At 45.0% G+C, this 71,691-nt stretch overlaps 4 protein-coding genes across 5 annotated transcripts; 2 read left to right on the forward strand and 2 right to left on the reverse strand.

Annotated features, from left to right (window-relative positions):
• Nucleotides 1-24,816: 24,816 nt before the first annotated feature.
• Nucleotides 24,817-29,847, forward strand: LOC127305850 (uncharacterized). The gene is made up of 5 exons (XM_051336424.2): nt 24,817-24,923; nt 26,744-27,159; nt 27,228-27,414; nt 27,505-27,719; nt 28,624-29,847. The coding sequence occupies exons 2-5, from the start codon at nt 26,744-26,746 to the stop codon at nt 29,465-29,467; spliced, it is 1,662 nt and encodes a 553-aa protein (XP_051192384.1). The 5' UTR covers nt 24,817-24,923; the 3' UTR covers nt 29,468-29,847.
• Nucleotides 29,848-31,001: 1,154 nt separating this feature from the next.
• On the reverse strand, nt 31,002-35,960 carry LOC127305852 (polyadenylate-binding protein 3). Its single transcript, XM_051336430.2, has 6 exons — nt 35,790-35,960; nt 35,592-35,685; nt 33,822-33,892; nt 31,581-31,772; nt 31,348-31,475; nt 31,002-31,270 (listed from the first exon to the last, which is right to left on the reverse strand). The coding sequence occupies exons 1-6, from the start codon at nt 35,892-35,894 to the stop codon at nt 31,222-31,224; spliced, it is 639 nt and encodes a 212-aa protein (XP_051192390.1). The 5' UTR covers nt 35,895-35,960; the 3' UTR covers nt 31,002-31,221.
• Nucleotides 35,961-36,245: 285 nt separating this feature from the next.
• LOC127305851 (24.1 kDa heat shock protein, mitochondrial) lies at nt 36,246-37,274 on the forward strand. 2 transcript variants are annotated; one of them, XM_051336429.2, is made up of 2 exons: nt 36,246-36,572; nt 36,671-37,274. In XM_051336429.2, the coding sequence occupies exons 1-2, from the start codon at nt 36,341-36,343 to the stop codon at nt 37,084-37,086; spliced, it is 648 nt and encodes a 215-aa protein (XP_051192389.1). In that variant the 5' UTR covers nt 36,246-36,340; the 3' UTR covers nt 37,087-37,274. The 2 variants fall into 2 exon arrangements, with proteins under 2 accessions (XP_051192389.1, XP_051192388.1); XM_051336428.1 differs by having other exon boundaries at nt 36,250-36,575.
• A 2,350-nt stretch (nt 37,275-39,624) lies between these two features.
• LOC127309960 (uncharacterized) lies at nt 39,625-40,245 on the reverse strand. Its single transcript, XM_051340668.1, has one exon. The coding sequence runs from the start codon at nt 40,243-40,245 to the stop codon at nt 39,625-39,627; it is 621 nt and encodes a 206-aa protein (XP_051196628.1).
• Nucleotides 40,246-71,691: the final 31,446 nt, after the last annotated feature.

Below are 71,691 nucleotides of genomic sequence, written 5' to 3' on the forward strand. Positions count from 1 at the left end.
AAAGTACACACTGATCTGAATGTAGCAGATCCGTTGACTAAAGCTCTCCCTAGGGCAAAGCATGACCAACACCAGAATGCCATGGGTGTTAGGTATATTACAATGTAATCTAGATTATTGACTTGGGAGACTGAAGGAGATATGCCCTAGAGGCAATAATAAAGTGGTTATTATATATCTTTATGTTTATGATAAATGTTTATATACCATGCTATAATTGTATTAACCGAAACATTGATACATGTGTGATATGTAAACAACAAAGAGTCCCTAGTATGCCTCTAAACTAGCTTGTTGATTAATGGATGATTAGTTTCATAATCATGAACATTGGATGTTATTAATAACAAGGTTATATCATTGTATGAATGATGTAATGGACACACCCATATTAAGCGTAGCATAAGATCTCATCATTAAGTTATTTGCTATAAGCTTTCGATACATAGTTACCTAGTCCTTATGACCATGAGATCATGTAAATCACTTATACCGGAAAGGTACTTTGATTACACCAAACGCCACTGCGTAAATGGGTGGTTATAAAGGTGGGATTAAGTATCCGGAAAGTATGAGTTGAGGCATATGGATCAACAGTGGGATTTGTCCATCCCGATGACGGATAGATATACTCTGGGCCCTCTCGGTGGAATGTCGTCTAATGTCTTGCAAGCATATGAATAAGTTCATAAGAGACCACATACCATGGTACGAGTAAAGAGTACTTGTCAGGAGACGAGGTTGACCAAGGTATAGAGTGATACCGAAGATCAAACCTCGGACAAGTAAAATATCGCGTGACAAAGGGAATTGGTATTGTATGTAAATGGTTCATTCGATCACTAAAGTCATCGTTGAATATGTGGGAGCCATTATGGATCTCCAGATCCCGCTATTGGTTATTGGTCGGAGTGAGTACTCAACCATGTCCGCATAGTTCACGAACCGTAGGGTGACACACTTAAAGTTGGATGTTGAAATGGTAGAACTTGAATATGGAATGGAGTTCGAATATTTGTTCGGAGTCCCAGATGAGATCCCGGACATCACGAGGAGTTCCGGAATGGTCCGGAGAATAAGATTCATATATAGGATGTCATTTTACGTGAATTAAAATGACGCGGAAGGTTCTATGGAAGGTTCTAGAAGGTTCTAGAAAAGTCCGGAAGAAACCACCAAGGAAGGTGGAGTCCACATGGGACTCCACCTCCATGGCCGGCCAACCCTAGTGGGGTAGGAGTCCCAAGTGGACTCCCCCTTAGGGGGCCGGCCACCCCCCCATATGGGAGGTGGAACTCCCACCTCTAGTGGGAGTCCTAGCTTGGGTAGGTTTCCCCACCATATGGAAGGTTTTTGGTTCGGGTCTTATTCGAAGACTTGGAGACCAACACTTGGGGTTCCACCTATATAATGAGGGGCCAAGGGGAGGGGGCCGGCCACCCAAGAACCACCAAGGTGGCCGCACCCCTTAGTGGACGGCGCCCCCCTCTCCCAAACCCTAGCGGCCTCTCTCCTCCACCACATCCCGCACGCTTAGCGAAGCTCCGACGGACTTCTCCACCACCACCGACACCACGCCGTCGTGCTGTTGGATTCAAGAGGAGCTACTACTTCCGCTGCCCGCTGGAACGGGGAGGTGGACGTCGTCTTCATCAACAACCGAACGTGTGACCGAGTACGGAGGTGCTGCCCGTTCGTGGCGCCGGAAGCGATCGTGATCAAGATCTTCTACGCGCTTTTGCAAGCGGCAAGTGACATAGGCATTCCAAATGGGCCTGCCGAAGATAGTACCCGGGGTTTACTGAAGGCCCATTACCCGAAGAATAAGAAGATTCGGGAGCCCAAGATATTATTAAGGAAGACTAGAGTTGTAATAGGAAGTGTTATTTGTAATCTTACGGGATGAGTTAGAAACCTTCCCGGACTCTGTAACTTGTACGGCACGAATCCCTCGGCTCCGCCTCCTATATAAGGGGGAGTCGAGGGACGCAGAAATCATCGAATTATTGTTTACAAACCCTAGTTTCATAATCGTCGAGTATTTTTCGGCTGAAATCTTCGAGATCTACTTGCCCTCTACTTCCAACTAAACCCTAGTCTACAATCCGTAGGCATTGACAAGTTAATACCTTGTCAATTGGCGCCGTCTGTGGGGACTAGAGGCGTCAAGGATCTGGTCTCGATGGCACGTTCAAGATCATCGACTTCATCAACCGCAAAATCATCGACTTCATCAATCGCAAGCAACGCAATGGATCGAGGTAAACAGATCGCTACTGGTCCTGTTGATTTTGTTCCTCACCCGCCCTCCCGTTTGGATACATATGCGTATCTGGAGGAGCCTATGGAGATGACGTTCGGAAGGTTTCACTTTCGCGTCGAGAAAGAGGGATCGTATCGTGTCGAAATTCCGATTTCGTCGGGATCGTTGGCGGTCGATTCCGATTTTTCAAGCTATACATCGTCAACCGAATCAGGAGAGGAAGAAACTTCGTCGTCACGCTTCATCAGCACCAGGGCGAGAGAAAAACTCGCCAAGATCTTCAGCGACATGTCGTTTGAGTCATCTGCGGACTCATATATAAGCGATGGCTCAAGCAGTGTCGACAGCTACAACTTCATCGACAAATCTACTACAATGGGCAAGGTCTTCGCCAATCTTAACGATGGTGTCACCAAACCCAACATAGATCTGAATACAAAATATCATCAGATTTATGTCATCGGAGAGCCAAGTCATGACCAAGAAGAAACATCTGAGGCTTTCGACGATTTGGGAAATCCATACGTTGATCCCTCTGATTTGCGACGAGGTCTAGGCAATAAATATATCGGGCCACAGTCGCGAGACAGAGTTCGACTCCCGCAAGCAGCATGGGATAGAGCCGCGAGAGCTATGGATGGCTCAGAACCAATGGCCACCACAGCCACGCCAGAGGAATTACAAGCATATCAATATAGGCTTGCACGAGCGGCAAGGGAATTGGAAAAACAGGCAGCCGAGCTAAACAGAAGAAAGGAGGCAGCCTCTGCATCAAGTAGGCGAAGGGCAGAGCTGAGTCGACAATCTAGAACTTCGGGAGATAGCCACAGAGAAGCTCGGAACAGAGCAAGATCAAGGTTACCAAACGTACCTGAAGCAAAAAAGAGAGCACTTGGTGCAAAACCTCGACATGTCTTTTATGTCGATAGACACGAGAGGAAACATCATACCCAAGACACCAGAAGCTGGGTATATGGCGACGCAAGCTTTTATCCTTGCATCCAAACCACCCCCAGGAGATCCAAGGGAAGCACTGTACAACATGGCAATGGCAGGAGTTGGAGCCATGGGAACGGCGTTTGTGACAACACCTCCCGAAGGAACAGCAAGGCAAAATAGTCCACGACCTGCGGCAGCAGCAGCGGCGGCTCCCGAAGGACCAAGTGGAGCAAGGGACACGGCAGCACAAGCAAGAGTCGACAGAGCGCGACAAAGCAGGAGGGAACATCGACAGTCCCCAGAATTAAACGACGATGATATGTGCGGCTTGCCGTGCTTCACGAGGAGAGTGCGAAAAACTCGAGTCCCTTCGGGATTCAAGTTACCTGATAATTTCAAAAAATTCGACGGCCTTCAAGATCCAGAGGATTGGCTAGTTGATTATCTCGAGACGGTGAAGCTCACAGGAGGAACCAGAGCAACAGCTATGCAAAGCATCCAGGTGCATTTGAGTGGAGCCGCACGATCTTGGATAAAGAAACTTCCTCCAGGATCCATAGATAGCTGGGAAAGCTTCGAGGACGTGTTCGTCAAGAATTTCCGGTCCACGTGCAAGAAACCTGCGTCATTAGAGGAGTTGAGAGCGTGCCGACAAAAGCCAGACGAGCCAATGAGAAAATATATCCAAAGATGGAACATCATCAAAAACTCGGCAGAAAATATATCTAACGAGAGAGCGATAGATGCGTTTGTCGCAGGAATCAGGCGTGGAGATTTTGTCGAGGACTTGGGGAGGACCAACCCAAAGACAGTATCTGCTTTAATGGAAATAGCAAACAGATGGGCAGATGGAGAAGATGCTGTTCACAACAAACGGCACAGTCGCCGAGGAGGAAGACCGCGGTGGAATTTATCAGCTAAGGCGTCGATTCCCTCGGCAGTACCCGAGCTATGACGCTCCAGGTCAAATCTCGGCAGGCTTCCAAGCAAACACCGGAGGAAACAATAGAGATGATTATCAAAGAAGCAATGAGCAGCGAAGCGACAATAGAGATGACTCTCGAAACAATAGGCAAAATAGCGGGCCAAGGTTCCCAAGGCTTTTCGTGTCTCCCGAAGAGATGATGAATGGGCCGTGTCAGATGCACTTTTTCCTCGACAGCAACGGGAAAAGACAGTCAGGACATCTGCAGAAAGATTGTCGCAATTTCCAGGCGATGTTAAGGTGGGCAGGGCATGCTAATGCTCGGGCGACAGAGAAATCCTCGAGAACCCAGGAGTGAGATTCACTTGCCACCTCCTCCCGCGATTACAGACGACAATCGACATCAGCTCAGAATAGCGGCAGCACCTCCACCACCACCCTATGTTGATCCTAATTCTAACGGTGCGGTATCAATGATTCAGAAGGGAAGGCCATCCAACAGAACTCAGAAAGTAATCTCGCGACAGGTGTTTATGGCAGAAAAGATGCCTCCACCAACAGTCGAGTATCTTAATTGGTCAGGGCAAGACATCGGCTTCACCATCGCGGATCATCCACAGCAAGTTCCTCGACCCGGGACGGTCAGCACTCATACTACCAGCGGTCATCGCAGGATTTGATGTGTCTCGCGTATTTATAGATGGAGGCAGCAGTTTAAACCTTATGTATGCAGATACATTGAGGAAGATGAACATATCCCTAGCAAATCTGAAGCCAACAGACACGAGGTTCCATGGTATCACACCGGAGAAACCAAGTTATCCACTGGGAAAGATTAATCTCGACGTTCAGTTTGGAACCCGAGAGAATTATAGAATCGAGAAGCTGGAGTTTGAAGTTGTGGATTTTCCGTCGCAGTATCACGCTCTGTTGGGACGACCAGCATATGCTAGATTTATGGCGGTACCACATTATACATACCTGTTGTGGAGGATGCCTGGACCTAAGGGACCAATCACAGTCAAAGGAAGCTTCGCCTTAGCTGATAAGTGCGATAAGGATTTTCATCGGATATCAGAAACTTTCGGGATGCAAGCTGAGTATTTGGCGTCAAGGAGTATGACTGACTACGACGTGCTGCCAGACGTTGGAAGGCCAAATAAAGAATCAACTTTCAATACTAAGAAAAATTCTAAGGAGGTGCAGATTCACCCGACAGACCCGAAAAAGACGACGTCCATCGCAAACGACATGGACCTCGCATAGGAAAGCGCGCTCGTTGAGTTCCTCCGTGAGAACTGGAAAATCTTTGCATGGTGTCCAGCTGACATGCCAGGAGTACCCAGGGAACTTGCCGAGCACCACCTAAACTTGGATCCACTAGCGAGACCAATCAAACAACCTTTGCGGCGTTTTTCGGAACCAAACCGCAAGGCTATCTTTGTCGTAAATCGATAGACTACGAGAAGCTGGTTTTATCAAGGAGCTGCACACAGAAGCCACATGGGTAGCAAATCCTGTGTTGGTGCCGAAGAAAAACACTAAGGTCCTTCGCATGTGCGTCGACTTTACGTGCCTCAATAAACATTGTCCAAAGGATCACTTTCCCCTCCCGAGGATCGATCAAATTATCGACTCCACGGCTGGATGTGAACGTCTTTCCTTCCTGGATGCATATTCTGGTTATAACCAGATCAGATTGAAAGAAGAAGATGAAGTAAAGACAGCGTTCATCACACCTTATGGCGTGTTTTGCTACACAACAATGCCCTTTGGTCTGAAAAACGCGGGAGCAACATATCAGAGGATGATGCAGAAGTGTTTGGCGACACAGATTGGGAAAAACGTGCAAGTATATATCAACGATGTCGTCATAACGTCAAAAAAGGGGGCGACGCTGATCGAGGATCTCAAGGAAACCTTTGACAACCTCGACAAATTCTGCCTCAAGCTGAACCCGACGAAGTGTTCTTTCGGCGTCCCAGCAGGAGAACTTCTGGGGTTTCTAGTTTCAGCAAGAGGGATTGAAGCAAATCCCGATAAAATACAAGCTATCGTAACAATGAGGAAGCCAACAAAGTTGAAAGAAATACAGCAGCTAACTGGGCGAGTCGCAGCTTTGAGCAGATTCGTCGCCAGGCTGGGAGAAAAAACGTTACCATTTTACGCTCTGATAAAGCAAGGAGAGAAATTCCAGTGGAACGAAGAGGCCGACAGAGCTTTCGAGGATCTGAAGCGCACAATCTCGACACCACCAATCTTGGTGGCGCCGAAGGAAAAGGAACCTCTCCTGCTGTACATTGCAGCCACACCCCAAGTGGTTAGCACGGTGCTAGTTGTTGAAAGAGAAGAAGAAGGAAAACTCCATGGAGTGCAAAGGCCGGTATATTTCATCAGTGAAGTTTTATCGCCTTCCAAACAGCGGTACCCGCAGTACCAGAAACTAGCATATGGAGTAATTGCAACGGCAAGGAAGTTGCACCACTATTTTTCGGCACACCCGATAATAGTAGTCAACGAAGCACCTCTTTCAAATATACTGAACAATCCAGAAGCTACAGGGCGTGTCTCCCTTTGGGGAATAGAACTTTCCCCTCGGGACATCACGTATGAAAAAAGAAAGGCAATCAAGTCGCAGGTTTTGCCAGATTTCATCGCAGAGTGGATGGAGCTGCAAAACACAGGACCCCCAGATTTGTCGAGAACTTGGACCATGAACTTTGATGGATCCAAGAGAGTAGAAGGAGCTGGCGCAGGAGTGATACTTATATCACCTGAAGGCGACAAGTTAAAATACGTCCTCCGGATGACGTTCCCTAACGCATCCAACAATGAAGTAGAATATGAAGCCCTCATACACGGGATGAAGATGGCGAAAGCTTGTGGTGCAACTCGATTAAAAATCTTTGGCGACTCACAATTGGTGGCTCAGCAAGTTATGAACCAATGTGACGCAGTCAATGATAGCATGATGGCATACAAGGAGGTTTACAATGAGCTCGAGAAGCTGTTTGATGGATGCGAGGTAAATCACATCAGTAGATTGAGCAATGTTGAAGCCGACGTTCTCGCAAACATCGGGTCGCAGTGCCTCCCAATACCGCCAGGAGTATTTTGGGAAGAAATAGCGGAGAGATCCACGAAGCCGAAAAAGGTGCAGAAAAAAGCAAAGGAAGAAAAAACTTCAGCGCCCCTCAAAGAAACCACGGAGGACGAAGAGGACCAAAAGCTTGTGATGATGGTAGAAGTTCCTTGGATGCAAGCATATATATCATATATCCTCAGGAAAGAAATACCCGATGATCCAGTTGAGGCAAGGCGAGTTATTCGACGATCCAAAGCTTTCACAGTGGTCAAAGGGGAGTTATACAAGCGAAGTATTTCAGGCGTCTTGCAAAGGTGTGTCACACCCGAAGAAGGAAGAATAATTCTGAAGGATGTACACGAAGGAATATGTGGCCACCACGCAAGTAGTCGAGCCATTGCAGCCAAGGTTTTTCGGGCAGGATTTTATTGGTTGACAGCAATCGAGGATGCCAAGGAAATAGTACGAACCTGCGATGCGTGCCAAAGATTTGCCGCAAAACCTCACTCTCCAGCGGCAGAATTAACACCAATACCATTGTCGTGGCCCTTTGCCCAATGGGGACTTGATATGGTGGGCAAGTTGCACAAAGCTTCGCCAGGAGGATATGAGTACTTGCTGGTCGCTGTCGACAAATTCACCAAATGGGTAGAAGCAAAGCCAATAAATTCACCAGATGCAGCGTCGGCAATAAAGTTTGTGAAAGGCCTCGTTTTTCGGTTTGGAGTGCCTCATAGCATTGTCACAGATAACGGTTCAAACTTTATGTCCAAGGAATTCAAGGAGTACTGCGCAGAAGTAGGCATTAAATTGCACTTTGCGTCAGTTGGGCACCCGCAAACCAATGGCCAAGTCGAGAAAGCCAATGGCATCATCTGCAACGGCCTCAAAAAGAGCCTGCTAGGACCGCTTGAAAAAGCTCGACATACCTGGCCAGAGGAATTGCCAAGTGTTTTGTGGAGCATCCGAACAACACCAAATACGGCGACACAAGAAACTCCGTTTTTTCTCGTCCACGGAGCCGAAGCAGTATTACCAATTGAAATAGAGCATGATTCTCCAAGAGTAGCAGAGTATGACGAAGAAACATCACGAAAAGCTCGGGAGGATGATATGGATGCACTCGATGAAGCTCGAGACGAAGTACTTTCACGAGTCACCAAATACTAGCAAGACCTCAAAAACTACCACAGTCGATGGCTAAGGCCCAGATCTTTCCAGGTCGGGGATTTGGTCTTACGGTTAAATCAAAAAAGTACTGAAAAGCTCGAATCACCATGGCTAGGCCCTTACGTCGTCACGGAAGTCATCGACGGAGGAGCATACAGGATCAAGGACAAGAAGACAGGGGCTCCCGAGAAAAACCCCTGGAACGTGGCGCAGCTCAGGCGGTTCTACGCCTAGAATCGAAATATAGTCCTCCTTTGTAAAAATACAATGTACTGAAACGCCCGCGAGTTTTCAGACGCACTCTTTTCCTTTTCGGGGCACCGAGTGGGGCCGGAAAGGTTTTTAATGAGGCGGGCTCGCGGTGCTGCAATATAATAAAGATAGTGGAGATATACTTCTTATTCTTCGACACGCTCGGGGGCTCAACGCCTTCAAGTCTCAAAATACGCACAATATAGACAAACTGGACTTACCGAAATATTTCGCCTTGGTACACTAATACCTCGCCAAATATAACATCGGAAGCTAACAAATTATAAATATACTATACTCATCAAAATCTTACTGCTTTGGTCTGAAAACCTCGCAACAAAAAATATAGAACTTCGACATCACGACACTCGGGGGCTTCTAACCCATCAATGAAAAAACAAAGATATCTTATTACGACAGGAGGAAAAATCTTCGAGATAGCAAAACAGTATAAACTCCAGCCAGAGACTCGGGGGCTCGGTGATCAAAAACAGAAAAAATACAGAGTTGACAGCTTTACAATATAGATTGTGTTTACAAGTACACAAAGATGTATCAATGATGGAACTACAGCAAGAAGAGGAAAAAATCTTCAAGGGAAACCTAGCACATGGTCTATGGTTATTCGCTCGATGAAGGACGAGTACTATGCTCAGCATAGCTTCCCTTCACGAAGAACTCAGAATCCATCCGAAGAAGTTCATCCATCATATCTTCGGCAACAGGAGTCACCAAATCATCAATCTTGCCCATATTTCTCTTTTTCTTTGCCATCTTCGCCAGGCAAGTAGGAACAATTTGATCTATGGGCAATTTCGGATGGCAAATTTTTATCATCATCATGGCAAATCTTGCGCCAGCAGAAAGTTGAGCCCGCACAAAGCCATGGATTCGAGGAGCATCTCGAAATTTTTCCATTAAAGCTGGAAGGGTCTCTGGCATCTTGTTCTGAGGGAACATGGTTCCATAAACTAAGAATAAAGTCTTCGTACAGAAGTCAAGGAAGTCACGGACTTGAGCCGCGCGATCTTGAAATCTGACGATTTGGCGGGTGCGCTCAGGAGTAACCCAAAAGTTAGATCCATGTTGCGCAGCCAGTCTCAGCAAAACATTGGTTCGAGCTTCAACACGTTGGTCCTCGGCAGCAGTATCCAGAAATGAGCACAGCACGACAAACAAAATATCAAGGAACGAATAGCAAAGAACAACATTCAACATAGTTATGAACAGGAAACATACCTGTCATGTCCAAACTGGCGTCAGTCATTAGCTGAAGCATATAATTCTCGCGAGAAGAAGTTTCAGCAGCCTCAGCAACAGCAGCATCCTTCGCAGCAATGGCTTCTTTTGCCTGTTGAAGAGCAATTTTCTCTCTCGCAGACGCTTGTCGAGATTGTTCCATCATCGCAAGAGTTTGTTTCTTCATGGATTGAAGTTGTTGGCGAAGTTCTTGCAAATCTTGCGACAAGAGTTCACTTGAAAAATCTCCGGCAAAGGTTTTCTTCGAGAATGAAGAAGCAGGTGAAGTATCGGCAGAGCAAGGATTGGCCGAGTAGTTATCAAATATTAACTGGAAAAGAAAGTCCCAGGATCAATGATAGCACCAGGAAGAATTTCATTCATCTTCAGAAAATTTACATTGATATTACAGAAGTTCTCCGAAAGGTTTACTAGGATATTTGTCGCCAAAGCTAAGGTGGCGACAAGGGCAAAAGGAACAAAGAGAGCAAAGAAAAAGAAAAAAAGGAGAGGCATTCAACTAGACCTCCGGCCTTGATGAGCTAGGAGTTGCAGATGGCTTGATCCCGAGATAGGCCAGGATTTTCTTCGTGTTGGGCTTGGCTGCCTTGATCAATGACCGCCATTTTGTTTGCTCTATCTATTCGGTGTCGCCAACCTTCATCCAGTCAACAGTTTGTTGGCTGTCAGCAACCAAAGCAACAGTGCTCTCGACAGCAATTTTCATGTTCTCCTGGCGCATCTTCAGTCCAAGATCCTCCGGTGGATTGAAGTCCTTGGCAAGGGCAAGGAAAGTCTTGGGCTCCTCTTTCTTCGGGAAGAAGTAGGGGAACAGCTTCGACAATCCTGCGTCAGCATTCACCACGCCTTCGCGAATTTCTTGGCCATGAAATTCCAGATAAGAGAGTGCGTCAAGGAGAGGATCATTGGTGGGATTCTCAAGATCAAACTCTTGGTTTGTTTGACCTGCCACAGAAAATATATGTTGGTCGACAGCAAGTAAAAAGAAAAAAAAGCAAGTCCTAAGAAAAATAGAAGGGATCGACAAAGTTACCGAGGAAGCGCCGATTTTGCGTGTTCAAGCGCTTGAGGATCCCCTTTTCACGAGTAGCCTGCGCGGCCTTGTGCTCGTTTAAAGCAGTTTCGGCATCCTCAAGTCTATTTTGCAGATTTTCGACACCGGCGACTTTTTGCCTTGGCTTCATCAGCCTCTGCTTTGGCTTGGCTAGCGTCAAGTTCAGCCTTCTTGCGAGCCGTTTCACTTTGCTCCAGTTTCTGAGCAAGAGTGTCGACAAGCTTGTTGGCTTCTGCAAGTTTCTCTGCCAAAATAGAAAGGAATCGTCAAAATTGCGACAAAAACAGAAGCAAGAAGTTATAAATAAGGGGTAGCAAAAAAGTTATTACCTTCAGTCTTGCTGGCATACTCACGGTACCCAATGAATTGGGACCCGATGCGAACAAGCTCTTTGATCATAGGCTATCAAAGAAGAACAAAGAAACAAAACATCGGTACGGGAAAAATATGAAGGCATAAAGAAGCAAACAGAGGAAATATAGAAACGGGCAAGAAAATAAAAAACTTACATCATCTAAGAGAGGATTAGAGGAGCTACCCAACTGAGGGGTAGGCTCCACGATCGTTTCCACCCTTGTCCTTTTTGGTGAAGGAGCAAGAGGGCTTGAAGGAGGAGTGGTGGTGACGACATTTTGTTGAGGAGGCGAGGATTCTTCTCCCTCAACTGGCGTCTCCGAAACAATTAAAGTATGTGACGTGCTTGTTCGAGGAGCCACGTCAAGAGTTGGTACTTCTTCCTCATCATCACTGTGATTAAAGATCGACAGCACAAAAAGCAAGATAAGACAAAAATCTTCGAGTACATAAATAAGGGGATATCAAAGTGACTTACGAGCTGATGAGGGATTCAAGATAGGGATCATAAGTTGCCTTCTGACGTGAAGGATCAACTTCTTCGGCTTTGGAGGTGCCGGAATCTTCGACATCATTCCTCTTCCTTTTGTTCCTTGGAGAAACAGCAGGAGGAGGAGGAGACGGCAGACGCGAGTGCCTTCGGAGGCGATCTTTTCGGAAGATCCCATGATTTTAGAGAATCCACGGGTTCATTCACAAAAGAGGGGGCCTCTTGGTTGTCATCAGTAACAACGGCCCTTTCTTCGACTTCTCCACCTTCAGGAAGAGGAGGAAGCGAGACAAGGTCTGGATGGTTCTGTACAAAATAAAAATAAAATAGGGGAAGATATCAGAAAAGGAGTTACAGCAAAGATAGCAAAGCAGTAACAAGACAATCGATAAAGATTACCTTGGGAAGTGGATTGGCGGTGCTGAATGGTTTTACACGACAAGAAGAAGGGACAGGATCTTTTTTGCTGAGAGACGAGATTTTTCGGACAAGTTTTTCTAAGTCCTTGACCTCCAAATCCACCGACAGCCGATCTGCGTCCTTGTCGCCAGCATATTTCCAGAGAGGGTATTTGCGAGCCTGAAGCGGCTGCACTCTAGTCCTAAGAAAATAAGCCGTGATTTGGATACCTGACAGCTCTTTGCCGCGAGTATTTTGCAACTCGTGGATGCGAGCCATCAAGGTTTCTGTCGACGCCTTTTCTTCTTCGGTAGCCTCTGCGTCCCAGGAGCGGCGGCGAAGGATTTTTTTGGCGCCATCGAAAGGAGGGATGTTGTCTTCAGCACATCCGTGGTTCTCCTCCTGAATGTACAACCACTTCTTGCGCCACCCTTGAACTGAGTCAGGGAGTTTGACGTCGAAGTAGTCGACAGTGGGCCGAACAGAAATTACAACGCCGCCTATATTATAGGCGACATTGGGCGAGCCATTACGGCGGCAGAAGAAAATGCGCTTCCATAGCGCCCAGTTAGGCTGGACGCCAAGGAAGGCCTCGCAAAGGGTGATGAAAATGGAGATATGGAGGATTGAATTTGGCGTGAGGTGGTGGAGTTGCAGACCATAAATAAAGAGCAGTCCGCGGAGAAAAGGATGAATGGGGGCGGAAAGACCGCGGATGAGGTGGTCGACAAAACTTACCCGGTACCCCATTGGAGGGGTTGGGTAGCTCTCCTCACTGGGGAAGCACAGCGCTTTGGGCTTCTTGCTGATCCCCAGCTTCTTCAGCATGTTGATGTCCTGGGTGGAAATCTTCGATCTTTCCCACTCCGCCGTCCCCAGATCCACGACGGCCATGGAGGATTCCGGCGTGCTGTGCCTTGTCAACCGCTGCGGTGGCATTAACAATGGCGCAGGGTTTGTAGCTTGGAGGCGAGGAGCTTAGGAGGCTGTGGGTCGCAGGAGGAGGATTCGCAGATGAGAGTAGGAGAACGGCGCGAGCGGAAGTGCTCGAGGAGGAAGAAGGAGTGTTTATATAGAGGTGCGGTGAAGCGGCGGACCGTTGGATGAGAAAAGTATGCGGCAGATGATAGCCACGTGGAAATAAGGGTAAAAAAGTATTTTCACATTGGAGAAGTTACGGTGCGTGCGCCAGAAAAAGCGGAGGACGTGTGTCCCCCACTCGCACGACGTGTCAAGATAGTGGATCAATTGGGCCCGCAAGGCAGCGGGAGAAGACTTCTCGCAAATTTTTGATTAGCAATCGTGGCTATCGTCAGAAATAACGTCACCTTGGCAGAAGAAAAAATTCGACTCAACAGCTTCATAAAAGGCGACATGGAAAAATAATGCTGAGCCTTTGATCAAATACAAGTTTTTGATCAAATGCTCGGGGGCTACTTTGGAAAAAAGAAAAAAGATCCAGAAAGACAAAATAGAAATGGCGTGAGCCTATGATCAAATACAAATATTTGCTCATAGCCTCGGGGGCTACTCCCATCGGGAGCGCTGTTCGCGCACCCGAGGAATTATAAAACTTCGGGAGATAAAAAGAAAATATAGCGGCATAAGGCGTGGAGCCTACAACCAAGTACAAGTCCTTGGCTGTAGCCTCGGGGGCTACTCCCATCGGGAACGCTGCTCGCGTGCCCGATGAAATTATAAAAAAAAAAAGAAGACGAGAAAAGAATGAAAGAGAAAAAAGAAAGATAGCAGAGCAAAAGAGTATATTTCGAGTTATAAATAACTCTGCATATACTCCCATCGGGAGAGCAATATAAGTCATCTGTGACTCGATAAAATGTGCCATTCCAACAGCCGAAAAAGCACTCGACAATATATTCTCAGAACGCCAAAGTTGCGATCAATTTCTGAATGCCGCAAATTTGCGAAGGTAAGACCCCAGATCCGTTCTGCTGGGTGTGGCATCGCTGAAGACTGCGCTCTGCTACTTTTATCCGTATCAACAGATACGAAGAAAAATCCTAACGGACGCGTTAGGTACCCGATAAATTTTACTGGGACTCGACAGAATGGTAAGACCTTAAGCGGCACATGTCGAAGTTTGCACCAGTATCCCGAGATCATGTCCAGGGACGTGATCTTAAAGTAGGTTTTTGCGGATTGCCACTAGAGCAGTTAACTAGTACCTGATCCGTCAGATGAACTAGCCCCAACTACCATTATCCCTGTACAATATAGAAATTTATGAGAAGAAATATAGAAAAGTTGAAGTTGTCGAATAAAAATAAACAGTGGAGATTTTCCTTAACTCTACGATTCAAGCAAAATCTCGGGGGCTACTGACATAGGCATTCCAAATGGGCCTGCCGAAGATAGTACCCGGGGTTTACTGAAGGCCCATTACCCGAAGAATAAGAAGATTCGGGAGCCCAAGATATTATTAAGGGAGACTAGAGTTGTAATAGGAAGTGTTATTTGTAATCTTACGGGATGAGTTAGAAACCTTCCCGGACTCTGTAACTTGTACGGCACGAATCCCTCGGCTCCGCCTCCTATATAAGGGGGAGTCGAGGGACGCAGAAATCATCGAATTATTGTTTACAAACCCTAGTTTCATAATCGTCGAGTAGATTTCTTCTCATAAATTTCTATATTGTACAGGGATTAACTTGTCAATGCCTACGGATTGTACCTTGGTATTAACTTGTCAATGCCTACGGATTGTAGACTAGGGTTTAGTTGGAAGTAGAGGGCAAGTAGATCTCGAAGGTTTCAGCCGAAAAGTACTCGACGATTATGAAACTAGGGTTTGTAAACAATAATTCGATGATTTCTGCGTCCCTCGACTCCCCCTTATATAGGAGGCGGAGCCGAGGGATTCGTGCCGTACAAGTTACAGAGTCCGGGAAGGTTTCTAATTCATCCCGTAAGATTACAAATAACACTTCCTATTACAACTCTAGTCTTCCTTAATAATATCTTGGGCTCCCGAATCTTCTTATTCTTCGGGTAATGGGCCTTCAGTAAACCCCGGGTACTATCTTCGGCAGGCCCATTTGGAATGCCTATGTCAGTAGCCCCCGAGATTTTGCTTGAATCGTAGAGTTAAGGAAAATCTCAACTGTTTATTTTTATTCGACAACTTCAACTTTTCTATATTTCTTCTCATAAATTTCTATATTGTACAGGGATAATGGTAGTTGGGGCTAGTTCATCTGACGGATCAGGTACTAGTTAACTGCTCTAGTGGCAATCCGCAAAAACCTACTTCAAGATCACGTCCCTGGACATGATCTCGGGATACTGGTGCAAACTTCGACAGGTGCCGCTTAAGGTCTTACCATTCTGGCGAGTCCCGAGAAATTTATCGGGTACCTAACGCGTCCGTTAGGATTTTTCTTCGTATCTGTTGATACGGATAAAAGTAGCAGAGCGCAGTCTTCGGCGATGCCACGCCCAGCAGAACGGATCTGGGGTCTTACCTTCGCAAATTTGCGGCATTCAGAAATTGATCGCAACTTTGGCGTTCTGAGAATATATTGTCGAGTGCTTTTTCGGCTGTTGGAATGGCACATTTTATCGAGTCACAGATGACTTATATTGCTCTCCCGATGGGAGTATATGCAGAGTTATTTATAACTCGAAATATACTCTTTTGCTCTGCTATCTTTCTTTTTTCTCTTTCATTCTTTTCTCGTCTTCTTTTTTTTTATAATTTCATCGGGCACGCGAGCAGCGTTCCCGATGGGAGTAGCCCCCGAGGCTACAGCCAAGGACTTGTACTTGGTTGTAGGCTCCACGCCTTATGCCGCTATATTTTCTTTTTATCTCCCGAAGTTTTATAATTCCTCGGGTGCGCGAACAGCGCTCCCGATGGGAGTAGCCCCCGAGGCTATGAGCAAATATTTGTATTTGATCATAGGCTCACGCCATTTCTATTTTGTCTTTCTGGATCTTTTTTCTTTTTTCCAAAGTAGCCCCCGAGTATTTGATCAAAAACTTGTATTTGATCAAAGGCTCAGCATTATTTTTCCATGTCGCCTTTTATGAAGCTGTTGAGTCGAATTTTTTCTTCTGCCAAGGTGACGTTATTGCTGACGATAGCCACGATTGCTAATCAAAAATTTGCGAGAAGTCTTCTCCCGCTGCCTTGCGGGCCCAATTGATCCACTATCTTGACACGTCGTGCGAGTGGGGGACACACGTCCTCCGCTTTTTCTGGCGCACGCACCGTAACTTCTCCAATGTGAAAATACTTTTTTACCCTTATTTCCACGTGGCTATCATCTGCCGCACACTTTTCTCATCCAACGGTCCGCCGCTTCACCGCACCTCTATATAAACACTCCTTCTTCCTCCTCGAGCACTTCCGCTCGCGCCGTTCTCCTACTCTCATCTGCGAATCCTCCTCCTGCGACCCACAGCCTCCTAAGCTCCTCGCCTCCAAGCTACAAACCCTGCGCCATTGTTAATGCCACCGCGGCGGTTGACAAGGCACAGCACGCCGGAATCCTCCATGGCCGCCGTGGATCTGGGGACGGCGGAGTGGGAAAGATCGAAGATTTCCACCCAGGACATCAACATGCTGAAGAAGCTGGGGATCAGCAAGAAGCCCAAAGCGCTGTGCTTCCCCAGTGAGGAGAGCTACCCAACCCCTCCAATGGGGTACCGGGTAAGTTTTGTCGACCACCTCATCCGCGGTCTTTCCGCCCCCATTCATCCTTTTCTCCGCGGACTGCTCTTTATTTATGGTCTGCAACTCCACCAGCTCACGCCAAATTCAATCCTCCATATCTCCATTTTCATCACCCTTTGCGAGGCCTTCCTTGGCGTCCAGCCTAACTGGGCGCTATGGAAGCGCATTTTCTTCTGCTGCCGTAATGGTTTCGCTTCAATGTCGCCTATAATATAGGCGGCGTTGTAATTTCTGTTCGGCCCACTGTCGACTACTTCGACGTCAAACTCCCTGACTCAGTTCAAGGGTGGCGCAAGAAGTGGTTGTACATTCAGGAGGAGAACCACGGATGTGCTGAAGACAACATCCCTCCTTTCGATGGCGCCGAAAAAATCCTTCGCCGCCGCTCCTGGGACGTAGAGGCTACCGAAGAAGAAAAGGCGTCGACAGAAACCTTGATGGCTCGCATCCACGAGTTGCAAAATACTCGCGGCAAAGAGCTGTCAGGTATCCAAATCACGGCTTATTTTCTTAGGACTAGAGTGCAGCCGCTTCAGGCTCGCAAATACCCTCTCTGGAAATATGCTGGCGACAAGGACGCAGATCGGCTGTCGGTGGATTTGGAGGTCAAGGACTTAGAAAAACTTGTCCGAAAAATCTCGTCTCTCAGCAAAAAAGATCCTGTCCCTTCTTCTTGTCGTGTAAAACCATTCAGCGCCGCCAATCCACTTCCCAAGGTAATCTTTATCGATTGTCTTGTTACTGCTTTGCTATCTTTGTTGTAACTCCTTTTCTGATATCTTCCCCTATTTTATTTTTATTTTGTACAGAACCATCCAGACCTTGTCTCGCTTCCTCCTCTTCCTGAAGGTGGAGAAGTCGAAGAAAGGGCCGTTGTTACTGATGACAACCAAGAGGCCCCCTCTTTTGTGAATGAACCCGTGGATTCTCTAAAATCTGCGGGATCTTCTGAAAAAGATGCTGCCTCCGAAGGCACTGCGTCGGCACTGTCTCCTCCTCCTCCTGCCGTTTCTCCAAGGAACAAAAGGAAGAGGAATGATGTCGAAGATTCCGGCACCTCCAAAGCCGAAGAAGTTGATCCTTCACGTCAGAAGGCAACTTATGATCCCTATCTTGAATCCCTCATCAGCTCGTAAGTCACTTTGATATCCCCTTATTTATGTACTCGAAGATTTTTGTCTTATCTTGCTTTTTGTGCTGTCGATCTTTAATCACAGTGATGATGAGGAAGAAGTACCAACTCTTGACGTGGCTCCTCGAACAAGCACGTCACATACTTTAATTGTTTCGGAGACGCCAGTTGAGGGAGAAGAATCCTCGCCTCCTCAACAAAACGTCGTCACCACCACTCCTCCTTCAAGCCCTCTTGCTCCTTCACCAAAAAAGACAAGGGTGGAAACGATCGTGGAGCCTACCCCTCAGTTGGGTAGCTCCTCTAATCCTCTCTTAGATGATGTAAGTTTTTTATTTTCTTGCCCGTTTCTATATTTCCTCTGTTTGCTTCTTTATGCCTTCATATTTTTCCCGTACCGATGTTTTCTTTCTTTGTTCTTCTTTGATAGCCTATGATCAAAGAGCTTGTTCGCATCGGGTCCCAATTCATTGGGTACTGTGAGTATGCCAGCAAGACTGAAGGTAATAACTTTTTTGCTACCCCTTATTTATAACTTCTTGCTTCTGTTTTTGTCGCAATTTTGACGATTCCTTTCTATTTTGGCAGAGAAACTTGCAGAAGCCAACAAGCTTGTCGACACTCTTGCTCAGAAACTGGAGCAAAGTGAAACGGCTCGCAAGAAGGCTGAACTTGACGCTAGCCAAGCCAAAGCAGAGGCTGATGAAGCCAAGGCAAAAGCTGCTGGTGTCGAAAATCTGCAAAAGAGACTTGAGGATGCCGAAACTGCTTTAAACGAGCACAAGGCCGCGCAGGCTACTCGTGAAAAGGGGATCCTCAAGCGCTTGAGCACGCAAAATCGGCGCTTCCTCGGTAACTTTGTCGATCCCTTCTATTTTTCTTAGGACTTGCTTTTTTTTTTCTTTTTACTTGCTGTCGACCAACATATATTTTCTGTGGCAGGTCAAACAAACCAAGAGTTTGATCTTGAGAATCCCACCAATGATCCTCTCCTTGACGCACTCTCTTATCTGGAATTTCATGGCCAAGAAGTTCGCGAAGGCGTGGTGAATGCTGACGCAGGATTGTCGAAGCTGTTCCCCTACTTCTTCCCGAAGAAAGAGGAGCCCAAGACTTTCCTTGCCCTTGCCATGGACTTCAATCCACCGGAGGATCTTGGACTGAAGATGCGCCAGGAGAACATGAAAATTGCTGTCGAGAGCACTGTTGCTTTGGTTGCTGACAGCCAACAAACTGTTGACTGGATGAAGGTTGGCGACACCGAACAGATAGAGCAAACAAAATGGCGGTCGTTGATCAAGGCAGCCAAGCCCAACACGAAGAAAATCCTGGCCTATCTCGGGATCAAGCCATCTGCAACTCCTAGCTCATCAAGGCCGGAGGTCTAGTTGAATGCCTCTCCTTTTTTCTTTTTCTTTGCTCTCTTTGTTCCTTTTGCCCTTGTCGCCACCTTAGCTTTGGTGACAAATATCCTAGTAAACCTTTCGGAGAACTTCTGTAATATCAATGTAAATTTTCTGAAGATGAATGAAATTCTTCCTGGTGCTATCATTGATCCTGAGACTTTCTTTTCCAGTTAATATTTGATAACTACTCGGCCAATCCTTGCTCTGCCGATACTTCACCTGCTTCTTCATTCTCGAAGAAAACCTTTGCCGGAGATTTTTCAAGTGAACTCTTGTCGCAAGATTTGCAAGAACTTCGCCAACAACTTCAATCCATGAAGAAACAAACTCTTGCGATGATGGAACAATCTCGACAAGCGTTTGCGAGAGAGAAAATTGCTCTTCAACAGGCAAAAGAAGCCATTGCTGCGAAGGATGCTGCTGTTGCTGAGGCTGCTGAAACTTCTTCTCGCGAGAATTATATGCTTCAGCTAATGACTGACGCCAGTTTGGACATGACAGGTATGTTTCCTGTTCATAACTATGTTGAATGTTGTTCTTTGCTATTCGTTCCTTGATATTTTGTTTGCTGTGCCAGGCTCATTTCTGGATACTGCTGCCGAGGACCAACGTGTTGAAGCTCGAACCAATGTTTTGCTGAGACTGGCTGCGCAACATGGATCTAACTTTTGGGTTACTCCTGAGCGCACCCGCCAAATCGTCAGATTTCAAGATCGCGCGGCTCAAGTCCGTGACTTCCTTGACTTCTGTACGAAGACTTTATTCTTAGTTTATGGAACCATGTTCCCTCGGAACAAGATGCCAGAGACCCTTCCAGCTTTAATGGAAAAATTTCGAGATGCTCCTCGAATCCATGGCTTTGTGCGGGCTCAACTTTCGCCGCGCAAGATTTGCCATGATGATGATAAAAATTTGCCATCCGAAATTGCCCATAGATCAAATTGTTCCTACTTGCCTGGCGAAGATGGCAAAGAAAAAGAGAAATATGGGCAAGATTGATGATTTGGTGACTCCTGTTGCCGAAGATATGATGGATGAACTTCTTCGGATGGATTCTGAGTTCTTCGTGAAGGGAAGCTATACTGAGCATAGTACTCGTCCTTCTACTGAGCGAATAACCATAGACCATGTGCTAGGTTTCCCTTGAAGACTTTTTCCTCTTCTTGCTGTAGTTCCATCATTGATACATCTTTGTGTACTTGTAAACACAATCTATATTGTAAAGCTGTCAACTCTGTATTTTTTCTGTTTTTGATCACCGAGCCCCCGAGTCTCTGGCTGGAGTTTATACTGTTTTGCTATCTCGAAGATTTTTCCTCCTGTCGTAATAAGATATCTTTGTTTTTTCATTGATGGGTTAGAAGCCCCCGAGTGTCGTGATGTCGAAGTTCTATATTTTTTGTTGCGAGGTTTTCAGACCAAAGCAGTAAGATTTTGACGAGTATAGTATATTTATAATTTGTTAGCTTCCGATGTTATATTTGGCGAGGTATTAGTGTACCAAGGCGAAATATTTCGGTAAGTCCAGTTTGTCTATATTGTGCGTATTTTGAGACTTGAAGGCGTTGAGCCCCCGAGCGTGTCGAAGAATAAGAAGTATATCTCCACTATCTTTATTATATTGCAGCACCGCGAGCCCGCCTCATTAAAAACCTTTCCGGCCCCACTCGGTGCCCCGAAAAGGAAAAGAGTGCGTCTGAAAACTCGCGGGCGTTTCAGTACATTGTATTTTTACAAAGGAGGACTATATTTCGATTCTAGGCGTAGAACCGCCTGAGCTGCGCCACGTTCCAGGGGTTTTTCTCGGGAGCCCCTGTCTTCTTGTCCTTGATCCTGTATGCTCCTCCGTCGATGACTTCCGTGACGACGTAAGGACCTAGCCATGGTGATTCGAGCTTTTCAGTACTTTTTTGATTTAACCGTAAGACCAAATTCCCGACCTGGAAAGATCTGGGCCTTAGCCGTCGACTGTGGTAGTTTTTGAGGTCTTGCTGGTATTTGGTGACTCGTGAAAGTACTTCGTCTCGAGCTTCATCGAGTGCATCCATATCATCCTCCCGAGCTTTTCGTGATGTTTCTTCGTCATACTCTGCTACTCTTGGAGAATCATGCTCTATTTCAATTGGTAATACTGCTTCGGCTTCGTGGACGAGAAAAAACGGAGTTTCTTGTATCGCCGTATTTGGTGTTGTTCGGATGCTCCACAAAACACTTGGCAATTCCTCTGGCCAGGTATGTCGAGCTTTTTCAAGCAGTCCTAGCAGGCGCTTTTTGAGGCCGTTGCAGATGATGCCATTGGCTTTCTCGACTTGGCCATTGGTTTGCGGGTGCCCAACTGACGCAAAGTGCAATTTAATGCCTACTTCTGCGCAGTACTCCTTGAATTCCTTGGACGTAAAGTTTGAACCGTTATCTGTGAAAATGCTATGAGGCACTCCAAACCGAAAAACGAGGCCTTTCACAAACTTTATTGCCGACGCTGCATCTGGTGAATTTATTGGCTTTGCTTCTACCCATTTGGTGAATTTGTCGACAGCGACCAGCAAGTACTCATATCCTCCTGGCGAAGCTTTGTGCAACTTGCCCACCATATCAAGTCCCCATTGGGCAAAGGGACACGATAATGGTATTGGTGTTAATTCTGCCGCTGGAGAGTGAGGTTTTGCGGCAAATCTTTGGCAAATCTTTTGCAAGCGGCAAGTGAACGTCTACCGCAGCAACAAGAGCCTACTCTTGTAGGCTTTGGAATCTCTTCAAGGGTGAGACTCGATAAACCCCTCGTTGCTACTGTCTTCTAGATTGCATCTTGGCTTGAATTGCGTGTTCGCGGTAGGAAATTTTTTGTTTTCTATGCAACGTTATCCTACAAAAAGCAGTGTGAAACACACGTACAACATGATCAACTACCGAATTTTGCATAAGAGTTGTGGTTTTCGTGAATATTTTGAAGCTAACATTTAGAAGAAAAATAGCATATATTGTTGGATCTTTCTGTTTCATTAACCTTTGAGAACAAAATTATAGCACCGAAATTTAGGCGAAACAGTTCCAGCTGTCTAGTGTGAGGAGCGTTGAACAGATCAAGCAAGTCAATCTTGATCATCTCCGAGAAGTTCTAATAGAACTCAACTGGAAAACCGGCTGTACTTGGAGGTTTTTTGTGTTCCATTTGAAAAATCGCCCTTTTACCTTCATCCTCTGAATAAGGTGCAATAAGATAGGCGATTTCCTCCTCAGAAACGTGCAAAATGTCATCCGGGTTCGAGTTTCTTCCACGGAGAAGTTACCCTCTTCAGGTTTCCCAAATTGACTTCCATAGTAATTTGTTATGTAAGATTTGAGTTCCTCACGACCTTCAATCGTGCCCTCGTCTCGAGCCAAAGAATGACTAAGTTTCTTCCTGTGTATGCCCATTGTGACACTATTGAAGTATCTTGTATTCGAGTCTTCTTCTCAAATGAATTGGGCTTTTAAACGTTGCTACCATTTAAGCTCCTCTTCACGTAGAAGACCATCATTTGTGTATTGGATTGATTTTTTAATTCAATCTCTTATAAGATAGCGGCCGAACATCAGCGGTAGCCTCTAAATCATCAATAATGGATGATAGGCGAAGATTCTCATTTTTTACCTGCCCTGCCATATGCCTAGCCCAACCACCAATGTGTTTACCTGTTTCTCGTAACGTTTTGTTTCGCCTTTAGATTGGGCTATGGTCAGCAACAAGTTTTTTCCACATGTTGTTAACCATATCAGAAAATGCCTCACGATGCAACTATTCCAATTCAAGCTTGATTGAGATTTACACTGTGTTGTAGGCCTTTCCATGCTATCACTTAACTTCCTTTAGTTTGTCCTCTAAAGAAAAACGGTGAAACATGTGTGACCGCGGACATTTGAGAACCGTCGCTGGGGCCGCTACCACCCGCATCCGGGCCGCGATATTTTTCTATATGCGGACCGACGGACCCAGATCCAAACGAACCGAAAAGCGGTCCAAAATAGGAACCGTTTGGATCACAGTTTCAAAAACCGGACCGAATAGGTGGTCGGGAAAAAAAACGAAACCGACGCCCTGGCCAGATTTTTAAAGTGGCACGAGTCCAACTAGAAGAAAACCAGAAAAAATGTTGGAAAATATTATGTTTTCAGACCTGCAACCTGTCACAATGCCCAAAACATCTCTCCCGCGGCCCTACCCTATACCACTTTCTTTGTGATATACTACAGAAGTAAATTAGACATAGAGAATCCCGTGCTAATATTTCCCAAAAGTAGGATAGTAGTTTATTAAATTTGGTGGTTTTTGTCGCAACTGAACCAGTGAGCCAGTCACCTCACCGGTTCACTCGTCGGTCCGGTTTTTTAAACTATGGTTTGGAGATGGCCTAAGAGCATCTCTAACAGAGCCCGTAAATCACATCGGAACTGAACTTTTCCGGCGGATTTACGGGTTCAGGCCGAAACGCGCGCAGATCAGCGTCCGAATACATGGGCCGGCCCGTAAACGAAGTTCAGGGGCCCGAGAAATCCAGCGGGCGCCCCCTATTAAAAGGGTTCGCGGAGGGGAGTTCGGTTTGCAAACCTTACTCCCCTCCGCCGCTCGTCTCCCGCCGCCGCAAGTTCCCCGCTCCGACGAGCGATTCCGGCCGCTCCGAGGCAGCGCCGCCACTTCGGCCAGCTCCCCTCCGTCCGGAATGACGCGTGCTAGACGCGTGGGTAGGGGAGGTGGCCGATCCGGCGCTGGAAGGTGCACGCGGCGTCCGCCGGGTGCACGGGCGTCGCCGGAGCTCTGCAGACGTAGGCGCTCCATCGGCGCATGGAGGAGGGCCGGCCGGAAGTGGCCGGAGATGATGGCGTACCTCGGCGCGCGCGCGAGGAGGCGGCGGAAGGAAAAGCCGAGGCGCCCCCGCTGCCGCGGCGTGTAGCCCTCCTCTGCCGGCGCTGCCCCCGCACGGCGACGACGACGCCGCCGCCGGGACGCCTCGAGCATGCGGGAGCACCTCCGAGGCGGCGGTCGTCCTCGCCTAGGAAGACCGGCGAGCAAAAACCCTCCGCCGGCTACGTTTAGCTCCCCGGTGACAGTATAGTCACTCCGGGGACTAATTCTAGTTTAATTTAGGTGCCTAGATCGTAATGTACGTGCAATATGCATGTATTTTGCCTAGTATTGTACAAATTATGAACGAATTTAGCTTCATTCAATGAAATCGAGTGCGATCGCAAATTTTGGTTTCCCCCAACGTTTGATTTCATCGAGTTCGGTTCACCTTTTCGATTTCTGTTCTGCGCTATCGCTAAATCCGCAAGTAAATTGTTTTTCGGGAGACTCGCTTTTTTCAGTTTCGATAAATAGGGGCTGTGTTAGAGTTGGTCTAATCCTCCCAATTTTCCTTCCTCTGTTCCTCGAGCCCACTCCCTTGCGCTGCGCTCTTCGTCACCCACATAGGCGACTGAAGCTCACGTCGACGTCGAAGGCGGCGGCAACAGCCACGCAGGTGAGTTCCGCCACCGCCTGAAGCATTCTTCCTCCCCTCCCCTCCCCTTCCCCATGTCCAGCGCCTCTACCCCGCCCCATGGCACCCCCCCCCCCCCCCCCCCCCCCTGTCTGTTCTGTCATGAAAACCCTAGAAATCAGGCCACCCCTAACTCCCAATCCACTTCCTGGTTGCATAAATCTGATCCTATGTTGCCTCTTTCAGGTCAGTTTGGTGTTATAGACAAAGTTTCGGTAGCCAGGCAGATCAAGCCCGAGGTAATGTGCATGGAAAGATCGATATTTTGTTACATTCTTTGATGTGCTACTATGTACTGTCCGTCTACTGTTCTCTTTACCAGTTTTTGTTGCATCTTATTTGTTAGTAAATCCACCAATCTTTGTTATCTAGGCAGCCTTATATTCGGTACTGCTGTGAATATACTCGAAATTACCCAATCTTTGTTACCTAGGCTTTGTTGTATTCGGCCGGTACTGCTGTGAATAGAATCGAAATCACCCAATCTCTGTTATCTAGTCATATATATTTGATATTACTATGAGTTAATGTGAAATCTCCCCAAAACAAGCATTTTTTTTTTCAACTGAACTATTACAAGCATCAGCTTTAGGATATTTCAGTCTCTTCTTGAACAAATATACATAGCAATAGTTTGATGTTGCTGCTGTAGCAATCTAAGTATGAGGTGATGTTTGTGGCTAGTTTAAAGTGTAAATATGTTTCCCATGTTAACTTCCTTCATATGTTGTGCAATATTTACTTACATATTTTTTTCTGCTTGCATGCTCTGCTTGAAATATGTGTAGCTGCACCGTGTCAAAACAATCTTTAGATTCGGAAATGCACTTTTGATCTTGGGTGCATATGCTCCTACCACCGATTTTTTAAAAAAAATATCAAAAAATTCTAAACAAAAAATTTGCACGTATATGTTGACAATCTATGTGCGCATGCCAAGTTTCACGGAAAACCAATATTTTGTGTGTCCTATGTAAAAAGAAGGAAATGTCGTTTGGGCAGCTTATTTTTAGCACCAAATTTTGTCTTTTCTACACATGACACAAAAAATATCAGTTTTTTTGTGAAACGTTTTGCGAACACATAGAACATCAAGATGTATGTGTGACATTTTGTTTCAGAATTTTTTGACATTTTATAATACGTTCAAATTCATTAAAAAACCAGGAGCATGTGCTCGGGTGCAGAAACGCCATGTCCCTTTATATTTGTTTTCTTGCATAACTGAGGAAAATAAAAGGAGGAATAGGAGAAAGACTATGTTGGGATAACTTCTTTATGCAATTCTTGTTCTGACCAAGGGACATTGGACTGTTTAGTGATGACGAGGAGAAGCATACAATTAGGAGGTATTTGCTGAAAAATATTTGTGACGTGTCTTAAGTAACATGCTATGACTTGTCAACTATATTGCGTGCGACGATATGTTTGATGGTTACCAAGTTATCCGTGCATCATGGGAACTGAGTAGATTGTAATATTGCTTATAATGGTGTATTTTATGTTCTAGCTTGGGTACCAGCAAGACATATTTAAATGCCTGTCCTGATTCAGCTTTTGTGATAGAACCGTATGGTCTGAGATTCTGTCAAGATTGACCTCTGATTTAAGTTCGAGCACATGAGTAGCAAACACTTTTAATTTGATGTGGAATGTAAGGAGTCTGCTGAATGATGGATATTGTTAATAATGCTCATGCACTTGCTAATATAAAAAAAAATGTTCATGCACGTGCTGAATGCTAAATTTCTGTATTTTTCCGTGTTGAAGTTCTCGAATGATTTGAATCTTTTTGTGCGAAGATGGCAGAATCTGAAAGACATGCGTCTGATCCTAACCAAGAATTTAGCATGTTGGATGAGATCGTGACACAAACCCAGCACTATTCAGAACTTCTCCATGATGAACTAGCTACGAAATCTACTGCTGATGAAGCTTCCCTAACAGAACAAGAAAAGTGGGAAAGAGAGCAAGCCAGGCTTGTTCCATTAATGACTGGTGTAAAGTTGAAGCCTTACCAGATAAAGGGTATCAAGTGGCTAATATCTATGCGGAAGAATGGGTTAAATGCGATACTAGAGGATCCAATGGAATTTGGGGCAGTAATCCAGACACTTGGGTTTCTTGCTCATCTCAAAGGGAATGGTCTGCATGGTCCATACATGATAGTTTTGTCCCAGGACGGTGATGCTATCCCTAACTGGTTGAAAGGAATAAGGTAAAGTTTCTGAAGTTACACTGTATTCATTGTTAGTTGATGTCTTACATGGAGATACTTGGTTCCAGACATTTTCCCACTATGAAGACACTGAATTATTTTAGAAATGAAAAGACTTGGACAGTGCAGAGGAAAGAGTTCATGAACAGAACTGTTGGCCCTGATTTTCCAATCATATTGACTACATATTCTATGGTCGTGTCGGATAAAGAATGGTTTGCTCATTATAAGTGGAAATATGTTGTTCTGGATGAGGTGATGGAAGAATACATGCCCAAAATTATTGTCCTTTTATCTTTTTCTCCCTTTCTTATATACTTGTCATTTACATACATCTTTTTCCAGAGTCATAAGATGATGCAATGGGAACGCAAATTGTTGGAGCTGTTAAAACCCCAGCCAATGGGTACTAATAAGCTACTTTTGTTAAGGTCTGTTCATATGATGAAGAGCATGGCAGAGGTGACTTGGTACTCGGCCAGGAAAAAAACAGAGCCGCAGTCTCTATTGAAGTTTGCTTTGCCCTATGAGTTCTCATCTCATGAAGAGTTTGATTCATGGTACCACCCTGTACCTCATGCACATTTTACTTGCTATTCTATAATTGATCTATTTATTTCATGGGCTGGAAGCAGTCCTTGTGTTCATCAGTTATGGGGCTAAAATCACTTACTGATTATATTCATAGTTGACCTGAATTTTATTGTGCAACATTACCCATCTCTCAAAAGGGTTTTCTCCGATATGGTGGTTCTGGCCAAGACATGTACCACTATTTGAAACTGATATTTTTTCGATAAAGGGCGCTTTATTAAACTCATAAGTAATACTCCATCCGTCTATAAATAGATGTCTGAAGTTTTTGTCTAAATTTGGTTGTATATAAACACTAAATAACGTCTAGATACATCTAGATTTTGACAAATCTCAGACGCCTATTTATAGACACAAGTAGTACTACTCTCCTAACAGATGTTCTCCTGTAGTTGTATGTAATAATTATATATTATGAGGTTCTGCAACTCTGTTTTCCTACTACATCATCGCATAGTAAGGTTCAGAAGTTCGGTGTCATATAAAATATTTTCATTTTCTTATTGTAAATTCAAAAGTTTTAGCCTTTGTGAAGCATACTAGCCAGAAATTAAAATTCTGGATTAGTAAACATGCATTATATTTTCTCTTTGCTGATTATTGTTGTCACTGATTGTTTTGTCTGCTAAATTTTCTATTAAATATTACCGTAGGTTTATATTTTGTATTTGCTTATCTCTATTGCAAAGTGATATGTTATGTTCGCTTAAAAGCTTACTGATGAATCAAGTAACATCTGCATATTTCTAACTACAATTTATACATATTTTGACTGTGTGTCACTTTGGTTACACAGGCACAGAACTTGCTTTTTGAATATGTGTTGCTCTTTTCTTTTTTGCCTCTGGCTGACAACAATATTCTTTACAGGTTTGATTTTGGGGATAAGAAAGACAAGGACCAACGAACTTTTGAGGAAAGACAGGCCCATCTTTCAAAGCTTCATGCCATTTTGCGTCCATTCATTCTAAGGCAGATGGAGGATGTAGAAAACAAGGTTCCCCAAAAGAAAAGTGCCACATGTGACACGTCCAAAGTTGTTCAGCACTCGAATGCAATTGGGGTCACATGCTCTAAAAAACATGCAACAAAAGAAGCTACAAGGGCTGGTGCTGAGAGTTGTCAAGCGTTAGTAGCAAAGGTTCCCAAAAAGAAGGGTGCCACACGCGCAGATGCGCTTAGCGTCACACGCTCCAGAGACCATGCAGCAATAGAAGGCGCAAACACTGGTGCTAAGAGTTGTCAAGCGGTGGCAGCAGAGGTTCCCCAAAAGAAAGGTGCCACATGCTCAGATTGGATTATCGCCACTCGCTCCAAAGACCATGCAGCTATAGAAGGCACAAGGACTGCTGCTGAGGGTTGTCAAGAGTTAGCAGCAGAGGTTATGTCTGAAACTGGTGGTGAAAGTAGTTCTAACATGCGATCCAGTCAACTGTCCCTGGAAGGCAATAAGCTTGTTAAGAGGCAACGGACAAATGATGCGCTTATTGGTCCTCTTGAAGAAAGCAATCCAGCTGTGCACGTGCAAGTGCGAAAGTCAAATTCCTCTGAGTTAATCTTCAAGACACTCAAAGAGATACCTGGCTTAGCCCGTGCTGATATTCTAAGAGCATACAGTACTCTTATCCGTGATGATCGCCTGTTTGAATCTCTTATAGCACTCCCAATGGACATGAGGAAGGATTGGTTGCTCATGGAGATAGCAAACAAGTAAGGCTTGCTTATTATTGCTCCAGCAGCATGACTGGATTTACTGGTTTAGATGTTGCCTGATGGAGTGAACTAAAATGATCCTGATGACTCCCTCCGAGTAATTAGCCTCACTCATATTGGAACTGTGATGTCTGATATGTGTGGCGCTATTCTGATGTTATTTACTAGTGTGGAGTCTGCTTAATCCTCAACTGCATTGTCATTTACTTTTGGCTCTGGTGAACATTTAATATGAGTTGTAAACTACCCGCAAAAAAAATATGAGTTGTAAACTATCCTAGAAGTATCCCCGGATGCATGAGTTTGTGCTCTGCTTATTTGCTCCAGTTCGATCAGAAATGAATCGGAGGAGTAGTTGATGTTAATGTTTTACAAAATCCATTGTACATATGTCTTCTGGATGCTCCGTCGTGATTTTGAAGCACATTTGACTTTCAAAGAAAATAAAAAAATGAAGCTGAGCTGTTTTTTTTACAGTTTGTAACCCTCTCGAATGTCTCAAATGTGCAAGCAAGATTTTCTATGTAAATTTTCAAAAACAATCCACTCCAAGGAGCTTTCGAGAAAATATCAAAATCAATGCAAGTGCTATAATATGAATTTTTTATGAACTATGAAAACTCCTGGAAAACTCTTTATTAAAGCCTAAGCATTCTTAACATTTTCGTTTATTTTTGAAAATTCTGAACACACCTTTTGAATACTTTGATGCTTTGGCTTGATTTAGGTAGCCAACCAGATGGGATCTGCTCGGCTAGGTGCTAGAATTTCGCTATGCTCGGCACTTTGGTATTTTATTGGTCAGGAAGCCATGTTGAAGTGTTGGTCGCACCCACCTATATATGAATAGTGTATAGATACATCTGAATTTATATAAATCTGCAACAGAGGGAGTACAAGATTGTCAGTTCACCATGTGATTGTCTAAGGACCCAGAAACTGCATTAGTATTTCTTCTTGGACACTTTCTATCTCTGAACCAGTTAGTTATGTGTTTCTTAATGATCTCCCTTTGTCCACCAGTTGGTTATGTGTTTCTTAATGGTCTCCCTTTGTCCTGTATTAGTTGTCGCTCGTGCAGATGGGCGGATGAAGTGCCTTCTAACAAGGTCAGTCATCTTATTCCCTCATGCACAGATAAAACGCAGAGGCGACATTGCACTCGATTACCCCTGAAGAAGCTAAGTTGGCCATGACTGTACTGAAATTCATCTAAATGGTAGCTGACTAAACGCAGAGGTGATATTGCTGTACAGAAGAATTCGCTGGGGAATGAGTGGAGCGGGAGGCACAAAAGACGAGCAGTGCCACCACCACCGTCCACAAGTCGATAGGGCACGTTTACCACAACACCAGAATACCATATCTGTGGACGATGAATCTGGAGCCAGCTTATAAGAGACTAATCCTAGTCTAGTTCTATACACAGGCTCCCGTCAGATCCTGCGACTCCCTACCCCGAGCGAGCACAAGGCCCGCAGAGGGTCGCCGCCAGCAATGCTGACTCCTCTTTAGTCGTTGTTTTCTCATCAGGGTGCGGTGGGGCTACTAGTACTTAAGTTGTCGTCACATGTACATCGTTCTGATGTTTTGGGTTTTGGATAATGCAAGCCAACGGTACAAATAGGGCTTAGAGGAACAGGATAGCATTCTCCCAGCAGATTATGTCTACTAGTCAAATATCGGAGCAGCATGTAGACTAATTATTCCGCACATCGACTATGGCTGGCATAGCACTTCATGACACGTCCTACTTCAGTAGTAAGGCCTGTAGCGGGTTGGCCGGCGGAATCTGGGAACTCTCCTGAAAGGGCACAAAGATGAGAGTTAGAAAGGAACATACAATTGGATATCTACGTTGTACAAGGCTGCAAAACTCACCCATAACCACCATACGGTGGGAAATACGGTGACCCATATGATCTATAAGGGTAACCATGGTAAGGATTAAATGCTCCGCGTGGCGGACGCTGCTTCATCCCAGGGACATTGGTCCTCTTTGGTGAGACCTGTTGAGCAGAGTCAAGGTTAAGTTCAATTCAAGAGCAATATATTGTTCAAAAGATGTACTGGAAACTCAAGGTCTCGATGAAAGTCTACTGAATATTTCTAACCTTGATCTGACGACCATGCAGTTCAGATTCATTCAAATTAAGAGCCTCCTGAACTGCTTCTTGTTCAAGAAATTCCACATAAGCAAAGCCTTTTGGTTGTCCAAACTTGTCAGTCAAGATCGTCACCCTGTTGACAGTTCCACAAGCTTGAAAATGCTGCTGCACTTCCTCAGGCGTACAAGCATAATCAACCTGTAGTACATGATTATGTCAGGAAGAAGGAACTTTCACTGAATATACACAAAAGATAAAACAGCAGTTATTAAGCTAAATAATTAACTGATACAAAGTCTACTCAAAATTGCGTTTGTCACGCTTGCACTTGTGGAGCTGAAGAATAACTATATAGTTGTAAACGGCTAGTTACAGCCATAATTTAAAAAATACATATAGCTGGTTTCTGCGCTGATACACAGTGGCAAGGTTAAAGTAGATAAGGAAATGACACAGTAACCGAGGGAAGGTTACGTAGTTATTAACATTTGTAAGAAATAGCTGTATCTAAAAGAGAATTATAAATAATAAAATATTACATAATTCTTAGGGAAATTGTGAAGTCATGAAAAAGTATGATTCACGGGGAACATTGAGATGATACTTTTGTTTGAAAAAAATGATACTTGCTAACAATCTGAGAATGATCAAAAAAGAAAAAAATCATATGCAAAAGAAAGTTGTGTCTGCTATGGCAGGTGACAAATGGAAAAGTTAGAAGTTAAGAAACAAGTGGAAAGCTCGAATCTATTTTAAGAGCCTAGACTTGTGTGTAGAAGATGCAGTATCCAGAATCTTTTGTTCACACAGTCTACATTGCAAGACATTCAAGCAAAGTAGTTCAAGAGAAGTTCTGTTAGAATCAAATTATTGTATTTCCCTCATCGAACTACAGCCCCTTTAAGGATCTTTAAGACAAAAAGGAGACATAACTTCCAAGTTGATACATTCAACAGCATCAAATAAAGTTATGCATTCCACAATTCCACATGTCACCCTATGGGCCGTATACAAAATCGAGCAACTGTACTTGCATTTAGAGTACGCAATCCTAATTAAAGGAATGCTTGGTTGAGGATTAATCATAAGATGGCCATAGAGGGAAAAGGAGCAGCATCAAAAATGTGTTTGGTAGCAGTGTAGCACGGTAGCACAGACAGACAGTTCTAAAGTGAAAAGAGGGAGAGGAGGGGTAAGCTAGCACACATGCAGAAAGAGCAAATGAACAGAGTCAACATATGGCTCCCTTCTAATGGTAGACTTACATGGCATACCTATGCGCCATTAGGTGACTTCCAATGGACAGGTGATTAAGAATCGCACCACATCACACGCAGGTCCAAGTCTCAAGCGCCACTTGTGTGTACAGCAGCTTTCTAGCCATCCTTTGCTTCTTCGGCGAGGCAACCTATTCTATAATATATCTAAATTTGCTTTTTCTTTTCCTTTTTCTCCTTTTTTTCTCTCTTTTCCTTTTTCTTTCCTTTTTTTCTCTTTCTCTTTCTTTTTCTTTTTCTTTTTCTGTTTCTTTTTCCCCTTGATATATTTTTTCCTTTTCTTTTCAGGGATACTTTTTTTTTGTTTTTTATCTACTGCTAAACACTAATACTAAAACCCAACATAGCATTCAACCATATGGACTTGATTTCAAAAGGCTACACCTGCGACCATCACCATCATTCAATCAATGCACCGGAGCATTAGAATAGCAGAACATGCCAACAAAGAGAATGATAATAGATTCCTTCATTGTGATGGCAAAGGCAACCGTCAAGCCACAACTGGAAATGAGGGTGGCAAAGCCAACCAACAAGCCACAACAGTGCAAAACTACAAATGGAAATTATCCTTCATTGTATGGTGAATGGCATTAATCAGAAACTACAACTTTAAGCAATTCAGAAACTGAGAGCAAAGACAGGCAGGTTAGTGCATTTCAAGACCCTCCGGTCATGACATACTATGCCTTTTAACATTTGAACATGTATAAGAACAGAGGATAATGAATCAGGCCATTTGAATAAGTGTCTTTTATCTAAGTTAAGTGCACCAATAAGTCATGTTCAACTAACTGATGTGAGTATCCCATATCCAACGGAGTTTTGCATTAAACTCCACATGTTATGCCACAAACAAACCTATAGGAATACCTTGGCAAGATAAGTACATCTACCATAATGCAGACCCGACATTTAACATGAACGGGCCATGCATGTATGATGAAAGAGAGGGCTTATAGAATCTTACATTTCCAACATATACAGAGCGAGCGTCCACTTGCTCCTTTGCCTCAGCTGCAGCTGCATTGGCATCTCCTCCTACAAAAGAAAATGAGAAGCTGCATCAGAGAAATGGTTGTGGGTGCATGGTCCTAGATGATGCAAGAAAACACTGATAACAAACAATTCTCATTTGTTTTAGAGAACTTACACTAAGCACTAACCTATTCATCAAGTAAAAATGTACTCCCTCTAGTCCAAAATAATTGCCCAAAAACGAATGTATCTATACGTGTTTTAGTATGTAGATTCACTCATTATGGGACAAGTATTTTGGATCGGAGGGAGTACTAAACTCTATATCAAATCGCAAAGGCTCATACAGATAGATATTTAATGGGGGTGATGTTACCAATACAAGCATACTCTTAAACAGTAGAAAATCATGTGGAACCCTGCTCCCGAATTTTGAGGACAAGCAATAATATTTATCCCACACCCAAGAAAATTACCACAATCTCCCAAAAAGCATCCATGCCAAAACAAAATAAAAACGAGCAACACATTTGTGCAACTACTCAAACTACAGAAGAAAACACTGATAACAAACAATTCTCATTTGTTTTAGAGAACTTACACTAAGCACTAACCTATTCATCAAGTAAAAATGTACTCCCTCTAGTCCAAAACAATTGCCCAAAAACGAATGTATCTAGACGTGTTTTAGTATGTAGATTCACTCATTATGGGACAAGTATTTTGGATCGGAGGGAGTACTAAACTCTATATCAAATCGCAAAGGCTCATACAGATAGATATTTAATGGGGGTGATGTTACCAATACAAGCATACTCTTAAACAGTAGAAAATCATGTGGAACCCTGCTCCCGAATTTTGAGGACAAGCAATAATATTTATCCCACACCCAAGAAAATTACCACAATCTCCCAAAAAGCATCCATGCCAAAACAAAATAAAAACCAGCAACACATTTGTGCAACTACTCAAACTACAGAAGTAACACACCAGAACTACAAAAAAGCCATATCTTCATTGCACGCACTTAAGTCCGCTGTTGGTGAAATTCTGAAGTAATCACAAGAAGTAGAATGATTGGAGAATAGGTGAGTCTCATATATCATATAGAGAGAAAAAAGAAGAGGCACCAATATGGTACAAACTACCATTAAACAAGGGAGGAGTTCTGGGAGATCAGGGTACAAGGCAATTGAAATTTTAGCACAAAATATGTTTTTGAAGCTCATGTCCTTTGATAGAACAAGACAACACATACAACAAATGAACATAAAGGAATCAGATATCTAGAGTCCAGGTCCGGACTACATGCAGTGCAGGAAACGAAAGTTAACCCAAGTTACATGTAAGTCCATATTGTGCATAATTAACTTAAAAGATAGCGCTGATGCATGACTGCAAACTTGCACTGTATGCAAAAGACGCTGTTCCCCTAACCTGCCCCAAATTACAGAATAGGCTAATCCATTATATAACGAACATACCAACTTAGCAGACACTTGCAAGTTCACAGCTTACTGAGCTACCATGAAAAAATCGAGAATCTTGTAAAATTTACTACGGGCGACCGATCTTAAGTTCGTAACTTGTATACTTGATCAAATAGGCTGATGGCCTACTCAAGGCCATGAGATCATCACAAAGGTATAGCCAAATAGATGCAAAGCGCCTAAACGAACCTAAGTAAATCGCAACAAGAACACGTGCGCAGTGCAGGCATAGAGATAGGGTAGGGGTAGGAAGATCGCATCTAGAAGGCAACCTTGCATCTCCTTGGCGACCTTGGCCTGCATCTCGCGCAGCGCGGCGGCCTCCTCCTCCATCTCCTTGAGCCTACGCTTCATCTCGTCGAGCTCCTGCAGCCGGCACAAAGCACGGGGTCAGAGACTCGGGCCTAGCTAGGGTTAGGGTTTAGCGCGGGGACAAGGATCCAGGTGGTGCGGGTGGGGGTGGGGGTGACCTTCGCCGCGTCGTCTCCGCCGGCGGTCATGTCGACGTCGCCGCCCTCCATGTCCGCGTCCACCGGGATCTCCTGGCCGTACACCTCGTGCTCCTCCTCGTCCATGGGGATCGTGGCGAGCTCTGCTTTTCTCTTCGATCTAAACCCACAATTTGCTGGATTTTTTTTTTTTTTTTTTGCGTATATAAATTTGGTGGATTTTGGTATCGGAGTCGGAGCGGGTGGGCTCGATACTCCGGCTATGTTCCCAGTTGGGCCTATGGGCTCTTAGCACGGCCTGCTTGGTTTCGATGTCCGTGTTGGGCCTGTTTCCTGTCCGTGGGCCCAGCATCGCAGGGGAAAAAATATTTGCTGCATTCGCGTGGCTTCTGGATTGTTCTACCGGAGCGCTCGCCCCGGCAGACTCGCGAACCTTCTAAATTCTTCCCCAAGCTCCGCCGCGGGTATAAATCTCCACAGTCTCCGGCGATCTGCGCCATTCCCACCGCAACAACATCCAGAACCATCCGAAGAACGCAACAAGGAGGAAAGTAGAAGATAAGCATTTTCCAATGGCTTCAATGGTGGCTTCCAAGAGGATCCCGCTGGCGCGCGCCATGGAGAAGCTCCTGGCCGCGCGGTGCGCCCCGGGCGCCGGCCCTGTCCTCAGGCCCGTGGCCGTCGCCGGCGGCCTCCGCGGGTACAACTCCGGCGCGCCCCTCCGCCGCTACGAGAGGGAGGAGTCGGACGACGACGCCCGCCGCGGCGCCACGCGCGACGTCGCCGTGCCCGGATTCTTCTCAGGTAGTCGTCATCTCGTACCGTGCCATTTCTCTGCTTCGCGATTTGATCCAGTTCGTCCAGCTTCAGTTGCTAACGTGATTCTTTTCCTGAAAATGCAGACGTGTTCCGCGACCCGTTCAGCGCGCCGCAGAGCCTGGGCCGGCTGCTGAGCCTGATGGACGAGGTGGCGTCCCCGGTGTCGCGCGCGGCGGCGGCGCCGCTGCGGCGCGGGTGGAGCGCCAAGGAGGACGAGGAGGCGCTGCACCTGAGGGTGGACATGCCGGGGCTGGGGAAGGAGCACGTCAAGGTGTGGGCGGAGCAGAACAGCCTGGTGATCAAGGGCGAGGGCGACAAGGACTCCGAGGAGGAGGAGGGCGCCGCCGCGCCGAGGTACAGCGGCCGCGTCGAGCTCGCCGGGGACGTGTACCGGATGGACCAGATCAAGGCCGAGATGAAGAACGGCGTGCTTAAAGTGGTCGTGCCCAAGGTCAAGGAGGAGCAGCGCAGGGACGTCTTCCAGGTCAACGTTGATTAGGGGGGAGAAATCCTTCTAGAGTTTTCGTGTCACGGAATCGCAGATCAGCTCGTGTTAGCCAGCACTGTCCAATAAACAGGTTCTCTTGAAGAGTGTTTTCGTGTGGTAATTTCGTGTTTGATGCGATGGTTTCTGAAATACTTGTACGAGTACGAATCAATAGAAGCATCAATCTTGTTTTTTATTAATAGTTCATTATTAGTACTAGTTAAATATTCGGGTGCTGCCAGTTTTTTTCATATGTATTTTTTCAAATTTTGGTGGTGTGCGAAAGAAATCTTTCCCAACAACATTTCAATGGCAACACCATCTAGAAAAGTAGTTCCATAAAATCGAAGAGACTGAAGAGACAATTTGAAACTAGGCAAATGCTACTCAATTATTTTAAGAATCTGTTGGACTATTAGGCAATTGTCTAGTGAGTTTAATTATTAAAAGCAAGTGAGTTTAATAATTATCGAAATCAAAATACATTAATGATCCACTATCATATTTAACCATACATATTAGATTAAGGACATGCATCATATGTGAGGGTCTTTTTGATACTTACGTCTCATATAGAAATTGTAGAATTTAGATCCTATAAAAAAATCCTACACTAGTTATTCATAGAAATATATCTTATAAAAAATTACATATATTTTTAATACAAATCCAATAAAAATAAAACATTAGATCATGCCCAGGACCATGGCCCCCTATGCTAAATTTTTTACTGAAAGCCCCCCCTACAATATTTGTGTATTGGTCCCTGAATTTTCTAATATTTGCCTATTTAACTCCCTCCAAGCAATGTAATATTTAGTTAGTCTCATTTAAAATTTCTGGCTCCCTCCTTGGTCATACTATGAAAAAATTTCTTTAGCACAACCAAACACAAATCACTTCCTATAAGATTTAACTAGCCATGACATCTCAATCTTATGCTTTTTCTATTCCTATGATTTTTCTATCCTATAAATCAAAGGAGGCCTAAACATGGCACAAATAGTAATGTGGGATGAGAGAAAAATCACGTATATCGCGATCGAGAAGGTTACTCCAGCTGCGGCCTATGACGTAGTTAGATTTATCGAGGAAGCAGTCGAACCGGCGAAGAAGAACACGAACAACAGCAAGCAGTCACGCCGAGACGCTCCCCAAAAATCTTATCGCATGCCTCCCGGTGCAGGATCTTGACGGACGGTGTTTTAGTCTTCCGGACGCTATGCACGCAGTTATCGGGATGGGAAGGAATAGAGAGTAGCACAACAAAAGAAACCTCGCGAGAGAGACATAGAAGAGATGAGTACTCCAGATCTGTTTTGTCTCCTGGTGGGAGAAGAGCTGACCGACCGCATCGCCACGCGTGCGATGTGTGGCGGGCGGCGGAGGAGGAGTGCGCGAGGGTTCCTTCTGTCCTTATTCACTTGGAAGGACTCGAAGAGTAAGAGCATCTTTAGCAGAGCCCGAAAAAACGTGAACCGAAAAACACGAGTTCAGTGCACCGAACTCGTGTTTACGGGCCGGAAAATGGCAGGCGCAGAACAGAGCCCGTAACGAAAACTGAAAAACAGATATTCTGTTTTTCAGTTTCGGTATACGGTCTCTGTTCTGCGCATGCGGGTTGCGAACCCGTAAAAGGCAGGGTTTTGGGAAAATTGATATGCAACACATAAAACAATGTATCATAATTAATCAAATAATCATCCAAATTATTACAACACATAAATAATTATCTGAACCAAATTATTACAACAGTTTTGGGAAATTGAACAAATGTAAAATGTCTCAACCAAATTACAACAACTTCGGGAAAATTGGACAAATGCACAAATATCTCAACAATGATACATGTGACAAACAAATGAATGGAATGGTAGGATCAAAGGCGACGGCCATGTCGCTGCTAGTGGTGCATCTTCAGATCATAGACGAGCTGGGCATGGGTATTGGCATTCTCAATCTGCCGATGTGTTTCAAGGAAACCTTCAATGCGATACGGATTGCGTTGGGGTTCCACTCGGGTACCAACATTGTCATAGAAGCAGGGCAAGCTCAAGTCTCTTTCATCCTCGATGATCATGTTGTGAAGAATCACACAACATGTCATGATGTTGACAAGGGTTTTCTTGTCCCAAAATCGGGCTGGGCCACGAACAATAGCAAACCTTACTTGCAAAACACCAAAAGCTCTCTCAATGTCCTTGCGAGCTGCTTCTTGAGCCTTGGCAAATTCAGCTTCTATTCTATCTTGGGGATCCTTGACAGACTTAACAAAAGTTGCCCAATTCGGATAGATTTCATCGGCTAGGTAATATCCCATTGTGTACTCATTGTTCATGACCTTGTAGTTGCAAGTGGGTGCTTCCCCATTTGCTAATTTAGCAAACAAAGGAGAGCTTTGCAGGACGTTGATGTCATTGAGTGTCCCCGGCAAACCAAAAAAAACAGTGCCAAATCCACAAATCTTGTGATGCAACGGCCTCAAGTACAATGGTTGCATCTTTGCTCTTGCCACAGTATTGTCCATGCCTTTGGACAATTCTTCCATGTTCAGTGCATACAATCAAGACTACCAAGCATGCCAGACCAACCTCTTTTCTCATTTATCTCCATCAACTGTTTGGTGTCATCCTCGTTGGGAGCTCGGAGATACGTAGGCCCATACAACTTGATAATCATGCGAGCAAACCTGCGGACTGACTCCGTGGTAGTATCTTCGCCAATTCGAAGATACTCGTCGGTGTAATCCGCATACGCAATGACCCTCATGGTAGCAGAGATCTCTTGGAAAGCGCTGAAACCCATCACCCCGGCGGCATTCCTACGTTGCTTGAAGTAATTCGAATGCAATTCGCAGGCCTTGACGATTGAGACGAACAAGCTACGCCGCATGCGATACCTCCTACGGAACAGATGGGGAGGATAGGTAGGTACCTCGGCGAAGTAGTCCTCCATCAGCTGCTCGTGGCCGAGGAGGCGATTCCGCTGGATGTGGTTCCGGCCGAACACGGAGCCGCGCCTCCGATTCAGCAGCTTCGCGCGGTCCTCCAGGTCCTTGACGGAGAAGAGGAGCATGGTGGCCTCCATCTCGTCGTCCTGGAGCAGCTCTTCGAGGTCGGAATCGTCGAAGCTCGACGAATCCAACAGATCGAACTCGTCGCCTGAGCTCATCCTCGATTCGGACGGAGAGGCGGCGGCGGTGGGGCGGCAGCCGGAGTTGGGCGAGGAACAACGGGTGGGGTGCGGGGCGACCGGCGCTACCTCCGAGATGCGGGGCTCGGGCGAATCGGGCGGGGCTGCGGCGGCGGAGTGTGGTGGCGGCGCGGGGAGTGTGGGGAAGGAGCGAGCGAGCGGTTGCGTCAGCTGAAATTTCAGCGCGCCCTAGATAGGGATCGAGCGTTCGGTTCGCTCGATCAACCCCTACAAATACAGGCCGTTTTGAGTTTTCGGACTCGGCCCGAAAATGGTTTTTCGGTTTTGGCCCTTTTACGGTCACTGATCGCCGCCAATTTTCAGCCCGAACCCGTAAACCGGCGGTTATTTTTCGGTTTTGGCCCGTTTATGGGCTGTGAGCATCTCTAACAGAGCCCGTAAAAGGCCCAAAACCGAAAAATAACTGTTGTTTTATGGGTTCGGGGCAAAAAACGGTGCCGATCAGTGACCGTAAACGGCCCAAAACCGAGAATATTTTTTCGGGCTGCATTCGGTTTGCTCCGTCGGCCTGTATTTGTAGGGACCGACGGAGCGAACCGAACACAGCCCGAACACAATCCCTAATTTGCGCGCGAGGGAACCTTCAGCTCCTCCCAACCGCCGCCGCCCCCGTCGATCTGTGCGCTCTCACCTTCCTCTGCGTCGCCACCCTCCGATTTGTCCTCGATGAGTCTCGAATCGACCCCGCCGGCTACCGTTGCTACCGCGCCGGCGCCGGCACCTTCTCCCGTGGTTGATACGTCTCCAACGTATCTATAATTTCTGATGTTCCATGCTAGTTTTATGACAATACCTACATGTTTTGCTTACACTTTATAATGATTTTATGCATTTTCAGGAACTAACCTATTAACAAGATGCCGAAGTGTCAGTTCCTGTTTTCTGCTTTTTTTGTTCCAGAAAGGCTGTTCGGGCAATATTCTTGGAATTGGACGAAATAAAAGCCCACGATCTTATAATTCAAGGAAGGTTCCAGAAGTCCGAAGGGGAGACGAGGAAGGGCAGTAGGGGGCCCACACCATAAGGCGGCGCGGGTGGCCCCTGGCCGCGCCAGCCTATGGGGAGGGGGCCCCGTGGCCCTTCTGACTCCGCCTCTTCGCCTATATAACCCCTCGTGACCTAAAAACTCGACACCAATTGAAGAAACTCCAGAAAGACTCCAAGGGTGCCGCCGCCATCGCGAAACTCCGTTTCGGGGGACATAATCTCTGTTCCGGCACGCCGCCGGGACGGGGAAGTGCCCCCGGAAGTCATCTCCATCGACGCCACCGCCTCCATCATGCTCCGTGAGTAGTTCCCCCATGGACTACGGGTTCTAGCTGTAGCTAGTTGGTACTCTCTCTCCCATGTACTTCAATACAATGATCTCATGAGCTGCCTTACATGATTGAGATCCATCTGATGTAATCGGTGTTGTGTTTGTTGGGATCCGATGAATTGTTACATTATGATCAGTCTATCGATATAAGTTTGTGAAGTTATTGTTGCTGCAATCTTGTTGTGTTTAATGCTTGTCACTAGTGCACGAGTGGCATGATCTTAGATTTGAGCTCTATAATTATTGCTTAGATTGTATCTACAAATTGTTTGCACATGTCTATGTCCGGAACCCGATGCCCCAAAGTGACAGCAACTGGGATAACTGGAGGGGAAGACGTAGGTATGAGGATGACATGTTTTCACCAAGTGTTAATGCTTTGCTCCGGTGCTCTATTAAAAGGAGTACCTTAATTTCCAGTAGATTCCCTTGAGGCCCGGCTGCCACCGGCTGGTAGGACAAAAGATGTTATGCAAGTTTCTCATTGCGAGCACGTATGACTATATATGGAAAACATGCCTACATAATTAATAATCTTGATGTTATGTCTTAATGCTATTTCAATCCTATCAATTATCCAACTGTAATTTGTTCACCCAACACTTGTTACTTGTTATTTGAGAGTTACCACTAGTGTAGATAGCTGGGAACCCCGGTCCATCTCTTATCATCATATACTCATTCTATATGTTATTGGAAGTAGAATCAACTATTTTCTGGTGCCATTGCCTCTGTGTTACTGTTACTTTTGCTGTGTTACTGTTACTATTGCTCTCATATTACTGCTGCTTTCGCATCACCCCTGTTACTAGTGCTTTTCCAGGTGCAGCTGAATTGACAACTCAGTTGTTAAGGCTTATAAGTATTCTTTACCTCCTCTTGTGTCGAATCAATAAATTTGGGTTTTACTTCCCTCGAAGATTGTTGCGATCCCCTATACTTGTGGGTTATCAAGACTATTTTCTGGCGTCGTCGCCGGGGAGGCATAGCTCTACTCATAAGTTCACCTGGGGAGTACACTCTACCTCTCTCTCTATTTTTATTTTATTTTGTTTTGCTTAGTTTACTTTTGTCTAGTTTGTTTGTGCTTAGTTTATTTCTGTGATATGTATATCTGGGTCTGGTACTCTAGGACAACCATTGATATGATATTTGGGTCTAAGGTTGTACCAGTAGTTTGTTATAATCTTGTTATTAGGAGATAATAATGTAGCCAGGTCATGCAGTGGGTCATCTAGGGTTTTAATAGAGTCCGTTTGACTTGGGCCTGTCCAAGTCGAACTAGGTTAGGCCCAATAAGGGGGGCGGCCGGCCACCTCTCCCTCTCATATAAGGAGATGGCACGGCTAGGGTTTAGGGTAGTCTAGATTGAAATCAGAATTATGTAGAACTTTGAGTTCATACTATCACCGTCCCTATGGGATCGGCGTGCGTGACGGCGTCTAGGACGTACGTCCGGTTATCCAATAAAGATGTGAGCGTTCTTGAGTCTTTCAAGAGTATTCATATGTGCTTGAGTATCCTTGAATCTGTCGAGGGAGTTCAAGATCTATCGGTCCTATGGATCATCAAGGTGCATCGTGAAAGATCGGGAAAACGTCCCCTCATCATGTGGTATCAGAGCTAGGTTGATCACGGTGCAGATTGCTTTGTTGCTCGGTTGTTTCTGCTCGGTTGTCGTGGCTACCATTGGGTCGTCGCCGCCATACTGTTGGTGAAGATCAAGGAGGAGGAAGTGGACGGCAGAGTCAAGTTCCTTGCTTTTGTTTTGCGAAGACGCGTACCGGCGGCTGGGTATTATCGTGTTGGTGGAGATTGCACTCGTCGAGATTGTTGCAGCAATGAGTCTCCCGCGCCGCCGTTTTCCTTGTTTCGATCGTTTCGTTGTTCTTTGCAAGATCGATCTGCAGAGTCCAGGTACGGAAGCATCGGCACGTGGCCCAGACGTGGCTACGATCGTGACCTGCAGTTAGGACTCCATGGCCCAAGCGCCGATCGCATCGCTACAACAGCAGTAAAGGCGAGAGAAGGAGTGATCGTTCCCACGGTCGTTTTTCTTTCGAGGCTAGCCAGAGCTGTACGTGTACACGGCAGTAGTTTTGATCGGTCACAGCTGTGTCCAAGTTAACCACGAAGGAGCAGCATCATGTGGTGTTCTCAGATTCTATCAGATTGGAATCAATTCATCTTACTCATTGGGGAACAAAGAGAAGATACATATTCCATTGTTTATTCAGAATTGCATTTGGCCAGGCGAGTTGTTCAGGTTTGGCTTCCGTGCAGATCCATGCAAAATTGATATTACTATTTGGGTTGCTCTTTGCATCGCTCAAAGGCAGCTTCACGTGGAAGTTTCTTGGAAGCAGCACGCAAGGTAGTAGCAGCAGGAGACTACGCACGTGAGGGTGCAGATCGAGGCTTGCCAGGCACAGGCTCACTCGCGCGGAGGAAGTACCGAGCGCGACGACATGATTTTTCTTCAGACCAGGCTCTGGGCCGGTTTGGCTGGCGTCCGGGTCTCCGGGACGGTCAGACCGGCCTCACGGCCGACCGATTCGGCGTGCAGTCCTACGACACTACTGGCGTGTTGTTGTTGTTTGTTCGTTGCGGAAGGGAAGGAAGTTTGCTCTTCAAGAAGGACGACATTGGTGTTCAGAAGGGTGCATACTCGGGTGTATTCGGCTTATTTGGATCTCTGGTGTGCAGGAATTTGTTCTGTATGTCTTGGGTGGTATGCATGTTGCACTTTTAGTTTGTGTTTGGAGGATGCCTATGTCTCAATCAGGTTGATGGTGTCGAAGACCAAAGGGCACCAAGGTCAAGACAAGCTAGTCGAGAGGGAGGATGTGGTGTGGAAGACTGGCGAGGCTTGAGGATGAAGTTCGGTGATGTTCTTATCTGACGCTACCCTTTTTCTAGCAGACCCTCACGCGTTGGGGACAACGCTTCTTGAAGAAGGGGAGAGATGATATGGATATCTGGGCCTGGTACTCTAGGACAGCCATTGATATGATATTTGGGTCTAAGGTTGTACCAGTAGTTTATTATAATCTTGTTATTAGGAGATAATAATGTAGCCAGGTCATGCAGTGGGCCATCTAGGGTTTTAATAGAGTCCGTTTGACTTGGGCCTGTCCAAGTCGAACTAGGTTAGGCCCAATAAGGGGGCCGGCCGGCCACCTCTCCCTCTCATATAAGGAGATGGCACGACTAGGGTTTAGGGTAGTCTAGATTGAAATCAGAATTATGTAGAACTTTGAGTTCATACTATCACCGTCCCTATGGGATCGGCGTGCGTGACGGCGTCTAGGACGTTCGTCCGGTTATCCAATAAAGATGTGAGCGTTCTTGAGTCTGTCAAGAGTATTCATATGTGCTTGAGTATCCTTGAATCTGTCGAGGGAGTTCAAGATCTATCGGTCCTATGGATCATCAAGGTGCATCGTGAAAGATCGGGAAAACGTCCTCTCATCATTCTGTCTAGTATTATTTTGCTTAGTTTACTTTTGTCTAGTTTGTTTTTGTCTTGTTTTATTTTTCTTATATACCCAAAAATCCATAAAAATTTGAAAAACCGAAAAATTAGAAACTGTTGTTATGGAAGAACCCACAACCTATTTGTAGCTTATTGAAATATATATGAATTATAGAGAATCAAGAACGGGTAAAGTCATGAGTGCTGTGATAGAAAAATTGAATACAATTGCTAAAATCTTGCTTAAACGCCATGATATAAATTGTTGCTCTAAACAGGATACTAAACATCTGAAATTCCAATGTGGCTTTAGTGAAGAAGTTTTAATTAAGAACTATAATTGGAACAACTATATTCATTTTGGGTTCGAAGAGGTAGAACAATTTGTTTCATTTATGGGAGCCTCTGAGATAGAATCCTTCATGTCTGAAAATTATGAAACTTGTGTTGTTTGTAAGAACCTTAAAGATTATGTCTCTTCTATCCTTAATTTTTGCATAGAAAATTACAGTGATAATCCTTATATCATTGATTATAAAGAGAGACTCATGAATGCACAAGAACGCACTCACAATTTGCAGGAACCTGTGAAAGAAGAAATTGATGAACCTGAATGCTCATTAGATGAAAAAGAGGAGGAGAGTGATGAACAAAAGGAGGAAGAATGGATTAGCTACCCATGCCAACCTTCTAATGAGAGTAACTCTTTATCTCTTACACTATTTGATTGTCCTCCATGCTTACCAAAGAAGGATGAATGTTATGTTCCTGTGGATTCTCTTGAAATATTCCCTATGAGTAAAACTTGTGAGAATAATTATGCTACTGTTATCTATGATAATCCATGCTATTTTGATAAATCTTATGATAATGCTTTGTTTGTGCCTCATATCGAAATGCATGGTACTAAAGAATTTTGCTTAGCAAATGTTTATGATAAAGCTCTAGATGATGGTCCTATGTTACTTGATAATATTAATTGTACTACTAATGAAAATGGGATTGGAGAGGTATTGACTTTATCTAGGAGTCCCATATCTTTTGAGATTGATCAATCATCTTGTTATATTATTGATAAAAGTGGGTTTGAAAGTTTTAATCCCACTATTTTTGAGCTTGATAAAAATTATGTGTTTGTAGATCATGAAAAGCATGTTGTATGTGATAGTTATATTGTTGAGTTTATTCATGAAGCTACTGAAAATTATTATGAGAGAGGAAAATATGGTTGTAGAAATTTTCATAGTACTAAAACACCTCTCTATATGCTGAAAATTTTGAAGTTACTCTTGTTTTATCTTGTTATGCTTGTCACTTTGTTCTTCATGAATTTATTTGTGTACAAGATTCCTATGCATAGGAAGTGGGTTAGACTTAAATGTGTTTTGAACTTGCTTTTTGATGCTCTCTTTTGCTTCAACTCTCATCCTTATGTGAGCATCATTAAAATCACTGAGCCCATCTTAATGGCTATAAAGAAAGCACTTCTTGGGAGATAACTGATGACCCACAAGTATAGGGGGTGTATCGTAGTACTTTCGATAAATAAGAGTGTCGAACCCAACGAGGAGCAGAAGGTGTTGACAAGCAGTTTCGATGAAGGATTCACTGTAAATGCTCACAGACAAGTATTCAGGGGGTTTTGATATAGCAGATAAATAAAGTACGAGTAAGTAAAATGCGAGAGAAATAATTGCAGCGAGTGGCCCAATCCTTTTTAGCACAAAGGACAAGCCGGTTTGTTTACTTATAATGACCAAACGTTCTTGAGGACACACGGGAATCTAGTCTAGTGCTTTCGCTTCATATAGCTGATTAATCTTCATTGTTTTGATAAGTGTTGTGTGGGTGAACCTATGCTAATGCACCGCCCTTTCTAGGACTAATACATACTTGTGATTATACCCCTTGCAAGCATCCGCAACTACAAGAAAGTAATTAAGATAACTCTAACCACAGCCTTAAACTCTGAGATCCTGCTATCCCTCCTGCATCGATATACCAACGGGGGTTAGGTTTCTGTCACTCCGGCAACCCCGCAATTAGCAACCGAATACAAGATGCACTCCCCTAGGCCCATAAATGGTGAAGTATCATGTAGTCGACGTTCACATGACACCACTAGAAGAATAACACCACAACTTAAATATCATAACATTGAATACTAACCAACATAATTCACTACTAACATTTAGACTTCACCCATGTCCTCAAGAACTAAACGAACTACTCACGAGACATCATATGGAACATGATCAGAGGTGATATGATGATGAATAACAATCTGAACATAAACCTTGGTTCAATAGTTTCACTCAATAGCATCAATAACAAGTAGAAATCAACACCGGGAGAGTTTCCCCTATCAAACAATCAAGATCAAACCCTAATTGTTACAGCGGTGACGAGGTGCAGCGGTGGAGATGGCGGTGATGATGATGAAGATGATGGTGATGATGATGGAGATGATGTCCAGCTCGATGACGGTGACGATGGCGTCGATTTCCCCCTCCGGGAGGGAATTTCCCCGGCGGATTTCTGCCCGCCGGAGAGCTCTTTTCTCTCTGGTGTTTTTCCGCCCCGCAGAGGCGGCTATGACTCTTCTCGACTATCCCCCGCAGATTAGGTTTTCGGGACGAAGATGTACGCGAAGGAGAGGAGGCCAGAGGGGGCTATGGGCCCCCTCCTCACAAGGCGGCGCGGCCAGGCCTTGGCCCGCACCGGCCTATGAGGTGGGCCCATGGCGGCCCTCCTCGGCTCCCCCTTTTGGCTCCCTTCGTCTTCTGGAAAAATAGGATTTTTCATATAATTTCCGTCAATTGTTGATCTTCCGAAATATTGCATTCTGACGGCGCTTTTTCCAGCAGAATCCTGACTCCGGTGCGTGATCCTCCAATAATCATGAAACATGCAAAATAGATGAAATAACATAAGTATCATCTACAAATATGAAATATATCAATGAATAACAGCAAATTGTGATATAAAATAGTGATGCAAAATGGACGTATCAACTCCCCCCAAGCTTAGACTTCGCTTGTCCCCAAGCGAAACTGAACTCGTTAAACAGGAACACATGTTTATGGAGTGAAGAGTCGATAAATAAAATACGGACAAGAAGCATCACATTCATTCACACAAGACATTCTAGTGAACAACTTCCTCATATAATTCAACTTGAAACAAGTAGAAGGTAATCACAAATAAAGGTGCATAGGAAATCATAATTGGTGATGGCAAACTTCGTTCTTGGTCAGAGAACAGTTAATAGATTATACTTATCTATTGAGCAGCGCTCTCATATTAAAGCTTATAATAAACTTGCATACTCAATCATAGTAATCTCCTCATAATCATTGATAACTTTCAAAGCTATGTTCATTCAGATAAAACTTGTACTTAAAAAAGGAAGAATAAAAGGCATGATTAAGTAGATCACAATATAGATAGTTTGATCACAACAACTCAAACGCTTGCCTAAGATGGAGGGAGATAGGTTTACTGACTCAACATAAAGTAAAAGACAGGCCCTTCGCAGAGGGAAGTGATACGTCTCCAACGTATCGATAATTTCTTATGTTCCATGCCACATTATTGATGTTATCTACATGTTTTATGCACACTTTATGTCATATTCGTGCATTTTCTGGAACTAACCTATTAACAAGATGCCGAAGTGCCGATTCTTGTTTTCTGCTGTTTTTGGTTTCAGAAATCCTAGTAACGAAATATTCTCGGAATTGGACGAAATCAACGCCCGGGGTCCTATTTTGCCACGAAGCTTCCGTAAGACCGAAGAGGAGACGAAGTGGGGCCACGAGGTGGCCAAACCCTAGGCGGCGCGGCCTGGCCCCTGGCCGCGTGGCCCTATGGTGTGGGCCCCTCGTGCCGCCTCCTGACCTGCCCTTCCGCCTACTTAAAGCCTCCGTCGCGAAACCCCCAGTACCGAGAGCCACGATACGGAAAACCTTACTGAGACGCCGCCGCCGCCAATCCCATCTCAGGGGATTCAGGAGATCGCCTCCGGCACCCTGCCGGAGAGGGGATTCATCTCCCGGAGGACTCTACGCCGCCATGGTCGCCTCCGGAGTGATGTGTGAGTAGTCTACCCCTGGACTATGGGTCCATAGCAGTAGCTAGATGGTTGTCTTCTCCCCATTGTGCTTCATTGTCGGGTCTTGTGAGCTGCATAACATGATCAAGATCATCTATCTGTAATTCTATATGTTGCGTTTGTTGGGATCCGATGAATAGAGAATACTTGTTATGTTGATTATCAAAGTTATGTCTATGTGTTGTTTATGATCTTGCATGCTCTCCGTTATTAGTAGATGCTCTGGCCAAGTTGATGCTAGTAACTCCAAGAGGGAGTATTTATGCTCGATAGTGGGTTCATGTCTCCGTGAATCTGGAGGGGTGACAAGAACCTCTAAGGTTATGGATGTGCTGTTGCCACTAGGGATAAAACATTGGTGCTATGTTCAAGGATGTAGTCACTGATTACATTACGCGCAATACTTAATGCAATTGTCTGTTGTTAGCAACTTAATACTGAAGGGGGTTCGGATGATAACCTGAAGGTGGACTTTTTAGGCATAGATGCATGCTGGATAGCGGTCTATGTACTTTGTCGTAATGCCCAATTAAATCTCACAATACTCATCATAATATGTATGTGCTGTTGGAGATATGCCCAAGAGGCAATAATAAAAGTGGTTATTATATATCTTTATGTTTATGATAAATGTTTATATACCATGCTATAATTGTATTAACTGAAACATTGATACATGTGTGATATGTAAACAACAAAGAGTCCCTAGTATGCCTCTTAACTAGCTTGTTGATTAATGGATGATTAGTTTCATAATCATGAACATTGGATGTTATTAATAACAAGGTTATATCATTGTATGAATGATGTAATGGACACACCCAATTAAGCGTAGCATAAGATCTCGTCATTAAGTTATTTGCTATAAGCTTTCGATACATAGTTACCTAGTCCTTATGACCATGAGATCATGTAAATCACTTATACCGGAAAGGTACTTTGATTACACCAAACGCCACTGCGTAAATGGGTGGTTATAAAGGTGGGATTAAGTATCCGGAAAGTATGAGTTGAGGCATATGGATCAACAGTGGGATTTGTCGATCCCGATGACGGATAGATATACTCTGGGCCCTCTCGGTGGAATGTCGTCTAATGTCTTGCAAGCATATGAATGAGTTCATAAGAGACCACATACCACGGTACGAGTAAAGAGTACTTGTCAGGAAACGAGGTTGAACAAGGTATAGAGTGATACCGATGATCAAACCTCGGACAAGTAAAATATCGCGTGACAAAGGGAATTGGTATCATATGTGAATGGTTCATTCGATCACTAAAGTCATCGTTGAATATGTGGGAGCCATTATGGATCTCCAGATCCCGCTATTGGTTATTGGTCAGAGTGAGTACTCAACCATGTCCGCATAGTTCGCGAACCGTAGGGTGACACACTTAAAGTTGGATGTTGAAATGGTAGAACTTGAATATGGAATGGAGTTCGAATATTTGTTCGGAGTCCCGGATGAGATCCCGGACATCACGAGGAGTTCCGGAATGGTCCGGAGAATAAGATTCATATATAGGTGTTGACGTCAGAAACCCACCGGCGGGCAGCGACGGGCAACACCGTAGAGCCGGGAACAACCTAGGGCTGCGGCTGGCCGAGGTCCCTCCGAGCGACGGCCCGCAAAGCCTTCTGGTCACACGTCCGATGCTGATGCAAGGGCGTGCCACCTGACCTATACCTGGTCAGGAAGGTGATGGAGATGCCTCGCTTAGTTTCCTGCATGGCATACACGTAAACATTAAATACGAGCCTCGATCGGCTCTCAGGTTATCCTGTGAATCGGCTCAGGGAGCCGATCCACCCATGATTCGTACGAGGTGCACGAATATATGGTGGTCCTGCTTGATCAAGATAAAGCTAATGAGATCTACGACGATTTAGGGTTTTCACCGCATAATTGGATCATCCTACTCAGGATTGGGCCTCGCGGCCACGCACGGTGATCGTAAGCCGATCCTAGACAAGGCCTAAAAACCAACACGAGGTTGATCCCCGGAACATCCTGTCTAGGACTAGCAAACGACACCCTACGTGCCGCTGGATCCTCCAGCCCCTTGTAAGGCCTAACTATTGCAGATATTAAACTAATCCTTGATGAACAAGGAGCAACCGTAACGGATCAGATCTACTAAATAATGATCAAGCGGGGTGCCGCCCCTACACCTAAGATAGGTGTAAGGGAGGCTAGATATGCAAGGGTTGCACTACGATAGCATGTTACACGAAGAACTATGCTAACCCTAACACAGCTATGATAACTACGTTGCTCGCCATCAACAAGGCTTCAGTACGAGCAACGCATGAACAACGTGGAGCTCGTGCTGCCTAGATCGCAAGATGCGATCTAGGCAGCATGTTGCTTACCGGTAGAAACCCTCGAGACGAAGGAGTTGGCGATGCGCCGAGATTGATTTGTTGGTTGAACGTTGGTTGCTGTTTTTTCCATAAACCCTAGATACATATTTATAGTCCAGGGGACTTTCTACCGTGGGAATAATCCCCACCGTGCACGATACAAACTCTAACTTTTAATCTAAGATATAATCTACCATAATTAAAGATACACGGGCAATCTAGCCCAAACTCTTCGTGCGAGACCGCTTCAGAGATCTCCCACGTGTAATCTTCCAAGCCCATCTCCCTTACGGCCCACCTCCTGATTTGGCCAAAATCTGGTGATAACACATGCCCCCCTGGTTTTGGTAATGATAATTTCAAAACCATCCTATTTTTCCTTCGAAGGGTCATGTCGTGGCAGAGCAGAACCGTCGCAGTATTCTTCATCATGATAACTTGCCTTCTTAACTTCTTTGCATGATTTGACAGTTTTGGCACCACCTCCTCGGAAATCACCACAACATTAAATTTCCCCGTCCCCTTTATTTTTAACCGCGTCGAGCGGTTTGCTTCTTCATTCTCCTGTTCCGCAGTAGCTATCGGCGAACAAAAAACCCTTCTCAGCTGCCATGGATTCCTCTTCCTCCTCCAGCCTGTCCTTCCAGTCCTCCTCCTCCAGCGAGCTCGAGCAGGAGGTCAATCTGATGGCCATCTACGAGGCCCGCGCCCCAGAGTATTGGGATGCGCGGGACTGGGATTTCTCCATTGAATCGGAAGACGACGAACCCCTCACCGATGGGGAGGAGGACCTCCAGTTCCTCGTCGACGGGGAGCTGGTACCGGCGAGCGACGACGACCTCTTCCCATGGGAGACTGTTCCCTCCTCCGACGAGGAGGAAGAAGAGGCGGATGAATCGGAGGACGACTCCTCCTCCGCGGGATCCCGCCGGCCAAGCGCTTCCGTGGCTGGGCCAGGTCGGATGACGACGACGACGACGACGAGGAGGATGAGGCCCCTGCCGGCGGCTTCATTAGCAGCGACGAGGAGCCCGCCGGTAGCAGCACCGACGGCAGCTACGATGACGACGACGAGGGCAGCGACGGCCCTTAGATCAGGGAGTAGCACAGGGCTAGCAGTAGTAGTGCATTAGGCATCGGATGATCTTTTGAGAGCCATCGGCTCTTTCTTGTAAAAAATCTCTCTTCGAATCAATGAAAATCGTTCCAATGTGATTCTCCATTTGTTCAATTTCAAATCTTCCGACTGCCAAAACAAGTCAACGCACCAAGAACCGATAGCAACGTATCGGCTTTTCACCCTCACATGCCCATAAGGCCGAACTCAAATCCCAAATCAGACAGATATCTAGGCAAACACTCCTTGAATTCAGACTGTAACTTGATATCTGACCACAACATCTTGCAACTCTAAAGTCGATGTCTGTGCATCGGCTGTTTCAAAAAACTTTCTACTGGCCAATTTCATGCATCGGCCTCCACATTTCACTGTCCATCATCCCACATGCTTGGGAAGTACTTCTCGAGGTGCCGTCCACTGACAGCCACTGGAAACTTCACACCATCCTTCAATTCTTCACTGATGATCCTGAGATCTGGTGGTCAATGTAGAGTCTTCAGGAAAGCCTTTGAATTCTTCCAACCAGACCCAATGGTCTTCTTCAAACACTCATCATTTTGTGAAGAAGGTTGCAACGAAGGTTTAGCCGATGGTACCCCAATCGGCTCCTGAACAGAACATTTACCAGGCCTGCTGCCCCCCGAGCCTTGCTGAAGGCGAGAACGTCGGCGAGTATGCACCAAAGCCGATCACCTTCCTTCCCTTGAACGCAGATATATCTCTTCTGACAGCCTTGCTGAACTAGCACCAAGGGTTGAAAATCCTCAATAAGAAGGTTCAGGTACCAGAATTGGCTCCAGGCAGCTGAGGAAGGTTTCATTGTTTTACTCTCTCGATGAATCAGAAGGCCCCACAGCTGGACTGGACTTGGTGAAGATTCGTGCTTTGAACATGTAGCCAGTAGGTCCTGCGTGGTCATGCTAGAGTCGATGGCTACGCATCGGCTGTATGTCATAAAAAAAAAAAATTTTACTGGCCGGTTTTTTCCTATCGGCCCCCAGCATTTTACTGCACACATGTTTACTGCACATGTTCATCTGATTAGGTGCCCCCCCGAGCCGAATCTATCAGGGAACTGCAGATATCAGCTTTTATGGTTAGTCAGGGCACTGCACTTGCATGTCGGCTCCGCAAGGATTCGTGCTGACTTTCATCTGCCGACGTGGCCGCTGCCCAGTAGGTCGATGCTGAACATAAGCAGAACATGTGGTAAAGATAATTTTGGCCAATTGCTGGAATCGGCCTCCATATCAATTGAAGCGCTGACTGAAGGTTCTGCAATGTTCCTTCATAATTTTTTGGGGCCGATCCCAAGGATCAGCCTCGCCTCGTTTGCTCATTGGTTTGTTCTTGCTACTCGGTCAGGCTGGTGGATAGAACCAGCCCAACCTCTGACTTGATGCGCCTGCTGTCGTCCACCTTGAGTGCATCGTAGAATCGTGGAGCACCAAGCTCCGTCGGAAGGACGAGCACCATGTTTGTACCAGCCGATGTTTCATCGTCGGCTTTCCTTTGCTTGGGACGCCACTCCATTTTCCGTGGACGACCCTCCTCATCCAGGGTTCGCTGAACTTTCGCAGCCAAATCAGGTCGTGCCTTCCTTAACGTATGCAAGTATAACCTTTCGGCTTCCTCCAGGCCGCGCAATCGCTGAACCCTGCGCTTTTGTGAACGGCTGAGTCCATCAGGGCACCACCTTGGCCGGTGGTACCTGTCTTCTTCTTCTTCTCCCTCGTCTTCTGAATCCTCGAGATCTGCCCAACGAGGTGACTCAGCGCGTTTGCTTTGTGGCGGGAGAGGCCCTAGGCGTTTGAACACAGACACGTTGGCTGCCTCCTCCTTCTTCTGGTTGCATTCTGGGCAATTGCCGATTGTGGGCAATCGGCTCATTCCTGAATCCCAGCAGTGTCTGAAGAAGGGGCAGTCCCAGTGCCTGTCGTTGTCGTCTTGCTCCCTTGATTTTCCTATGGCACGGCGCTCGTGCTCCTCCTCATCGTGATCATGCCGACGATATCTTCTGGCCTCTCTAGCCAGACGATCTCCTTCATAGCTGGACCGTCGGCGTTGGTCATACTGACTTACATACTTGTTGAGGAGGTGATCAGAGAGGGGTCGCTGATATCTTATGTTCTTCACTTCTCCCTCTGTGACGTAGCGCTTGCCATCATGACGGAGCCGATCGCGTGGAGCGGCCTCCTCTATGTCCTTGCTACGAGAGCAGCTGCCCTCGTCTCCATCCTTGCCAGAGTGGTGCCCCGGTCCTACCATGTTGATGCTGAACGAGGACCCTGGCTGGCAACCTTCAGGGTAAGTGCATCCCACCATGTTAACGGCGGGGAAGGGGTGAGTGTCGACCTTCATGGCGTACTGGTTGAAAATCAGACGTCCTTGTTCTATCGCCATTTGGATCTGCTGACGCCACACCCTGCAGTCGTTGGTGGCATGGGAGAGCGAATTATGCCATTTGCAGTATGGCTTTCCATTCAGCTCCTGTACCGTGGGGAATTTGAGACCTTCGGGTGTCTTCAACTGCTTCTCCTTGAGTAACAGGTCGAAGATTTGTTCAGTCTTGGTCACGTCAAAATCAAACCCCCTGGGCGGGCCTGGTGGCTTTACCCATTTGCAGGACACGGGGGTTGCCCCCCGAGTCCATTCAGCCACTGCTACCTCTTGATCTCCCGCAGAAATTTCGTCTTCCTCTGCATCGACCAGGACTACTGCACGCTTGAATTTGTCCTGGTACAGGTCCGGGTGGCGCTGTTCATATGCTGACAGTTTCTGAACCATGTGCGCCAATGAGGGATAATCTGCTTGGGAGGCCATGTCCTTGAGCGGTGTTGCAAGGCCTGCTACTGCCAACTCGACTGCTTCTTTTTCAGTCACACGAACCGAATAACATCGGTTCCTCAGATTTCTGAAGCGCTGGATGTATTCTGCCACGGTTTCTCCACGCTTCTGACGTACTTGTGCTAGATCGGCAAGGCCAGACTCGGCAGCGTCTGAGTGATACTGCATGTGGAACTGTTCTTCCAACTGCTTCCAAGTCTGGATCGAGTTCGGTGGCAACGAGGTGTACCACCCGAAAGCCGATCCCGTGAGGGACTGTGAGAAGTACCTCACGCGTAGTGGATCCGACACTGAAGCCGTTCCAAGCTGCGCCAAGTATCGGCTTACATGCTCGATGGAGCTGGAGCCATCTGATCCACTGAATTTGGAGAAATCAGGGAGCCGATACTTAGGTGGTAGTGGGACCAATTCGTATTCATCGGGATACGGCTTGGAATAGCCGATCGTCCTTCTTTTCGGCACCATGCCGAACTGGTCCCTCAGGATCGTGCTGATCTGATCCACGGTGCTGGCTGTAGGAGTCGAACTCTGAAGATTCGCCGGGGTGGCATACTTAGCCAGCCACGCTTGTTTTTCCAGCTCTGAGCCAACTGCAGGAGCTGTGCTCTGGAGGTTCGTCGGGGTGGCGTATTTAGTTAGCCACGTCTGCTTCTCACGATCCGTTGCTGACGTTCCTCCTGTTTTCCCAGAAGCCCCTGATGTCGCGGCCTGGTTTGTGAGCGCCCAGTTACCGCAATCTGGCACATACGTGCACATGTACCCGTGAGGGATCTCCTTAGGTGCCTCCTGCAAGAACTGGCAGTCACTAGGGTCACCACCGATCTTGTAGACGACGAATGCCGGTGAGTTCGGCACTTCTGGTGCTGCCAACGCGAATGGCAACGGTGGACGGGACTGGAGTGGCAACTCTCCTTGATGCGTCCCGAGAGCTGGTCCTGACGGCGGGTACTGGTGGCTCATGATCTCCTGGATCACCCGAAGAGCGACACGCTCCAACGTGTTTACGAGGTTTTCAGAGTGGCGGTGTAGCGAGTGAGCCACCAAGTAGTTGATCTCCTGCCGCAGGGACCTGGTGCGTTCCTCCGACGGGGCAGAGAGGTCTATCCCATCTAGTGCACCGTTAGGCGAGAACCCCTTCCATCTGATGCCATGTGAACGGGTCCTGTGGAAAGAGCCGATGAGGTCGGCTTCGAGGAGTGCTTTGACCTCGTCGTACTTCTTCTTGAGCTCCTCGGTTAGGTCGTCGTATGTGACTGGCGTGCCGTCCGCCATCTCAGATGTAGATGGCGATGTGGTTGATGTAGAAGCTGGTCCCACCGGGCGTGCCAGAATGTGTTGACGTCAGAAACCCACCGGCGGGCAGCGACGGGCAACACCGTAGAGCCGGGAACAACCTAGGGCTGCGGCTGGCCGAGGTCCCTCCGAGCGACGGCCCGCAAAGCCTTCTGGTCACACGTCCGATGCTGATGCAAGGGCGTGCCACCTGACCTATACCTGGTCAGGAAGGTGATGGAGATGCCTCGCTTAGTTTCCTGCATGGCATACACGTAAACATTAAATACGAGCCTCGATCGGCTCTCAGGTTATCCTGTGAATCGGCTCAGGGAGCCGATCCACCCATGATTCGTACGAGGTGCACGAATATATGGTGGTCCTGCTTGATCAAGATAAAGCTAATGAGATCTACGACGATTTAGGGTTTTCACCGCATAATCGGATCATCCTACTCAGGATTGGGCCTCGCGGCCACGCACGGTGATCGTAAGCCGATCCTAGACAAGGCCTAAAAACCAACACGAGGTTGATCCCCGGAACATCCTGTCTAGGACTAGCAAACGACACCCTACGTGCCGCTGGATCCTCCAGCCCCTTGTAAGGCCTAACTATTGCAGATATTAAACTAATCCTTGATGAACAAGGAGCAACCGTAACGGATCAGATCTACTAAATAATGATCAAGCGGGGTGCCGCCCCTACACCTAAAATAGGTGTAAGGGCGGCTAGATATGCAAGGGTTGCACTACGATAGCATATTACACGAAGAACTATGCTAACCCTAACACATCTATGATAACTACGTTGCTCGCCATCAACAAGGCTTCAGTACGAGCAACGCATGAACAACGTGGAGCTCGTGCTGCCTAGATCGCAAGATGCGATCTAGGCAGCATGTTGCTTACCGGTAGAAACCCTCGAGACGAAGGAGTTGGCGATGCGCCGAGATTGATTTGTTGGTTGAACGTTGGTTGTTGTTTTTTCCATAAACCCTAGATACGTATTTATAGTCCAGGGGACTTTCTACCGTGGGAATAATCCCCACCGTGCACGATACAAACTCTAACTTTTAATCTAAGATATAATCTACCATAATTAAAGATACACGGGCAATCTAGCCCAAACTCTTCGTGCGAGGCCGCTTCAGAGATCTCCCACGTGTAATCTTCCAAGCCCATCTCCCTTACGGCCCACCTCCTGATTTGGCCAAAATCTGGTGATAACAATAGGATGTCATTTTATGTGAATTAAATTGACGCAGAAGGTTCTATGGAAGGTTCTAGAAGGTTCTAGAAAAGTCCGGAAGAAACCACCAAGGAAGGTGGAGTCCACATGGGACTCCACCTCCATGGCCGGCCAACCCTAGTGGGGGAGGAGTCCCAAGTGGACTCCCCCTTAGGGGGCCGGCCACCCCCCCATATGGGAGGTGGAACTCCCACCTCTAGTGGGAGTCCTAGCTTGGCTAGGTTTCCCCACCATATGGAAGGTTTTTGGTTCGGGTCTTATTCGAAGACTTGGAGACCAACTCTTGGGGCTTCCACCTATATAATGAGGGGCCAAGGGGAGGGGGCCGGCCACCCTAAGACCACAGCCTGGCCGACCCCCTTGAGTGGCCGGCCACCCCCTCCCAAACCCTAGCCGCCCCGCTCCTCCACTTCCCGCACGCTTAGCGAAGCTCCGCCGGAGTTCTCCACCACCACCAACACCACGCCGTCGTGCTGTCGGATTCAAGAGGAGCTACTACTTCCGCTGCCTGCTGGAACGGGGAGGTGGACGTCGTCTTCATCAACAACCGAACGTGTGACCGAGTACGGAGGTGCTGCCCGTTCGTGGCGTCGGAACCGATCGTGATCAAGATCTTCTACGCGCTTTTGCAAGCGGCAAGTGAACGTCTACCGCAGCAACAAGAGCCTCATCTTGTAGGCTTTGGAATCTCTTCAAGGGTGAGACTCGATAATCCCCTCGTTGCTACCGTCTTCTAGATTGCATCTTGGCTTGGATTTCGTGTTCGCGGTAGGAAAATTTTTGTTTTCTATGCAACGTTATCCTACAGTGGTATCAGAGCCAAGTTTATGCATAGATGGTTGCACGAGTAGAACACAATGGTTTGTGGGCGTTGATGCTCTTGTTATCTTTAGTTTGAGTACTTTGCATCTTTGTGGCATAGTGGGATGAAGCGGCCCGGACTAACTTTACATGACCGCGTTCATGAGACTTGTTCCTCGTTCGACATGCAACTTGTATTGCATAAGAGGATTTGCGGGTGTCTGTCTCTCCTACTATAGTGAAGATTCAATTTACTCTTCTATTGACAACATTAGTATCAACGTTGTGGTTCATGTTCGTAGGTAGATTAGATCTCTCTCGAAAACCCTAAACCACGTAAAATATGCAAACCAAATTAGAGACGTCTAACTTGTTTTTGCAGGGTTTGGTGATGTGATATGGCCATAATATGATGATGAATATGTATGAGATGATCATTATTGTATTGTGGCAACCGGCAGGAGCCTTATGGTTGTCTTTAAATTTCATGTTGAGTAGTATTTCAAATAGTTGCTACATGGAGAACAATCATGAAGACGGCGCCATTGACCTTGACGCTACGCCGACGATGATGGAGATCATGCCCGAAGATGATGGAGATCATGTCCGCGCTTTGGAGATGAAGATCAAAGGCGCAAAGACAAAAGGGCCATATCATATCACATATGAACTGCATGTGATGTTAATCCTTTTATGCATCTTATTTTGCTTAGATCGCGACGGTAGCATTATAAGATGATCCCTCACTAAAATCTCAAGATAATAAAGTGATCATCCTTAGTAGCACCGTTACCAAGTCTTGTCGTTTCGAAGCATCTCGTGATGATCGGGTGTGATAGATTCAATAAGTACATACAACGGGTGCAAGACAGTTTTGCACATGCGGATACTAAGGTGGCCTTGACGAGCCTAGCATGTACAGACATGGTCTCGGAACACGTGATACCGAAAGGTAGAGCATGAATCATATGGTTGATATGATGAACACTTTGAGTGTTCGCCATTGAAATCACACCTTTTCTCGTGATGATCGGGTTTAGGTGCGGTGGATTTGGTTCGTGTGATCACTAAGACAATGCGAGGGATATTGTTTTGAGTGGGAGTTCACTTAGATTTTTAATTATGTTGAATTAAAATTTGAACTCAATTTGTCATAAACTTAGTCTAAACTATTGCAAACATATGTTGTAGAGATGGCGTCCTCAATCAATTTTAATCAGTTCCTAGAGAAAGAGAAACTTAAGAGCAACGGTAGCAACTTCACCGACTGGTTCCGTCATGTGAGGATCTTCCTCTCTGGCGGAAATCTGCAATATGTGCTTGATGCACCGCTAGGTGACCCTCCTGCAGAAACAGAAACCGATGAAGTAAAGAATGTTTACGCAACTCGGAAAACTCGGTACTCTCAAGTACAGTGTGCCATCCTATGCAGTCTGGAAGCCGATCTTCAAAAACGTTTTGAGCACCACGATCCACATGAGTTGATAAAAGAGTTGAAGACTATTTTTGAAACTCATGCGGCCGTGGAATGCTATGAAGCATCGAAACAATTTTTCAGCTGCATGATGGAAGAAGGTAGCTCCGTTAGTGAGCACATGCTCGCCATGACCGGGCATGCGAAGAAACTCAGTGACTTGGAAATAGTTATTCCTAACAGATCGGGATTAATCGTATCCTTCAATCACCGCCACCTAGTTACAAGAACTTTGTGATGAACTACAATATGCATAACATGAACAAAGAGTTACCTGAACTCTTCGCCATGCTTAAAGCTGCTGAGATTGAGATCAAGAAAGAGCACCAAGTGTTGATGGTCAACAAGACCACCAGTTTCAAGAAACAGGGCAAGTCTAAGGGAAAATTCAAGAAGGGTGGCAAGAAAGCTGCCACGCCTCCTATGAAACCTAAGAACGGCCCTAAGCCTGATGCTGAGTGCTATTATCGCAAGGAGAAGGGACACCGGAAGCGTAATTGCTCCAAGTATCCGGCTGATCTCAAGAGCGGCCTTGTCAAGAAGAAGAAAGAAGGTATATCTGATATACATGTTATAGATGTTCATTTCACTGGTTCTCGTTCTAGTACACGGGTATTTGATACCGGTTCGGTTGCTCATATTTGTAACTCGAAACAGGAACTAAAGAATAAACGACAACTGCTGAAAGATGAAGTGACGATGCGCGTTGGAAACGGATCCAAGGTCAATGTGATCGCAGTCGGCACACTTCCTCTACATCTACCTTCGGGATTAGTTTTAAGCCTAAATAATTGCTATTATGTACCTGCGTTGAGCATGAACATTATATCTGGATCTTGTTTAATGCAAGACGGTTATTCATTCAAGTCCGAGAATAATGGTTGTTCTATTTTTATGAATAATATCTTTTATGGTCGAGCACCACAAAAGAATGGCTTATTTCTGTTAGATCTCGATAGTAGTGATACGCATATACATAACATTGATGCTAAGCGAATTAAATTGAATGATAATTCTACTTATATGTGGCACCGTCGTCTTGGTCATATTGGAGTGAAACGCATGAAGAAACTCCATACTGATGGATTACTTGAATCACTTGACTTTGAGTCACTTGATAGATGCGAAGCATGTCTAATGGGAAAAATGACAAAGACTCCATTTTCTGGTATGATGGAGCGAGCTACTGACTTATTGGAAATCATACATACCGATGTATGTGGACCAATGAGCGTAGCATCGCGTGGTGGTTATCGTTATGTTCTAACCTTCACAGATGACCTGAGTAGATATGGGTATATCTATTTCATGAAACATAAATCCGAAACTTTTGAGAAGTTTAAGGAATTTCAAAGTGAAGTAGAAAATCAACGTAACAAGAAGATTAAATTTCTACGATCTGATCGTGGAGGTGAATATCTGAGTTATGAGTTTGGCATGCATTTAAAGAAATGCGGAATACTTTCACAATTGACACCGCCGGGAACACCTCAACGAAACGGTGTGTCCGAACGTCGTAATCGAACTCTCTTAGATATGGTTCGTTCTATGATGTCTCTTACTGATTTGCCGTTATCATTTTGGAGTTATGCATTAGAGACAGCCGCATTCACTTTAAATAGAGCACCATCAAAATCCGTTGAAACGACACCGTATGAATTATGGTTTAATAAGAAACCTAAGCTGTCGTTCCTTAAAGTTTGGGGTTGCGAAGCCCATGTAAAGAAGTTACAACCGGACAAGCTAGAACCCAAAGCGGAGAAATGTGTCTTCATAGGATACCCTAAGGAAACTATAGGGTACACTTTCTATCACAGATCCGAAGGCAAAATCTTTGTTGCTAAGAACGGAACCTTTCTTGAGAAAGAATTTCTCACTAAAGAAGTGACTGGAAGAAAATTAGAACTCGATGAGATTGATGAATCTATACTCGTTGATCAGAGTAGCGCAGTACCGGAAGTTGTACCTATACCGCCTACACCGGCAACAGAGGAAGCTAATGATAATGATCATGAAACTTCGAACGAGGAAACTACTGAACCTCGCAGATCGACAAGGGAACGTACCACTCCTGATTGGTATGATCCTTGTCTAAATGTCATGATTGTAGATAACACTGATGAGGACCCTGCGACGTATGAAGAAGCGATGATGAGCCCAGATTCCAACAAATGGCAAGAGGCCATGAAATCCGAAATGGGATCCATGTATGATAACAAAGTATGGACTTTGGTAGACTTACCTGATAGCCGAAAGGCTGTCGAGAATAAATGGATCTTCAAGAGAAAAACAGATGCTGATGGTAATATTACTGTCTATAAAGCTCGACTTGTCGCAAAGGGTTTCCGACAAATTCAAGGAGTTGACTACGATGAGACTTTCTCACCTGTAGCGAAGCTAAAATCTGTGAGGATTTTGTTAGCAATAGCTGCATTTTTCGATTATGAGATTTGGCAGATGGATGTCAAAACAGCATTCCTTAATGGAGACATTGAGGAAGAGTTGTATATGGTACAACCCAAAGGTTTTGTCGATCCTAAAAATGCTGACAAAGTATGCAAACTTCAGCGTTCAATCTATGGACTGAAGCAGGCATCAAGAAGTTGGAACCGATGTTTTGATAAGGTGATCAAAGACTTCGGGTTTATACAGTGTCATGGAGAGGCCTGTATTTACAAGAAAGTGAGTGGGAGCTCTGTAGCATTCCTGATATTATATGTAGATGACATATTATTGATCGGAAATGATATAGAACTATTAAGCAGTGTTAAAGGTTATTTGAATAATAGTTTTTCAATGAAAGACCTTGGTGAAGCATCGTATATATTAGGCATCAAGATTTATAGAGATAGATCAAGACGCCTAATAGGGCTATCACAGAGTACATATCTGGATAAGATTCTAAAGAAGTTTAGAATGGACGAAAGTAAGAAAGGATTCTTACCTATGTTACCAGGCAAGGTCTTGAGTAAGACTCAAGGTCCGGCTACAGCAGAAGAAAGAGAAAGGATGAGTCAGATCCCCTATGCCTCGGCAGTAGGCTCTATCATGTATGCCATGCTATGTACTAGACCGGATATAGCACATGCTGTTAGTTTGACTAGCAGATATCAAAGTGATCCAGGAATGGAACACTGGACAGCGGTCAAGAATATCCTGAAGTACTTGAAAAGAACTAAGGATATGTTTCTTTGTTATGGAGGTGACCAAGAGCTCGTTGTAACAAGTTACACCGATGCAAGTTGGAACACTGATCCTGATGACTCTAAGTCACAGTCTGGGTACGTGTTTATATTGAATGGTGCTGCAGTAAGCTGGGCAAGCTCGAAGCAGTGCACGGTGGCGAAGTCTTCAACAGAATCAGAGTACATAGCGGCTTCAGAGGCTTCATCAGAAGCGGTATGGATGAAGAGGTTCATTGTAGAGCTCGGTGTGGTTCCTAGTGCATTGGACCCATTAATCATTTACTGTGATAACATGGGTGCCATCGCCAATGCACAAGAGCCAAGGTCACACAAGAGGTCAAGCATATCAAGCTGCGTTACCACTCGATTCGCGAGTACATCGAAGATGGAGAAGTAAAGATTTGCAAAGTACACACTGATCTGAATGTAGCAGATCCGTTGACTAAAGCTCTCCCTAGGGCAAAGCATGACCAACACCAGAATGCCATGGGTGTTAGGTACCTTACAATGTAATCTAGATTATTGACTCTAGTGCAAGTGGGAGACTGTTGGAGATATGCCCAAGAGGCAATAATAAAAGTGGTTATTATATATCTTTATGTTTATGATAAATGTTTATATACCATGCTATAATTGTATTAACTGAAACATTGATACATGTGTGATATGTAAACAACAAAGAGTCCCTAGTATGCCTCTTAACTAGCTTGTTGATTAATGGATGATTAGTTTCATAATCATGAACATTGGATGTTATTAATAACAAGGTTATATCATTGTATGAATGATGTAATGGACACACCCAATTAAGCGTAGCATAAGATCTCGTCATTAAGTTATTTGCTATAAGCTTTCGATACATAGTTACCTAGTCCTTATGACCATGAGATCATGTAAATCACTTATACCGGAAAGGTACTTTGATTACACCAAACGCCACTGCGTAAATGGGTGGTTATAAAGGTGGGATTAAGTATCCTAAAGTATGAGTTGAGGCATATGGATCAACAAAGTGGGATTTGTCCATCCCGATGACGGATAGATATACTCTGGGCCCTCTCGGTGGAATGTCGTCTAATGTCTTGCAAGCATATGAATGAGTTCATAAGAGACCACATACCACGGTACGAGTAAAGAGTACTTGTCAGGAAACGAGGTTGAACAAGGTATAGAGTGATACCGATGATCAAACCTCGGACAAGTAAAATATCGCGTGACAAAGGGAATTGGTATCATATGTGAATGGTTCATTCGATCACTAAAGTCATCGTTGAATATGTGGGAGCCATTATGGATCTCCAGATCCCGCTATTGGTTATTGGTCGGAGTGAGTACTCAACCATGTCCGCATAGTTCGCGAACCGTAGGGTGACACACTTAAAGTTGGATGTTGAAATGGTAGAACTTGAATATGGAATGGAGTTCGAATATTTGTTCGGAGTCCCGGATGAGATCCCGGACATCACGAGGAGTTCCGGAATGGTCCGGAGAATAAGATTCATATATAGGATGTCATTTATGTGAATTAAATTGACGCGGAAGGTTCTATGGAAGGTTCTAGAAGGTTCTAGAAAAGTCCGGAAGAAACCACCAAGGAAGGTGGAGTCCACATGGGACTCCACCTCCATGGCCGGCCAACCCTAGTGGGGGAGGAGTCCCAAGTGGACTCCCCCTTAGGGGGCCGGCCACCCCCCCATATGGGAGGTGGAACTCCCACCTCTAGTGGGAGTCCTAGCTTGGCTAGGTTTCCCCACCATATGGAAGGTTTTTGGTTCGGGTCTTATTCGAAGACTTGGAGACCAACTCTTGGGGCTTCCACCTATATAATGAGGGGCCAAGGGGAGGGGGCCGGCCACCCTAAGACCACAGCCTGGCCGACCCCCTTGAGTGGCCGGCCACCCCCTCCCAAACCCTAGCCGCCCCGCTCCTCCACTTCCCGCACGCTTAGCGAAGCTCCGCCGGAGTTCTCCACCACCACCAACACCACGCCGTCGTGCTGTCGGATTCAAGAGGAGCTACTACTTCCGCTGCCCGCTGGAACAGGGAGGTGGACGTCGTCTTCATCAACAACCGAACGTGTGACCGAGTACGGAGGTGCTGCCCGTTCGTGGCGTCGGAACCGATCGTGATCAAGATCTTCTACGCGCTTTTGCAAGCGGCAAGTGAACGTCTACCGCAGCAACAAGAGCCTCATCTTGTAGGCTTTGGAATCTCTTCAAGGGTGAGACTCGATAATCCCCTCGTTGCTACCGTCTTCTAGATTGCATCTTGGCTTGGATTTCGTGTTCGCGGTAGGAAAATTTTTGTTTTCTATGCAATGTTATCCTACATGTGCATGGTCATGCCCTCTCTATTTGTCAATTGCCCAACTGTAATTTGTTCACCCAACATGCTGTTTATCTTATGGGAGAGACACCTCTAGTGAACTGTGGACCCCGGTCCAATTCTCTATACTGAAATATAATCTATTGCAATACTTGTTCTACTGTTTTCTGCAAACAATCATCATCCACACTATACATCTAATCCTTTGTTACAGCAAGCCGGTGAGATTGACAACCTCACTGTTTCGTTGGGGCAAAGTACTTTGGTTGTGTTGTGCAGGTTCCACGTTGGCGCCGGAATCTCTGGTGTTGCGCCGCACTACATCCCGCCGCCATCAACCTTCAATGTGCTTCTTGGCTCCTACTGGTTCGATAAACCTTGGTTTCATATTGAGGGAAAACTTGCCGCTGTACGCATCACACCTTCCTCTTGGGGTTCCCAACGGACGCGTGTTGTACGCGTATCAAGCTCTTTTTCTGGCGCCGTTGCCGGGGAGATCAAGACACGCTGCAAGGGGAGTCTCCACATCCCAATCTCTTTACTTTGTTTTTGTCTTGCTTAGTTTTATTTACTACTTTGTTTGCTGCACTAAATCAAAATACAAAAAATTTAGTTGCTAGTTTTACTTTATTTGCTATCTTGTTTGCTATATCAAAAACACAAAAAATTAGTTACTTGCATTTACTTTATCTAGTTTGCTTTATTTACTGTTGCTAAAATGGCCACTCCTGAAAACACTAAGTTGTGTGACTTCACAACCACAAATAATAATAATTTCTTATGCACACCTATTGCTCCACCTGCTACTACAGCAGAATTCTTTGAAATTAAACCTGCTTTACTGAATCTTGTTATGCGAGAGCAATTTTCTGGTGTTAGTTCTGATGATGCTGCTGCCCATCTCAATAATTTTGTTGAATTATGTGAAATTCAAAAATATAAAGATGTAGATGGTGACATTATAAAATTAAAATTGTTTCCTTTCTCATTAAGAGGAAGAGCTAAAGATTGGTTGCTATCTCTGCCTAAGAATAGTATTGATTCATGGACTAAATGTAAGGATGCTTTTATTGGTAGATATTATCCCCCTGCTAAAATTATATCTTTGAGGAGTAGCATAATCAATTTTAAACAATTAGATACTGAACATGTTGCTCAAGCTTGGGAAAGAATGAAATCTTTGGTTAAAAATTGCCCAACCCATGGACTGACTACTTGGATGATCATCCAAACCTTTTATGCAGGACTAAATTTTTCTTCGCGGAATTTATTGGATTCAGCTGCTGGAGGTACCTTTATGTCCATCACTCTTGGTGAAGCAACAAAGCTTCTTGATAATATGATGATCAACTACTCTGAATGGCACACGGAAAGAGCTCCACAAGGTAAGAAGGTAAATTCTGTCGAAGAAACCTCTTCCTTGAGTGATAAGATTGATGCTATTATGTCTATGCTTGTGAATGATAGGACTAATGTTGATCCTAATAATGTTCCGTTAGCTTTATTGGTTGCCCAAGAAGAACATGTTGATGTAAACTTCATTAAAAATAATAATTTCAACAACAATGCTTACCGGAACAATTCTAGTAACAACTATAGGCCATATCCTTATAATAATGGCAACGGCTATGGTAATTCTTATGGGAATTCTTACAACAATAATAGGAACACACCCCCTGGACTTGAAGCCATGCTTAAAGAATTTATTAGTACACAAACTGCCTTTAACAAATCTGTTGAAGAAAAGCTTGGGAAAATTGATATACTTGCTTCTAAAGTCGATAGTCTTGCTGCTGATGTTGATCTTTTGAAATCGAAAGTTATGCCTAATGAGAATCATCATAATAAAATTGTTACTACAGCAAATGCCATCCAAGTTAGAATTAATGAGAATATAAGATTAATGGCTGAACTGCGTGCTAGGTGGGATAGAGAAGAAAATGAAAAACTAGCTAAAGAGAAGAATGTAGCTAAAGTTTGGACTATTACCACCACTAGTAATGCTAATGCTACACAAGTTGCTGCACCTCCTACTATTAATAATAAAATAATTGGTGTTAGTAATGTTTCCACTTCTAATGCAAAGCGCGAGAAACTGCTAAAACTGCTGAAACTGCCTGTGATAAAACTGCTGAAATTTTTTCCAATATTGGGGATGATGATCCCATTGCTTTAGATTATAATGGTTTGAATTTTGATGATTGCCACATCTCTGAAGTTATAAAGTTCTTGCAAAAACTTGCTAAAAGTCCTAATGCTAGTGCTATAAATTTGGCTTTCACGCAACATATTACAAATGCTCTCATAAAAGCTAGAGAAGAGAAACTAGAGCGCGAAGTCTCTATTCCTAGAAAGCTAGAGGATGGTTGGGAGCCCATCATTAAGATGAAGGTTAAATATTTTGATTGTAATGCTTTATGTGATCTTGGTGCAAGTATTTCCGTTATGCCTAAGAAAATTTAAAATATGCTTGACTTGCCACCGCTGAAGAATTGTTATTTGGATGTTAATCTTGCTGATCATTCTACAAAGAAACCTTTGGGGAAAGTTGACAATGTTCGCATTACCGTTAACAATAACCTTGTCCCCGTTGATTTTGTTGTCTTGGATATTGAATGCAATGCATCTTATCCCATTATATTGGGAAGACCTTTTCTTCGAACTGTTGGTGCTACTATTGATATGAAGGAAGGTAATATAAAATATCAATTTCCTCTCAAGAAAGGTATGGAACACTTCCCTAGAAAGAGAATGAAGTTACCTTTTGATTCTATTATTAGAACAAATTATGATGTTGACACTTCGTGTCTTGATAATACTTGATACACACTTTCTGCGCCTAGCTGAAAGGCGTTAAAGAAAAGCGCTTATGGGAGACAACCCATGGTTTTTACCTACAGTACTTTGTTTTTATTTTGTGTCTTGGAAGTTGTTTACTACTGTAGAAACCTCTCCTTATCTTAGTTTAGTGTTTTGTTGTGCCAAGTAAAGTCGTTGATAGTAAAGTTCATACTAGATTTGGATTACTGCGCAGTTTCAGATTTCTTTGCTGTCACGAATCTGGGCTAAATTCTCTGTAGGTAACTCAGAAAATTATGCCAATTTACGTGAGTGATCCTCAGATATGTACGCAACTTTCATTCAATTTGAGAATTTTCATTTGAGAAAGTCTGGTGCCATTTTAAAATTCGTCAATACGAACTGTTCTGTTTTGACAGATTCTGCCTTTTATTTCGCATTGCCTCTTTTGCTATGTTGGATGAATTTATTTGATCCATTAATGTCCAGTAGCATTATGCAATGTCCAGAAGTGTTAAGAATGATTATGTCACCTCTGAACATGTTAATTTTTATTATGCACTAACCCTCTAATGAGTTGTTCTAAGTTTGGTGTGGAGGAAGTTTTCAAGGATCAAGAGAGGAGTATGATGCAACATGATCAAGGAGAGTGAAAGCTCTAAGCTTGGGGATGCCCCGGTGGTTCACCCCTGCATATATCAAGAAGACTCAAGCGTCTAAGCTTGGGGATGCCCAAGGCATCCCCTTCTTCATCGACAACATTATCAGGTTCCTCCCCTGAAACTATATTTTTATTCCATCACATCTTATGTGCTTTGCTTGGAGCGTCGGTTTGTTTTTGTTTTTGTTTTGTTTGAATAAAATGGATCCTAGCATTCACTTTATGGGAGAGAGACACGCTCCGCTGTAGCATATGGACAAGTATGTCCTTAGTTTCTACTCATAGTATTCATGGCGAAGTTTCTTCTTCGTTAAATTGTTATATGGTTGGAATTGGAAAATGATACATGTAGTAATTGCTATAAATGTCTTGGGTAATGTGATACTTGGCAATTGTTGTGCTCATGTTTAAGCTCTTGCATCATACACTTTGCACCCATTAATGAAGAAATACATAGAGCATGCTTAAATTTGGTTTGCATATTTGGTCTCTCTAAGGTCTAGATAATTTCTAGTATTGAGTTTGAACAAAAAGGAAGACGGTGTAGAGTCTTATAATGTTTACAATGTGTCTTTTATGTGAGTTTTGCTGCACCGGTTCATCCTTGTGTTTGTTTCAAATAACCTTGCTAGCCTAAACCTTGTATCGAGAGGGAATACTTCTCATGCATCCAAAATCCTTGAGCCAACCACTATGCCATTTGTGTCCACCATACCTACCTACTACATGGTATTTCTCCGCCATTCCAAAGTAAATTGCTTGAGTGCTACCTTTAAATTCCATCATTCACCTTTGCAATATATAGCTCATGGGACAAATAGCTTAAAAACTATTGTGGTATTGAATATGTACTTATGCACTTTATCTCTTATTAAGTTGCTTGTTGTGCGATAACCATGTTTCTGGGGACGCCATCAACTATTCTTTGTTGAATTTCATGTGAGTTGCTATGCATGTTCGTCTTGTCTGAAGTAAGAGAGATCTACCACCTTATGGTTAAGCATGCATATTGTTAGAGAAGAACATTGGGCCGCTAACTAAAGCCATGATTCATGGTGGAAGTTTCAGTTTTGGACATATATCCTCAATCTCATATGAGAAAATTATTAATTATTGCCACATGCTTATGCATAAAAGAGGAGTCCATTATCTGTTGTCTATGTTGTCCCGGTATGGATGTCTAAGTTGAGAATAATCAATAGCGAGAAATCCAATGCGAGCTTTCTCCTTAGACCTTTGTACAGGCGGCATAGAGGTACCCCTTTGTGACACTTGGTTAAACCATGTGCATTGCGATGATCCGGTAGTCCAAGCTAATTAGGACAAGGTGCGGGCACTATTAGTATACTATGCATGAGGCTTGCAACTTGTAAGATATAATTTACATGATACATATGCTTTATTACTACCGTTGACAAAATTGTTTCATGTTTTCAAAATCAAAGCTCTAGCACAAATATAGCAATCGATGTTTTTCCTCTATGGAGGACCATTCTTTTACTTTCATTGTTGAGTCAGTTCACCTATTTCTCTCCACCTCAAGAAGCAAACACTTGTGTGAACTGTGCATTGATTCCTACATACTTCCATATCACACTTATTATATTACTCTATGTTGACAATATCCATGAGATATACATGTTACAAGTTGAAAGCAACCGCTGAAACTTAATCTTCCTTTGTGTTGCTTCAATACCTTTACTTTGAATTATTGCTTTATGAGTTAACTCTTATGCAAGACTTATTGATGCTTGTCTTGAAGTACTATTCATGAAAAGTCTTTGCTATATGATTCACTTGTTTACTCATGTCATATACATTGTTTTGATCGCTGCATTCACTACATATGCTTTACAAATAGTATGATCAAGGTTATGATGGCATGTCACTCCAGAAATTATCTTTGTTATCGTTTTACCTGCTCGGGACGAGCAGAACTAAGCTTGGGGATGCTGATACGTCTCCAACGTATCGATAATTTCTTATGTTCCATGCCACATTATTGATGTTATCTACATGTTTTATGCACACTTTATGTCATATTCGTGCATTTTCTGGAACTAACCTATTAACAAGATGCCAAAGTGCCGATTCTTTGTTTCTGCTGTTTTTGGTTTCAGAAATCCTAGTAACGAAATATTCTCGGAATTGGACGAAATCAACGCCCAGGGTCCTATTTTGTCACGAAGCTTCCAGAAGACCGAAGAGGAGACGAAGTGGGGCCACGAGGTGGCCAAACCCTAGGGCGGCGCGGCCTGGCCCCTGGCCGCGCGGCCCTATGGTGTGGGCCCCTCGTGCCGCCTCCTGACCTGCCCTTCCGCCTACTTAAAGCCTCCGTCGCGAAACCCCCAGTACCGAGAGCCACGATACGGAAAACCTTACTGAGACACCGCCGCCGCC

This window comes from Lolium perenne, chromosome 6 (assembly GCF_019359855.2).
Source record: "Lolium perenne isolate Kyuss_39 chromosome 6, Kyuss_2.0, whole genome shotgun sequence".
NCBI lineage: Eukaryota > Viridiplantae > Streptophyta > Magnoliopsida > Poales > Poaceae > Lolium > Lolium perenne.

Coding starts and splice junctions, on each gene's coding strand:
- LOC127305850 (XM_051336424.2), top strand. CDS start 26,744: ATGGCAGAATCTGAAAGACATGCGTCTGATCCTAACCAAGAATTTAGC. Junction 27,415..27,504: donor AATATGTTGTTCTGGATGAG/GTGATGGAAGAA, acceptor ATCTTTTTCCAG/AGTCATAAGATGATGCAATG. Junction 27,720..28,623: donor CATGAAGAGTTTGATTCATG/GTACCACCCTGT, acceptor TATTCTTTACAG/GTTTGATTTTGGGGATAAGA.
- LOC127305852 (XM_051336430.2), bottom strand. CDS start 35,894: ATGGACGAGGAGGAGCACGAGGTGTACGGCCAGGAGATCCCGGTGGAC. Junction 31,773..33,821: donor GCTCTGTATATGTTGGAAAT/GTAAGATTCTAT, acceptor CATGTACTACAG/GTTGATTATGCTTGTACGCC. Junction 31,271..31,347: donor CCACCGTATGGTGGTTATGG/GTGAGTTTTGCA, acceptor GTGCCCTTTCAG/GAGAGTTCCCAGATTCCGCC.
- LOC127305851 (XM_051336428.1), top strand. CDS start 36,341: ATGGCTTCAATGGTGGCTTCCAAGAGGATCCCGCTGGCGCGCGCCATG. Junction 36,576..36,670: donor GCCCGGATTCTTCTCAGGTA/GTCGTCATCTCG, acceptor CTGAAAATGCAG/ACGTGTTCCGCGACCCGTTC.
- LOC127309960 (XM_051340668.1), bottom strand. CDS start 40,245: ATGAGCTCAGGCGACGAGTTCGATCTGTTGGATTCGTCGAGCTTCGAC.